The following is a 72,089-nucleotide window of genomic DNA, read 5'->3' on the forward strand; positions in this document are numbered from 1 at the left end:
CATGGGACATAGAATCTATCTTCCAAAGAACCACATGTGGCGTAGAAGTAGGCTACACGATGGAAAGGTAGAGCGTAGGACGACTCCAATTGTGACAAATGGTTATGGAATCTTAAAACACCTAGATCAGTTGAAGTTTCCAGTTATGGGTAAACATCTTTCAATAAAGGATAAGAAAAGAAAGAGAGCTCTTAATTGGAAGAAGAAAAGTATTTTTCTCGAACTTCCTTATTAGTCAAGACTACTGTTGAGTCACAAACTTTATGTAATGGACATTGAGAAAAATATTTGTGACAATTTGGTTGGTACATTGTTGAATATCGAAGGAAAAACCAAGGATACCATGAATGCTCGGTTAGACCTACAAGATCTAAAGATAAGAAAGGATTTACACCTTATAGAAGTTGATAACCAATTGTTCAAGCCACACACGACTACATGTTGACTACCAGGGAACAAGTTGAGTTTTGCAAGTTCCTAAAATCAGTTAAGTTTCCCAATGGATTTGTTTCCAATATATCGCGATGTCTGCATGAAAGAGAGGAGAAAATATCAGGACTCAAAACGCACGATTGTCGTGTTTTATTACATTGACTGCTACCTAATGGTATTCGAGCATTCTTACCGAAAAATGTATATACTGCTATTACCGAACTATGTAATTTTAGAAAGTCATTATGAAAAAAATAGAAAAAATGAGTTCATAAATAAATTTGTTAAGAGAAACACTTGACATCAACTTTTTGAAATATGAAACAAAAAATTACCTAAAATACTCTCCCTTTGTCCTTTACCTTACTTCTATCTTAGTTTTCGCCACCACCGTTGGCAACCTACTCTAGTGAACACTCAGACAACCCACTTTGACGTATACTATCTTCATGATCATCACTTACGACTAACTCTATTGAAGACCATCCACGCTTGCATCCGACAACTTTTAATTTAACGTCTACCTTTAGCGAACATCTTTTAACAATCGATTCTAACGACCACCATGAATCAACAATTTTGTTTGTCAATTCCAATGACCCTTTTTATAACCAACTCCAACAACGACCCCCTTTCAATAATGATTTAAGACCAACTAAGAACCGAACCAAAACAATAGTTTCACGGAAAAAATCCAAATTGATATCCAATAAAGAACAAAATAGATGAATTGGCTTTTGGATTTATTATCAATTTGTTCTCGACTTTTTGGATTCTTTCTCTATCAAAATTTGGTTTTATTTTCACTTTTGTTTTAAATGAGTTGTCAAATTCGTTAATTTTAAATTTAAAATGGATTTTTTTTTTTTATATAGATTGAAATTTTATGTAGATATATTTTTTGCTTTGCCCTTTTTTCAAATAAAAAGTACAAACTCCATAATAATTGGTGATTTTTTCTAAATGAGAAATATATATCCACCACAATAATTAAAACAATAAAAGATATTTAATTTTAGAGTTTATTTTTAACGGTATATATATAATCTAAGTTCAATTTTATTTTGATTGATTTTTCCAATCCCCTTTTGGTTTTCTCGAAATACAAGCATTTAATTTGATACTAAAAACCAAAGAGAACAATTAAATCGGTTTGGTTTTTTGTCACCCTTACCACTTTAACAACAAACTTAATTCATCAATTGCATCAACTATCTCCGGTGACCAACTCCCATAACGACTAAATTTATCGATCACAGCCTAAAAACAAATAGAAAATCTTTGCCGATCAAGTTAATTTTAAAATATATTAATTTCTAGAGTTTAATAGTCGTTATAGTAAACTTGTAAACAACGCGTGCGATGCATGTTAAAATCACGTACAAAATTTTTATAGTTTTGACTTAATTTTATAAAATGTCATTTCAATATTTTCATATTTATATTTCTTTTATATTCACATCGTAATGAGTGGAAAATGAATAATGAATTTAGAAATATCATAATATACTATCTCAAAATTTATAATAGTTTTAATAAAAAAAATTAAATGAAGAAAAAAACATGAGTAAAATTATCATGGTTATATTGAAAAAGATTCTCAATATTACATAATTTTAACATAAAAAGAACATAAACATATCTACATGTCAACCACGAAGTTGGTGGTTTAAGTTTCCTCAACTTATGTTGCGTACTAAAAAGAAACCTATAAAAAAAGAAATATACACAAGCATGTTTCTATGTAAAAATAGACAAAATAAAAAAATAGAAGAAAATATAGAAGCATAATTTGATTTCTTTTTCGATCTTAACATTTTGTTGTGACTTGTGGACATGTGAATAAAAAAAAAGTTATAATGAAAGGGTAAAAGAGACTAAAAACACTTTATATATAGTATAGATTAACACTAATATAAACACTTTTTTAAAGGAAAATTTTCATAAATATATATAGCAAACCGTTAAAATATTTACGGTCCGTGTAACAAAGCCAACCATTTTTTAAATATTTCTGATTTGTACTTACCTTTTATCTTATTTCTTTCTCCTCTTTGACTACGATTTGATTTTTTTTTCCATCGTCGTTTTTTTTTCTTCATTTTTTTTAAATTTTTATTTGGTTCAAGATCGTGTATCAGATATAAAATATTTATTTTTTTTTCAAACTTTTATTTGGTTGTTCAAAATTGTGGACTAAATATAAAAGACTTAAAAAAATGTCGTTTAGATTTTGGTAGCCAAATCTAAACAATTGTGTACAAAAATAGACAAATCTAAACGATGGTGTAGACAAATCTAAACGATCATGTACCAAAAGAATCTTAAAAAAAATTGTTTAACCAAATATAAATGGTCGTGTACCAAAAATCTTGAAAAAAATAAATGATCGTGTATCCAAAGAATCTTGAAAAAAATCGTTTATCAAAATCTAAATAATCGTACACCAAATCTTAAAAAAAATCGTTTAGATTTGGTAAACGATCGTATATCAAATATTACGCGCGTTGTTGACAACATGGTTGATGAGACATTTTTGTTATTTTTTATTGTGGACCTGTAAGTTTTTTTCATTTTTAGAATGGTTCAATATAAATATTTTTCTACTTTATTATATTTTTTAAGAATTTTTTTTTTTTAAAACAACATTAATATAAACACTTTCAGTATATAGAAAGAAAACAAATTTGTATGAAAGATAGATATTTTGAGAAAGTGTTACCAATCTTAGTAATGTATCTCTTTTAAGCAAATTTTAAAAAGTGTGTTTTAAATGACATTTGAAAAGGGTTTATTCAAAATAATACTAAAAAAACAAATTATTTATATAAAAAACTCCTTAAAAGACAAAAAAAAAAAAAACTATTATACTTCATTAAATATCTTTGTTTGTCACATTTAATAATTTTAAAAATATAATTTTTAGTTGTTTTAAAATATAATAAAATCCTAAATTTTTAGATATCTATGTTTGTCACATCGATGTATATCATGTTTAAGATTGATACATTTCAAAATTTATAAATAAAAGTAATTTGGACCTAATTATTTCTAAAAGAATCCAATGATAAAGTAGCATCATAAAACTAATTTAAGTTTGATTTCAAACCATAGGATGGATATGGCAACCCTGTAATAAATTTATAATAACATCCTATGGAACAAAACTATAGTAACAGCTAACATGCTTCAATTTGCTACTCTTTTATATTGAAATGATATTATTTATGATGCCATAATTACAATTCAAGGTTGCTCTCTCTCTCTATATATATAGCTGTACCAACTAATTTAATTAATTGGAATTTATAAATAGCAGAAAAAAATTATTGAAACATTATCAATATCGTTATGCACGTAGTCTCCTTTATTTAGTTATTACTAGTTATTAGAATCTCTACACATTATTAAACTTTTTTATAACACGCAACACATTATAAAATAAATATACTTCTACTCTAATTTAAATTTTAAATGTAAACTATGAAAGTAATGCAAGAGATAATATATAAAATAACATTTGCTAAAGTGAAATGAAAATGATTGACCCTATAAATCTCATTAATTTTAAAATATAAATATTAGATATGAAGTGTAGAAATAATCTAAGAGTTAAACTGAAGTAAGATATTATGAAAAAAAATTGAATAAATAAAAGATTGTCAACTTATAACTAACCGATGCTATGTTTGGGAGTGATTTTGGCAGGATTAAAATCATTAGAGTAGTTATGTTCGACAAGTAAAATAAAGAGATTTTTTCAAAAATAAAGAAATTAAACAAACTATTTATACTGTGTAAAACAAAACTATTAAAAACAATAAAATATATTGTCAAAGGTTTTATTTTTTACAATTTTTCTAAAAAACGGCTGTATAACAAGCCCATAAAGTTAGCCAATTTTTAAATATTTCAGGTTTGCCCTTCCTTATTTCTTCTCTTCCTCGCAATGAAATCGTCTTCTTACTGCGATTTTTTTCATCGTCTTTCTTCTTTTCTCTTCTTTTTTTTCTGTGATTTTTCTCCATCATCTTTCTTATTTTTCAATTCTTTATTTACATCGTTTACTCTATCTTCCTTATTTTCCTCTTCTTTTTTCGATTTCTTTCCATTGTCTATTTCTTTCCATCGTCTTTTTTTTTCTTTTTTTTTCCTCATTTACATTTGGTTAATCAAATCTAAATGATTGTGTAAAAAAATAGCAAAATCTAAAAGATCGTGTATAAAGAATCTTAAAAAAAGATCATTTAGATTGAAGTAGCCAAATGTAAACAATCCTTTAAAAAAAAGTAAACGAGATCGTTTAAATAAAAGTAAATGATCGTGTATAAAGAATCCTTGAAAAAAAAATCATTTGGATTGTAGTAGCCAAATGTAAACGAATCATAAAAAAAAAAAAGTAAATGATCGTGTAAAAAAATAAATCGTTTAGAGAAATCTAAATGATCGTGTAACAAAAGAATTTAAAAAATTGTTGACCAAATTTTTTTTAAAAAAAAATCATTTAGATCTGGGTCCTCAAATCTAAACGATCAAATCTAATCGATAATCAAATTAAACGATCGTGTAACAAAATTAAGTGATAGAATTGAAAAGATAAATTGTAGTCATATCTAAACGATCGCATACTAAACAATAACCAAATATAAACGACCGCAAATATATTATGTACTCATTGTTGATGGCATGGTTGACGGGGCATTTTTGGTATTTTTTACGGTGAACCTTTAAACTTTTTCTGTTTTCGAAATTGTCCTATAAATCATAAATATTTCATCATTTTTTTTATAGTTTTGAAAAGAACCCTTAAAATAACTTGAAAGAAATTTTGATTGTATAAAAAATTAAATTTAGGGAAGTGAATAGCTCCAAAATGGACCATCAAAAGTGATGAAGTGCAATTGTATCACCCCACCTTCCTTTTCAGTAAGGGAAGTGAAAATATTTAATTTCTGTTTTTATTTTATATTATTCTTTTCCAAACCTTTTAGTAACAATATAATTTCTTTAAATTATTTTCTATATTTATCTTATTTCGTTGTCATATATCACAATATTAGATTGTTTTTTGTTATAGGTCATTTTATATATTCACGTATATGGTATGGAGAGATCTTGACCTCTAATTTCAGGGTGATATTGTTGGGAGTAAGAGATTCGGGAAAAGAAAAATAGAAAAATTCAACTAACATCCAAATTTTTAAAAGCTAAGCATCTCCCACCATAATCCTATCTCCCTAATCATCAATCTCATGGCCGGACACGATTTACTATATCTAAACGATCGCGTTGTAGCCATGTCTAAACGATCGCATATATATTAAACTATATCTAAACGATCGCGTATATATTGAATCATATCTAAACGATCGCGTATAAATTGTAGCCATATCAAACGATCGCGTATCAAACAATAACCAAATCTAAACGATCGCAAATATATCATGCGCGCGTTATTGACAGCGTGGTTGACAGGACATTTTGGTATTTTACACGGTGGGCCTTTGGGTTTTTTCCGTTTTTTGAATTGTTTTATAGAGTGTAAATATTTTGCCGTTTTTTTATATTTTTGTTTTTTGAACGTAATGGAACTAACTTCACTCAGCTCTGGATTTCTATAACAGTTTCAATAAAGTGTTTTCTGAAAATGTAAATCAAAATAAGGGACACAATGCAAATCCAACTGGAAACTCAAGTCCTGCTACTCTTTCATTACAACTCAGAATGTTAACTCATTTGCCACACTAGAGACAGTAATTGCACATATTGGTAGGTTAACAGTGATGCAACAAATCATGTAACAAATGATTACTCGAACCTCTTGAACATCATTGATTATTCAGGTAATGAACATGTTGTTAGTAATGGAAGTAAACTACAAATTTCATGTGTGGGTAATGCAAGTTTGACTGATTGAAAGAGTAGTTTAAAACTTGAAAATATTTTATATGTGATTGAAGTTACAAAAAAATCTGGTTAGTGTATCAAAAATATCTCAGGACAATAATCTCTCTTAAATTTCATGGTACTTGTTGTTTTGTAAAGATCAAGGATATGAGTTGAGTTCCATATAAAGGAATACTTAAAGATGGCCTCTATCACCTTGGAGGTGCTGCTATGTAGTTAGTTTGTGAGTTGGAGCATAATGATAGTAGTAAACGATAGTTTCAATATAACAATGCGTCAATATTTTTTTTGTCTGAAAAGGTCAATATTAGTATTGGTGATTCTAAAACTGTTTGGCATAGGCCTTTAGGTCACCCAACTATGAAAATTTTAAATTCTATAGTTAAATATTGTAATTTTCTACTTAATGACAATGTACAGCTTACTTTTTGTGAATCTTGTCAACTTGGTAAGACCCATAATCTTCCATTTAATTTTTCTCAAAGTCGAGCAGCTAATAACTTTGATCTTGTTCACTATGACTTTTGGGGACCAGCTCCAATCACCTCCACTGATGGTTATAGATATTACATATTGTTTGTTGATGACTTTGGCAAGTACAGTTGGATTTGTTCTCTAAAACAAAAGAGTGAAGCTTTTGAAGTGTTCAAAAATTTTCTTATATATGTGAAAACATGGTTCTAAAAAACACTCAAAGTATTTCAATTAGATAATGGTGGTGAATTTATTAAGATTCATAAGTTGTGCAATGACATGGGAATTCTATCTCGATACTCATGCCTCTATACATCTGCTCAAAATGGACGTGTTGAAAGGAAGTATCGTCATGTTGTAGAAACTGGACTAATATTGTTAGTTCAAGCATCTTTGCCTCTATATTTCTTGTGGGATTCATTCTTAACTACAACCATGTTGGTAAATATCACCTTAAACCCTTTTTAAACTCAAACCAAACCTTACAAACTTAAAGGATTTTAGTCATGCTTGCTTCCCTTGCTTAAGCCCATACCAATCAAATAAATTTGATATTCATCCTAAAAAATATATTTATCTTGGCCCAAGCCTTTACACAAAGGCTTTAATACCTTACCCCATCTGATAAAATCATAATTTCTCGCCATATTCGGTTTAATGAAGAAGATTTTCCTTTGAACAATTTCTTCTCCACTTATCCCACCAATCAACCTCTATCTAGCTCAATTCCTTCAACACCCTTCTGGCCCATAAATCCTACCTATAATCAAGGGATGAAAAGAAAAATGGCAAAATAGGAGATTCACTTTTGATAAAATGCAAATTTATTTTTAAATTGACAAAATAGAAAATTAGAAAATTTTGGAAAAAAAGATTGCTGGAGCAATGTCTTAAATGCCCCTATCTAAGTGACAAACTTGAATCCTAAATACAATTGCTCAATAAACTCCAAATACCCTATAATTAAATAAAACTCCCAACACACAATTAACCTCTATCACCATTAAAGCTCCACATAATTTCTACAACCATTTCATATCTTCTTCAAATCGTGTGCATTCAAGTAGAAACGATTGGAGCTAGCTTCCAGCTTCATGCTCTTCAAACCTTTTAAAGTCTTCATATATTGGCGCAAAACAAGAGATTTCCTTCTTGACGACTCCTCCGACTGGACACTCACATATCGAACAACTCACTGTAAACCCTAAGAAGAACCACGATTGAAAAAACATAACACCCATGGCGAAACTCACCGTGAAACTCACTGGAAACGCCTACAGCTAAACCCATCAAAGTCGACTAAATCTGACTCCAATAAACTCTAGAACGCCATAACCCACCGTAAACCCACGACCAACGTCGAACGCCATCAAAAGTTGCTCAAAAAAGCCCGTCGTCGCTTTCGTCGAAACTCCTAAATCTTTCAAAAATATAAAAAAGCGGTAAAATATTTACAATCTATAGAACAATTCCAAAAAGGAAAAAGCTCAGAGGCCCACCATGTAAAGTACCAAAAATTCTCCGTCAACCACGTCGTCAATAACACGCGTGTAATATATTTGTAATCATTTAGATTTGGTTATTGTTTGATACGTGATCGTTTAGATATGGCTATAATTTATACGCGATCGTTTAGATATGGTTCAATATATACACGATCGTTTAGATATGACTACATTTATACGCAATCGTTTAGATATGGCTACAATTTATCTTTTCAATTCCATCGTTTAATTTTGTTACATTATCGTTTAGATTTGGGGACCCAAATCTAAATGATTTTTTTAAAAAAAATTTGGTACACCATCGTTTAGATTTCTTTACACGATCATTTAAATTTATTTACATGATCGTTTACTTTGTTTACACGATCGTTTACATTTGGCTACTCTAATCCAAATGATTTTTTTTCAAGATTTTTTACACACGATTTTTTATTTTTTTTACACGATCATTTACTTTTTTACACGATTGTTTACATTTGGCTACTTCTATCTAAATTATTTTTTTTCAAGATTCTTTATACACAATCTTTAATTTTTTTTACACGATTCTTTACATTGGCTACTCCAATCTAAATAATTTTTTTTCAAGATTCTTTATACTTTTGCTATTTTTTGTACACAATCGTTTAGATTTGGTTACCCAAATGTAAACGCGTAAAAAAAAAAAGAAATACGATGAAAAGAAATTGCAGCGAAAAAAAGAAGAGGAAAAGAAGAAAAACGATGGAAAGATTAAATAGCATAAATAAAGAATTGAAAATTAAGAAAGATGATGGAAAGAAATCGCAGAAAAGAAAAAGAGAAAAGAAGAAAGACGAAATCACAAGAGAAGACGGAAAAGACGAAATAACAGAAGAAAGACGAATTGTGAGGAAGAAAAGAAAGATGGAAGATCAAACCTGAAATATTTAAAAAATGGCTAACCTTATGGGCTTCGTTACACGGGCTGTAAATAGTTTACAGTTTTGTTACATTTATGTAAGTTTCCCTACTTTTTATTTGTGATATGTGATATTCTATCTCCATTTTTTCCTTATCTAAATATATTGTATCTGTAAGAAATGAATTGTCCTATATAAAAGGGTATAATCAGATATAAAAAAAATAAAAAACATTTACAATTGGCGATTTTGCTATAAATCAAAAGATTTTCGAGGTTTGTTATTTTTCAGTTTGTTATTTACTATTTTGCTATTTACACATTTATCTTTATAATCAACCCATACCGAATTCCTATGTTTTACAGTCAGCCTTTGTTGAGCCCAGCACACCCTCATCTCCCCTATTAAACTAATTAATTATCAATTCACCCATCAATCTACGTCTTGTACACATCCCACCTTCTTCTCCTAAACTAGCCAATTTCTCCTCACCACAACTAGCACATTCCTTCTCTTCTCAACCAACCCATTCCTCCTCACCTCAATCGAACCCGTCCTTCTTTAACTCTCGTGGCCTATTTTCAGTCGGTAATTTTTCAATCCCCAATAAACCTACCCTATCCAAAAGGTGACAACCCAATCTTATCTCCTTCACCTCACGTTTCATCCTCCTTTGCAAATTCCTCACCTAACTGAAGGGATAAAAGCCTACGCAGTGAAAATATTGACAGAACCTAAACTCAATTTAATTGAAAAATTAAAAATACTAATATATTGGAAAAATACATAAATTATTTTTCTATAACCTAAAGGCTAAGCATGCTACCAAAATAAAACAAATATAGAAATTACAGAGAAGAACACTTACGTTCGACGTCGACTCTGTATCTAAAACACCAAGTTGGGGCTTGGAGACCTCCCTATTCTCTAAGCTCGAGATTTTTGGTTTATGGGAACCAAAATTGGAATGGAAGTTTTGTAGGGATATTTTCTTTTTCTTTTAGTTTTGAGAGAAAACACGGAAAATCCAAAATTATTTTTCTACCAAAAAACTTACTACCCTCCGTCGTATCTTTACCTCCTTAATCTTCAGAGTGAAGAAGAGAGAGTTAGAGAGAATTTTGGGATATGTGGGAGAACCACCCATGTTGCCTATTAATTTGATTTAAATTAAATTAAATTAATATTAAAATAATTAATAAATTAAAATAAAATAAAATTAAATAAATAAATCAATCATATTTAATTAATATTTCATTTAAATCATATTTAAATGAATAACTCTTACATAACATATAGTTTTGATTTAATTAATTTAATTAAATCAAATTTAACTAAATAAAATTAAACTAAACTATTAATTAATTCTCCAAATTTGAATCATATTTAAATATAAATGTCTCACATAAAATTTTAACCTATAGTTTTATTATGAATCTAATTCACATTAAATTAATATTTGAACTCATTCAAATATTTTATTCTCTCATAATTTAATTTTGAATCATATCCAAAATTAAGTTTATATAATAAAGTCATACATTATATTAATTCCTAAAGTAAATTTGGACATTTCAAATTACAGCCAATACAAATAAACCTTATTACTTTTTATGAGCTAGGAAGAAGACCTAATGACCTATAAATCAGAAGCTAAGAGGATTTAATGAATCTACAGATCAAAAGCTACAACAATATGAGATTAATTGACTAAACTCATTAACCACATCAATCAATAATATTCTTTAACTGTGTGTACACTTCACTAAAGATTCACAACTGAACTCTTCTCAATATAGATATATTTTTATGTCCACGGATGTAGACCAATAATAGTAAGTTAGTCCTTCATAAGTGTTTATAACACCAGCTGGGTCAAATTATTGTTTTACCACTAGTTTACTTTTAGTCTTTAAATATCAATGCTCCTCTAATGAACAACTTGTTTATGGTCCAACTAATAAACAAAAACCCTTTTTGTGCCACAGAGAGGGTAGGGTCTTTTGTTCAAGTCCTGGAGACACCATTTAAAGGAATACTCATCTACTTAACCAAAAGATGGGAAGGAGTGAGTTCCATCTTGTGTAATTATGTTCCTAGCTCCCTATTTAATCTTATCCTTAAAATGATAAGCATATTGAGTCGGAAAATTGGCCATTTTCACCCATACAAATCAAAGGACAATATCTCACGAACAGGAGTTCATAATACACTCAAGATTAAGTCTAAGTTACCTAGGTTATCCTAATGAAATAGAAACCTAACTAGTTAACCGAGTTACATCTAGTGGTTACTATTTCGTGGTTCAGTCTTATGAAAACTCATTACATAGGATATCTCCACTCGCATGTCACCTACATAAACGCATTGGATCATTGCATTTGTATCAAATAAAAAGTGAGTCATATCCATAGTGTTACCAAGATAAGGTACTCAACCTCATCCTTATACTATAGACCCTTTAAGCTATATCTCGAACATTGATTCCTGTATGCCTGCACATACTGCTCAAGAATTATTAAACAACTTGGGATGTTTGTTTATTGAATTTAGATTATTAATATAAACAATAATGCTTTATTGAAAAAATAATAATTACGAACAATTGATTACATTTACTATCTACGAGTTTTGGGACATAAAACCCAACACTAACCTCTCTACCGACAACCATCAACTCACTCATAAAAGAAAAGCTATCACCTTATCGTCTCATCTCATGGTAACTCGAGCCAAAGTCAAAGTTTCCAAACCCGAAACCTTACTTTAAACCTCCTTTTACATATTGGTCTTCAACTAAGCCAACAAGGGTTAAGGATTCATTGACTACTCTCTCATAGAAACAAGATATGGATGAGGAGTACACCACTCTGGTTAAAAAAAGAACATGGCATCTAGTTCTACCATCTCCTAATTTGAATGTTATTGGCAATAAGTGGGTTTTTCAAATCAAGAGGAATTCTGATGGTTCAATTTAGAGATATAAGGCTCGTCTAGTAGCCAAGGGGTTTCACAAAATCCGTGTGTTGAATTTTTTGAAACATTCAATCTGGTGGTTAAAGCTTCAACTATTCGTGTAGTTCTCAGCCTAGCTGTTTCGAAAAGCTAGCAATTACGACAATTAGACTTTCATAATGCTTTCCTCAATGACTGTTTATCAGAGGATGTATACATGGCATAACCCTCCGAGTATGTTAACTCTACCTTTCCCAACTATGTCTGTAAATTAGATAAAGACATATATGTCCTCAAGAAAGCTCCTTGGGCTTGGAATTGTGCACTCACTAACGAACTACATCACTTGGGTTTCTTAATTGAATGTCTGATTCTTCTCTATTTATATTCAACAACACAACTGTGTATCATATTGTTTCTGGTTTATGTGGATGATGTTATAGTCACTAGAAATAATTTGGCTATGATTGATAGATTAATCAATTCCCTTGATGCCAAAATTTCCTTAAATGACCTCGAACCACTACATTATTTCCTTGGATTTCAAATTCACAACCTTGAGTTTGGATTTATCATAAATCAAGGTAAATATGTAGATGGTTTATTACACAAGCTTCAACTTACAGATTTAAAACCAGCTTCACATCTCTGAGTGTCTTAGGCAAGCACCTATCCATTACTGATGGCACGCTTTTACCTGACCTGTTTATATATCGAATTACACTTGGAGCCCTTCAACATCTAACCAACACTAGACCAGACATATATTATATAGTAAATCATCTTAGCCAATTTATATAGAAATCCATTAATCTTCATTGGCAAGCTATTAAACGTATACTTCAATATGTTAGTGACACAAAAAGCTATGGTCTTTTATTTCAACCTAGCACTGACCTGTTATGTGAAGGAGTCGGATGATCCTTCCAAGTGAACTGCTGTTATTTGAAGGATTAGTATAAATAGGGGTGGAAGCCCTAAGTGAATTGCTGTTATTTAAAAGTTTTACCTAAAGAGTGCAAAGAGTTGAGTAATATTGTTGAGGAAGTACTAGGCGAGGAGAGGCGTTTGGGGAAGGAGAGGATCATACATTTGCGTGAATAACTTTCTTAAACTAAACACTCCTGCGTGAGTGACTTTTCTAAGCTAAGCACTTCTGCATGGGTGATTAGTGAACTACATGTTTTGTAATATTTTCTTAATAGATTCCTCCTGAGTATAAGCTATGCTCAACTCATTTTGTATATCTTTATTATGATCGTTGTTGTTGTTTAAAAAGAAAAAATTATTGTTTTCTATGTGTTGATTGTTATGAATGCATGCAAACCATTAGTCTTATTCTTACGAAATGAGCAGTGGTCATGTGTAGTGCACATAATGTGAATGGCGTCGTGTGGACGGCCAATTCAATGAGAAATAAATCAAGAAACTTCCTAGATGTTGTGGATGGATTGAACATCACAATAGCCCAATCACAAGATACTAGGGGGAGTGAATCACAGTAGGCTTAGTGAGGGGGAGGATTCAAGTTCTTGATAGAAATGAATAAAAGAAGCTAATGTGAAATTTCTATTATTTATGAAATGAAGCGTTGGAAGACGCGTTTGAGAAATGAAAATGAATTTGTGCTTGACTTGTATTCCCAAAAAGGTCTTCCAAAATCTTCACTCACTAAGTATTTGACTTAGCGTTTAAGTTTTCCTTTCCCAGGTGTTGAGGAGTTGAGGCCAAGAAAATGTAAGATGGATTATGGTGCAGGAAAGCCGATCAAGTCATTCGTCTTCGAATGGTTAAAATTTATTACATGTAGGAAGGGTTGCATCTCAGTTTTGTGTGTGGAAACTTAAACTTACGCGTTTAAGTTTCCCTTCACCAAGTGTTGAGGTGTAGAGGCCAAGTGAGGAAAGGTAAGATGGGTTACGACACGAAAAAGTCGATCAAATTGTCCATCTTTGGATGGTTAAAACTTATTACTTGTAGGGAGAGTTGCATCCTAGTTTTGTGTGTGGGATGAGTCTTGTCTTTGAGATGGATTGCTAGACGATCAAGGAGAAAGATAAGAAAGCGATTTTTATACTATTGAACACCTTAACACTAAGAGTAGCAATCTAGTGGATGAAGGAAGGTGGGGAGCTTAGAACTTAGATTTTATTATTTTTGTGCCTAACAAGAAAAGAGATGTATTTATAAAGTATTGGATCAAGTAATAAAAGCATAGATGTGTTTTCTATTTCTTTTCACTTTATTGGGTTGCATACCTCTATTGCACTTATCGCTTAGTTGCTAAAGAGTTTAAGTGCTAAAGGCTGGGCGATTAATCTTAGTTGTAAAGATCTCCCGAGTTCAAAGTGGAGCTTTATGTTGGAGATTGACAAGAGAAGTCTCATTTACTAGGCATTCGACTTGTCATCTCGTGGAGAGATACAGGTTAAGTGTTTAAGTGGCACGCCTCCTTCTGGTCGCATGAAGTGGCTAGTGGGGTGGGGGGTGATAGTCTGTCACTGCATTCTCAAATGATGATTCGGCCTCTAATATTGATGACGGTAAGTTTGTGGCTGCATATTGTGTTTTTGTAGGCAACAATTTGGTTTCGTGGTCCTCTAAGAAACAAAGGACAGTGGCCCATTCAAGCACAAAATCTGAATATTGAGCTCTAGCTCATGCTGCATCAGAAATTATTTGGCTCAATCAGTTGCTATTTGAACTTGTTACTTCTAATAGTAATAAGCCTATCTCGTGGTGTGATAACTTAAGTGCATGATCTCTTGCAACCAATCCTATTTTTCATGTTAGAACAAAGCATATGGAAATTGATTTGCATTTTATTCAAGACCAAGATACTTTGGGGAATGCTTGACGTTTGGTAGATACCCTATTTCGAATCAAATTCTCAGCCTTCACAACCAATGTCATAGCAATCCAGAACCTTCAATTCGTTGGAGGAATATTTCAACATCTATATATCATTCTCATTAGTCCATTTGTGAGAAATATTTTTCCCACAAATCTCACAGCTTCTCTATCTATTTTAAAATGTAAATCTAAATGAATGAAGTTTTTAAATAATTAGTCAGCAAAGATTTAAATATTTAAAACTAAAAGAGTGAGAGAATTAAGTTACAATGTATCTGCTTTTAAAACGGGGCCCAAACAACAAGTTTACCGTAATTCTTATCTTTTTCGGTTTTTCTTATTCTTTATATGCAAATCTTTTTATTTGTGGTCAATTTTACGACATTAATCAATTTTTTAACTATTTTTGGATAATAAATAATATTTAAAAAAAAAAAAAAAAAAAAAAAAACAACTCCTTTCACTCTCACAATCTAAGATGTCTCCCACCAATAAACCTATTTTTCAAAATTAAAATGGTCAATTTCAAAATTAAAGAGACCAAATGAACCTATACCTAAAAATTCAAGGACCAAAAAATATTTCTTTCTAAATTTAAATTATTAAATCATAATGTATAGTTGTCTTATATAATAATTTTTAAAAAATGCAATCAAACATATAATATTTTTTTTATTTTAAATCGTTTTTATTTAAAATAGAAAACATTTAGATGTCCTTTGAAAAAGAAAAAAAGAAAAGAAAAGTTTAAATGCAAATGATCTTTTTTAAAAAAATATATATATATATTCTGTAGACAATCCAAATTGATTTTAGAATATTTTCTTATTTTTCGTATCATCAATCACATTGATAGCTGATGTGAGACTTTAATTACACAGATCCAATACCAACGTATATGCATAATAGATGGTAACTTAAAATTTGACATAAGATGTCATAAAAAGTCCTAAATTCTTGATTTTTTTTTTCGGCATTTTACACTTACAACTTTCCCTACATATTGCAATCTTATAATTTGTAGGTATTTTGTAAAATAGTTACATGTAAGAATTTGCAAAATAAATTTGAATGTTTTAAGTTGGAATTCTAATTGAGTTTTAAAAATTAGAGAAAACATGGGTGCAACTTAACGGTTGAACAAAAATAACCTCCAGAAAATTATATATATATATATATATATATATATATATATATATTTTTGGATTACATAAAACTACACCAAAAACACCCTTAATTTAATAACTCAATTTTGTATACATTAACTCTCAAACACTTCTTAACTCCACTGACATATTAGTTTCAAACTTTTGAATTAATTCAACTCAACGTCTCAAATAGACACTTAGGAGACGTTTGGGGCAAGTAAGGGTTATTATAATCCGTGGTTATAATAGTACATAAGTTATTATAATCTGCATTTGGGATGTAGAGTATTATAGTCCGTATTTGAGATGCAGATTATTACAGTCGATGTTATATCATGTTTATTTCTTTTTCACTATTATGTTTTGGCATACATATATTACGTACATGAAATAACATTTTTTTGAAAACATAGTTTGAATTGTATTGTCCACTAATTTATACAATCTATTTTATTACTAGTTGGGATGCATATGTTTTACAGTTTTATATTATAATATGTTTTATAAAAATCGAAATGTGATTTAATTAAATCTTGTTAATTTGATTGTTCATTTAATAAATTTAAGTACAATCTTAATATATGACTTAACAAGTTTAACAAGTAGATGAAATAATTTTGCAAGGAAAAAATGCATAAGAGAGTGTATTTTAAAAACTATTATTATAATTAAATTAAAAATGTATTTGGAATGACTTAGAAAAAGTGTAACGCCCCAAATTTCGAGGTAAGTTTTAACATTTTTATGTTAATTTTCGGGAATTTAAAATTTTGGGTGCTAAATTTTGTTTGGTTTAGAAGAGAAAAGAAAAAGAAAATGAAGGTATAAATTTTAATAATATGAAATGATAATATAATAATAATAATATGATCTATAATATGATATAAATTATATTATATTATATTATATTATATTATATTATTATTATTATGATTATTATTTTATATATATATATATATATATATATATTTCTTTTTTTAAAAAAAGGAAAACCCTAGCACTACCCGCACGCGCCACCTCCCCCCCCGACTTCTTCTCCTTTTTCCTCCTTCCTTCACCCGACGCCGCCGTCCACTACCTCCATCTCTTCTTCTTCTTCATTTTTGCATCACCGTCGGCTTCTCCATCTCCAGCTCGATCGTTCTTCACCGTCCGCACGTCCTCGTCTTCCGCCCACGAACGGCCAGCCGCTGACGGGTCCTCCAAATCGGTCATCGACCGTTCGCAACCCTGCCATCTCTAACGCTCTCTTTCATCATCTCGTGTACCCGAGTGGTCGCTGGCCGCTTCTGCCCTTAGTCGAGCGGGCCGCCCCTCCTTTTCTGTTGCGGTACCGCCGTCGGTCGTCCACAAAACGCCACCGTCATGCCGGTAATTTTTGCGTCGCGTACAGACTCGAGCCGAACCAAGCTGCGAACCGTTGAGCCATAAACCGAGCCGCGGACCAAGCCGTTGAGTTGAGCCGAGTCACGAGATGAGGACTGAGCTGAGCCGAGAGCCAAGCCGAGTCGAGCCATTTTTCCAAGCCAATCTCCCAGTTCACCGAGCCGCGTAAGTCGTTCTATCCGTGCTGAGACCCTGTGAGTTTTGGTAAGGACAATGTGAGGAATTTCTAACGTTTTCAATAGTCAATGTGAGTTTAAATGTCGGATTAAAATGTTGAACTAATTGGTTGGGTTAACTGTTGATACCCTGAAGGTGTTAGCGAGGTGACGCTCAGGTTCTGGGCTGTTACGGCAAGTGTAGTTGGAGCCAACTCTCCTCTTTTTGGGTAAGCTGGTGGAAGTTGCTTTGGAACATTTTATAATGTGGATTTTTGGTGATGTCATTGTTAAACCCTTATGTTTGTGTTTAGGTGGATTCGTTGGACGTCGAATAGAACAAGGGTTTGAGCAACATTTCAGGTAAGGGATTTCTTACTACTGGACCTTCGACCGAAACTGGAAATGTAGTAACCCACATGAGAATTATACGATAGCAGCTGTATTGGATTGATTGATGCATGTTTGCCTATAAAACATCCCTATTATGCACTCTTGACTGATTAAAGGTGACGTGATCGTTAGTTGTTGCCTATATACTTATATACGTTAATGTGTTGTTTCTGTGGATAGGCATCGATGCCCAGAGGTTCTGTGTATTGTAGTTATGTTGATGGGTTGTGCTATTAACTGGAATAGTATGTCGATGGATTATGAAAATCTTAATGTTATGTAAAGTTAAGGTCTGTTGTCGGGTTACTGGTTATGGAGTTATGTCGTTGAGGGACTAAGAGTTCGGAAACCTCTTGTGTAAGTTGAGTATATGTCGTTGAACTGTGTTGTGGATTGAATGCGACTGTTATGCATAATATGGATGTTATGCATAACATAGATTACCTGTAGATGCACTAGGGTTTGAACTGAGACGAAGTACCGTCAGGTGATTTTACAAAGTGATGATTTGACTAGTTGACTGGATTTAAAGAAATGTCACGATGACGTGTGAATTAGATATTCATATAGCGACTTAGGAGACAGTTGTTTAAACCTAAACTGTCTGACTAGGTAAACTTATAACTGAACCGTGAACTTGAACGTTATTGTGATGTGACTGTTGTAGATGCTTTAGTATAGACTGTGGGGTAACGGTTAGCTTTATCTATGGGGTAGCGTACCTTACAGGCATGGTGTCCTTCGGGATTCCTCGACTGATATGTGCATCCTTCGGGATCAGTAGACTGATATGTGTATCCTTCGGGATCACGAGACTGATATGTGCATCATTTGGGATCACTAGACTGATATGTGTATCCTTCGGGATCACGAGACTGATATGTGCATCCTTCGGGATCACTAAACTGATATGTGCGTCCTTCGGGATCATGAGATTGATATTTGCATCCGACGGGATTACTAGACTGATTGATGTGTGCGTTCTACGGAACCACTAGACTGTTTATGTAGGGTACCTCTTAATAGGAAGCTAACTGTTATTACCCTAACGGGCCCAGTAGTGGGTCCCTTACTGGGTATATTTTTATATTCACTCTTTTCTCTTTAACTTTTCAGGTAAGGGTATGGCAAGGGGCAGACCAGCGAGGGGTAAGAAGGATGCGTGAAGGCCATATGGACGCGTCTAGTTTCTTTATGCTTCCGTTGACGTATTTGTAAATTTCTATTTCTTTTGAGAATTTAATGGAGTCATGGTTAGAACATTTGATTGGTGGTTTTGTTTTGATGATTTTGTGAACTATATTTTGGAACTCTTGGGAACGTGATTTAAAAGAGGGCCCGAAACTGCTTTTGTGATATTTTAAATGTTTTTAATGAATCGTAACCGGTCTTTTACGAGCTTGTGTGTTTTACTGTCGAGTCTTAGTAGTACGTAGTGACCTCAGCTTAGTTCGGAAGGTTGGGTCGTTACAAAAAGGTTTTTGAAAAATTCATTTCTATTTAAACACTTTTGATAAAAACTTCTTAAAATAAAAATACCATTTTTTTTAAAAAAAAAGTATTTATATATACAAGTTCTTTTGTTTCTTATATATACTAAAAATGTTTTTATTAATAATTTTTCAAGATTGATCGATGGTGTCAGTCGTTGAAATTTGTCATTGGAAGTTTGTCGATAGAGTAATCAGAGGTGGTGGTTGGAGATTGGCTGACAAAGATAACCAGAGATTAGCCTAAACCATAAAAATGTTCTTATTGAAAATTTTCAAGGTTAATTGGTAGTGACAGGAGGTTGGTTGGTGATGGCCACCAGAGTTGGTTTCGGAAGTTTGTTGGTAGAGTTACCAAAGGTGGTGATCGAAATTTGGTTGACGACGATCACACGAAGATTAGCTAAACCCTAGAAATGTTTTTATTGAAAATTTTCAAGGTTGATCGGTGGAGATAGTCACCAGAGGTGGTTATTAGAAGTTCATCGATGGAGTCACTAGAGGTGGTGGTCAGAGATTGACCGGCAATGATCATTGGAGACGGTGTTTGAGAGTTGGCCGACGAACTTTACCCTCACTACAAGAAATGGGGAATCTTGATCCCGATGCACAAAATCATTGGAAGATACAAAAAAAGTGTCGGAAAAAGATCTCCCGACGCACAAATGACTGCCAAGACCGAGGTCAGACGAAATCCATCGGGAGATACCTTCCTAATGCCGTGAAATGTAGCGTCGGAGTTCGCCATATGTAGGTGTGAGTTTGTATACAACTCCCGACGCCGTGCATACGACGTCAGGAGATCTTTGTAAAACTCTCGAGTATGTACAACATGGAGAGTTTGATTATTGGTTTTTTTTTTAATACCTTCCATTATTTATTTTATTTTTTTGTAACCGTGAAGTTTTGAACCATATCCATTTATATATATGAACATTTTCATGAACATACATATTCATTTAAAAACAACAGATTAACAGATTTCAACAGAGTAAAAGGAGGTCAAAACTTTGAAAGACAAGAAATTCAAATACTGAACAATATGTCATCCCAATATCAGACTTTCCACAACTTGTAATAAAACTATTACATGATGTTGCTCCTAAAGAAGCTAAGGCTACAATGCAAGACTCATATCTCAGACTTCAATTCCAAAAGCAATCATTTTTGCTTCCTTAAATCAATCTGTATTATTAATTCATTCATACACGTTATTAATTAGACAGACATTTCTACAAAATTCTAAGCTCAGTAGCAAGTAAAGAAGTAAACAAAACAACAATAGATTCTCATGAACCCAAAAATGTAAATTCAACTTCACTGTGTTTAGCTTGAAATCATACCCGTTTTTCTTGCATATGCGAAAATTCCACCTACTTTGATAACAGAACCTGCATCCCCAATAAGCTTAAGTTTGTATTCTTTCACTGTATGGTTAATCAAACAACTTTCAAAGAGCTCAATAGAAAAGTAAAAAACAAAAGCGAAATGCACCTTAAATCCAATATTCAATCAAACCAAATAAAAAAATGACCAAAAGAGTTTCCTAGAATCAAGGCAGAACCTAACACAGTTCTCCAAAATGAAAATTATAGAAAAAAAAAAAGAAAAAGAAAACTACCATAAAAACAAAGACACATTTCATTCACAACCATATACTAATAAAGTGTATGATAGGTTTCTAGAAAGAGAACCATTTATAACAATAAGATTATTGGAATGTCTAAACAACTCAAAACATACACATGTATATTTTGAAAAGTATATAAGGTTTCTACTAAAAGAACTATTTCAAGTGTTTAGAAGCATATTTTTTTATAAAGAGAACCATAAAACGAAAAAAATCTATAATTAGAAAGCAAAAAAAATTAAATAAGTCAATCATCTTAAGTCGAGCAAAATGATGGTGAGTTACGCCTTGGATTCCCACTGAGAAATATTAAATAAGTTAATTGTCTTAAATTGGAAGCAATAAAAAGTTTATTATTTAAAAGACAAACTTTTCTCCATAAGGATTGGTTCCTTATGTAAATTTACCTTACTTTCAGTGAGATGCATGTAAATACACTATGGGAATGACTGTTAACACGATTCATACTAGTGAATGCCACCTTTATGTTTGCAGCACTCTGAAATCATAATCAATAGGGAACTTTCATTTTAAATGCACAATTAATGTCAGCAAAGTATACCTATCTTGTAATCTTCTGAACCTTCTATTCTAATGTGCATACATGAATATTGAATGGTTTGGAAAAAGCTTAGAGTGGTAGAGATTAGTATCTAATTTCAGTCCACCATTCAAAATACATATAGCTTATAAAATGCCATTCAGAACCTACATGGATAAGCTGCTCGATAACATCTCGTGCACTTGTAACTTCTATCTCTTTGAGATTCTCTACATAAATCTCTTTCTTACTGTTTTCTCTAATCTGTAATGTATTAGGCAAAAAAAATGTTACTCTAAAAAGCATGGTAAAATAACAGAAAACCAGTACACTTTTCAGAAATAGTAAGAGATAATAAACATTCAAAGTTGAAGTTGTTAGACGACAAAAAAATAGTTCCCTTAAATTCCCGACACCATTAGTTATACATCGAAAATTCTCTTCTATCTTTAGACGCCCATTACACGACGTCAGGAGTTCTCTTTTATTTCCTGAGCCTTCGGAAGATATCGCATCTCTCAATTCCCTAATTTGTGTGTAAGGAGATGTCTTATCTCCCAACTCCTTATCTTCCGACGGTGTAAATCAACGTTCACTACAAGAAGCGGAGGGACTCCCGACGCAACAAAATGTCGGGGAACTTGATAAAAACGTCGGGAAAAGATATCCCGACGTCGTTTTCTGTGTTGGGACCGATGTCGGAAGAAATGTGTTGAGAGAAGTATTCCCGACGCATCACCAACAAGGCGTCGGGAATACCTTTATCCTGACGTCCGATTTGCCGACGCGTGTCACGCGTTGTGAATAGTAATTCCCGACGTGACCATATTTGACGTCCCTTTGTGCGTCGTGAAAGATTTCTCCCGACGTATTTATAGCTGACATCATCTGATGTGCGTTAGGAAAAACTATCCCCAATGTATCGTGTGCAACCTATTCCCGACATTTGTCGGGAATTCCTATTTATATGTATTTATTTTAATATTTAAATTTTTATTTGTTTCCTAAAATATTTTCCTCAAACAAGTTCTCTATTTTGTTAAATAATCACGTTATTTTGGATTAAATTAAAGAAAATTTAAAATAAATTAGTAAATTATGAAATACAAACATAAATTGCACAAAAAAAAAATTTAATATTGATAATACGAAGAAGTTCAAAAAACATAATAGCATTCATAATACAAAAAATATAGTATCCAAAATACAAAGAAGCGCAAAGAAAGTCATACGTCTCCTAACAAGCCTCGTACGCGCTATTCTACACTGCAGATCCTACAATGATAGAAAAGTAGTTAAGTTTAGTACATATATCTATATCGTTACTGTATACTATCATTGCAAAAACTTAAGAATAATGGAGACATATATACGTACCGCAAAGCTAGGGATCATGTGGTGGTCCTTGTTGTGTTCGAGTCAAATCTTGTATCAGCTTTCGCATTTGTTCCACTTCTGAAGCTACCGCTTTCTATCTTGCACTTCAATCCGTTCCAAAGCTTCATTAAGTTTAGTTTGTAATTCAATCTCTTTTTCTATGGACTGCGGACATGACGTCGTGGAACTGCTCGCACTCGTTGTCTTGCGGACTTTCGGCTTGGGTTCCCAACCAAGACGTTTTGAGTAGTCTGGTCGTCTACCCAACACCTGATCGCATATCTCATCTCCAGAGAGCGGCTGACTACCCTCTGGGGTAGGCTAGGACTGTAGTTCTAGCATTTGATTCTGCAACAAATTTAAAAATTAAGTTAGGTAACGGAAAAAGAGGATAATTAATAAGGGCATAAGTGTTGCTTCAATAACTTACATGCGCATCCTCTGCGGCCTACGACACGAACGTCCCGACTCGAACGTGTGTTTCTCGGAACAACTCCATACGATCGACCCCCTTCAAAATTTCAATTAACCCCCTCCCCCCACTTCAAAATTTAAATTCAACCCCCACTTCAAAATTTCAATTCAACTCTAAACTCCCTCTTCAAAGTTTAAATTCAATTAAACCCACTTCAAATTTTAAATTAAACCAACCCCCACCCACTTCAAATTTTCCATTTGAACCCACCCTCCCCCCAACATTCAATACAACAATACATTTCACAAACAAAATCTATTCCAAAACAAAATCCTAAAACAATTTTTTTGAAAAAAACCCCAAACTATCTAAATGAACCTAAAAATTAACCATTTTAAACTTACCTCAATGTACGATGGCAAGGGACGATGGCGGCGAGGGGACGACGACGAATCCTTCTTCGTTTCACTTCTCTCTTTTTTTTCTTTGCCGTTTCGGTTCTGTGTTTCACAGAACTGAAATGAAATTTTTGGGGATCTCCCGACGTAGCCTGAAAACGTTGGGATATCCCACTAACGGCGTCGAGAATACATGTCTGCCATAATTAATGTGGCCTAATTTCAGACGATTCTTTCTCGACTCATACACAACGCATCGGGATAACATGTAATTTCCAACGCCTGCCCCGACACATGATGCATGGTGTTAGGAAAACATGTAATTCCCAACGTTTTACACTTGGCATTGGAAGATCCTTTCATTCTCGACGATTTGTCTCCCGACGTTTTTCTCTGCGTCGGGAGAACCCTGATTTCTTTTAGTGGTTGGGAGATCCACAATTTTTGGTAGTGCCTTGAAACAAATATCCATAGGATTGAAGAATAGTAATGACATGTGAGTTATTGTAAATCATAATCCTAATTCTCAATTAAAACTAAGCCTTGCCCTAAACAAAGTGTAGACAATTATACTTCACTCCACTCCTAACCCCAAACATGTTCTTAAGGGTTGAGTAAGAACTATGTAAGACTATATTAACCACGTAAATACTATTTAAAAATATTGAATTATTTACAATAAATATTATTTCAAAACTCTTATTTGCTACTATTTTTATTATTTTTTATTATTTACTGCAATATTTACCATTTCTTTTTAAAACTAAAATAATTTATACCTCAAACACACATTATTATAACCTAAACTAAGATATGTACGCAAAAATACAAACTATTATAATCTAAGTATAGTAATTTAAAACTATAATAACTTATCCTTTATCCCAAGATGACTCCTTGATTCTTAAACTTTGGGTTTAATTTTAAAAACACCTTTGTGACTTCTAACAGAATACATAAGACCAATAAATAAAAGCCATGTTGGTAAAGCAAATCGACGATTGTCATCAAAGGTCTCAAATTTTGATAGGAAATGGAAATACTCCGTGAAGCGGCCTGATTCTATAGCCTATCTCTTACATCGTCGTTGAGGATATTTTGGACATTACTCAAAATATGGAAATTATTCTTCATCATTAATATTATTATTTTGGGGGGGGAAGTTTCTAAAATTAAAATAAAAAGTAAATTAAAACTAATCCCATCATGTCCATCACTCTCTCCGTTTCTCTTTTTTTTTTTTTTTTTTTTTTTCTTTTTTTCTTTTCTTTTCTTTTCAAAATAATCATTAAACTAAAAATCTGTACATTTCCCTTTCGGTTTACAACGTTACATTTTTATTTCTTTTTTAAAAAACAGTATATATGAATATTCTAATTAAAAATCCTTTTTTTTTCCCATTTAATAATATTCAAAACTCAAATGAACTCGACACTATTTAGACTTTTTCCTCCCTTGGCTTGTTTTTTTTGTTTGTTAGTTTGATAAATTTAATTTCTTTTTTCCTCTCCTTTTGGTTAATTTCAAAACCCACCTCACAGGCTGAGGCAGAGACCCTATCTCTTTCCTTTGCTTTCCATTTGTTCTAAGCTTTTATTTCCCCTAAAACTCCCGACTTTCTTGTGCCCTTTCAACGGCTCCAACCCCTCCATTTTTGACATCCCCATTCCGAAAATGATTTTTAATTCATTTTTTTATGTCACTCAATCCCAACCCTTCATCCTCTCTGCTATAATCACCATATAGATTCTCTACTTTGTGTTTCCTGGTTTCGTTTTTTACCTGATTGTCTCTGCCTTTGTAATTTTCTTTTTGGGAAGAATCGATTTCTTCCCATTTTTCTTTTTTCTTCTTTTTATAATTTTAATTAATGTAAGAGCCGACTCCAGAAGGCAATAAATTAATTGAATTTTTTTTAATGGCGGATTTGATGGCAATGGTGGGGAGTTTTTGGAGAACATTTCTTCTTGTGTAGTTGTAGATTTTCTCCGTGGAAGTCCTGGGGATAAGACCCATTTTTGTGAAACTCAGGTACGCAGCCTTTCTAAAGCTCCAAATTAGACCAATTCTCATGGTTTGAAGCTGGTGGAGTTTCTTTATCTGACGAAATCATTCAACCCTTTTGATATTAAAGAACCAAAATCACGAAATCCTTTTCTTTTTTTTTTTTTTTTGATTTCTTGATCTAATTTAGATTAACCCCACCAAGAAATGTTTGGGACTCAAAGCAAAAGAGATATTGCTTTAGAATTGCAAGCTCAGATTCCAATTCTAAGGCCGAGTATCCATGCGAGAAGGGCAAATATTACAGTTAAGTTTCAAGATCTATATGGGTTTACAGTGGAAGGCAATGTGGACGATGTTAATATATTGAATGAAGTTAGGGAAAAGGTTAGGCAACAGGGTCGTGTTTGGTGGGCTTTGGAGGCTAGCAAAGGCGCTAATTGGTACTTAGAACCCTCTGTTTCTGAAGGGATCGCCCTCAAATCCTCCCTCAAACTATCAACGCTTGCTAATGCCATCACTTTGAAGAAGTTGATTAGGAAAGGTATCCCACCTGTTCTTCGTCCCAAGGTTTGGTTCTCCTTATCTGGAGCTGCCAAGAAGAAATCCACTGTTCCTGACAGCTATTACAATGATTTGACCAAGGCTGTTGAAGGGAAAGTCACGCCGGCCACTAGGCAGATTGATCATGTATGTTCTTTTTAATGATCCTTGATTTTGGATCACTATGCACTTTGCAACTTCAATTAGGTTCTTCCTTTTAGAAGTTTGAATCTCATCCATTAGCCAATCCATGTTTGCTGCGTAATCCTGTTTATAGGTTCTCATAACGATATTGTATGCTTTTATTTGTGTGAGTTTTTGATTCTTACTGACCATGAATTTCAGAATTGCATTTCATCTTGACCACAAGGAGGGGTGCATCTTTTTGTGATTTAGCTTTCGATTAAATATTTGAGTTGTTAAGGGACCTCAATTGTTTTTGATCTACTTAATATGCTAAACTTGATGAGACAATAAATGGTGCAGATGGGATCTGGAGTTAAAATTGCTCCTTAGGTGGATGTGATACAAATTTAGCGTTAATGATCTTGATTGTGATTGACTCTCATAATATTTGGATGGTAATAAGTTGTATGTCAGTAATTGTTCTTGGTGGCTATTTTTGTGATGCATAGTTTCAGTATGTGTGTGTGTGTGTATTTCTTTGTGTTATTCATTTGTTCTTGTAACCATAAGATGCATGTTCTCATTGTGATTTAGTTTATCCTTTGTTCATTTATAATGGGTACAATCATTGGAAAGCCTTAGGTGCGGATGGTATCTAGTATAATTTCTCTCTTAGTATATCTGAATGGAGGTTCCTCACTTTATTTTATGTTGCTTATATTCTCTTCAGCTTGTTCTATTGTCTTCTTATACACATGCAGGACTTGCCCCGTACTTTTCCTGGTCATCCTTGGTTAGACACTCCAGAGGGTCACGCTGCTCTTCGACGTGTTCTTGTTGGGTATTCCTTTCGTGACTCTGATGTTGGATACTGTCAGGTGGGTTTTCTTTCTCCTCCTTTTCTCGAACATAACAATTGCTCAGTAACTTGGTTAATTTTGGGACAGGTTTTTCCCCATTTACTTTAATGCTACATTCCAAATCTTTTCTTCTCAGTCTAAAACTGGAATTCAACTCTGTTTCTCATCAGTTGCTGCAGTGTTCTATCCATTCTTAATTCATCTCTCTCTCTCTCTCTCTCTCTCTCTCTCTCTCTCCTTCTATTTCCGTCCTCTTCATCCTTTTGTTGCTCTAGAATATTGATTCAGAGTCTGGAAACGATTTCTATTTGCTATTTGGTAAAAGATATGGTTATCACATACCATTGGTATTGACCCTCTTGTAGCGCTGAATTAGACCTGTAATTTATAGCAGACTTCGGAATTAATTCAATTTTTGTGCAGGGCTTAAACTATGTTGCTGCATTGTTATTGCTCGTGATGAAAACAGAAGAAGATGCTTTTTGGATGCTAGCTGTCCTCTTAGAAAATGTTTTAGTTAGTGACTGTTACACGACCAACTTGTCTGGATGTCATGTCGAGCAAAGGGTGTTCAAAGATTTACTTACCAAAAAGTGTCCCAGGTGCCTTACTTTGTTTTGACATTCATTTATTGTCTGATGAGTACAAACATTTTGATAAATTGGAGAGCAAATGCAGGATAGCTGCCCATCTGGAAGCATTGGATTTTGATGTCTCCCTTGTCGCCACTGAGTGGTTCCTGTGTCTTTTCTCTAAGAGCCTACCTTCTGAGGTTAGAACTATGCTCCCTGGGTGCCCATGCTTGATTTTCCTTTAACATAACAAACAAAATTCCACACGATGTCAAACCACTTAATTCTTAAGCATTCAAATACTAGAAAATGTAGATTGTATACCTCTTTAGCTGTAACAATATGGAATAACGGGAAATACCCTGGTTCTGACCAAATGGAACCCAAACTTGAAAGTCTTCATTCAACATTATCCATCTTTTTGATGAGCAATAGTACCAAAAACAGCTGAACATTGTACAAGTATATCTGATGTGTATATATGCATAGATATTTGTATTAGAAAACTCGCTAGACTATGTTTTTTATTAGTGAAGGGACTGCAACATATACATGTTTGGATCTTTTTTGCAGACGACTCTACGTGTTTGGGACGTCCTTTTCTATGAGGGAGCAAAAGTTCTGTTTCATGTGGCTTTGGCTATCTTTAAGGTAACTGTTTGGAATTTATAATCTATAGATGTTAGAGACTATCTATTTTGACAGTTTGCTGTAAATCAGATCAATCTGTAAAAGCTTGGCATTTGTAATCTATTGATGGTAGATAAAGACTATCTGTTTTCACCGTTTGTTTTAAACCAGATCAGCTGCCACACTTGATCTTGAACACTTCGTATATATCTATTTTTGCGGTTTCAGATGAAGGAAGGGGAGTTGCTTCTAACTCATCATGTGGGAGATGTGATTAATATTCTACAGAAGACCACACATTACCTATTCGATCCTGATGATCTACTGACGGTAACAGTCTTTACATTAGCATCTTTGAAAGTTTCATCTCGACATTGTTGTAGACACCTGCATACCATGGTTTCAAACTTTGACTTGTCAATTCATGTATCTACATATTGAAAATGTTATTTAAAATATGGATAGTAAATCGAAGTACATTTGGTTTAGTCCACAGCTTTTTGAATGAAAGTTTGAAGAAAGCTTTTGGATTGTGAACTTGCAGGTAGCATATGACAAAATTGGATCAATGACTACCAACACTATATCGAAGCAAAGGAAAAAGCAAGAACCAGCAGTTATGGCAGAGCTTGATCAGAGATTGAGGCGATTAAATTCCCTTAAAGCGGATGACAAATAAGATCCCTTCCATTCCAACCTATCAAGCCTGATCAAACTGTAACATTATAGCTATACACGACTTTGCTTCCCTGCCTGAGAGAGAGTAAAGTAAAACCAAAAGGAAAAAAAAAAAAAAAAACCAAGAGAGCATCTGTTTTTCGATGGTGTTTGTAGCTTTATAAAATGTAAATTACCAACGCTGTTAATACTTTTTATATATTGTTAATTACACTGCTTGACAGAGAGAGCATTGTGGGTTTCCCTTGCTCTATAATTTCTGTTCTGATTTAATGAGTAATCTCTCAATCGAATCAGATTTTTATTTATTTTCCAAGCTTAGTTTCACAACTCAGCTCATACCATTCTATTTGGGGGAAAACCTCTAGTGCAAGGGAGGAACATAGAATTCCAAATTCAACATGGGATCATGGAAATAACTAAAAATGAGGGAGTAGTTTCCGTCAAACAAGAAAAAGTATGAAGAAAACTGATCAAAAGGGTAGTGAAATAGTTGGGAAAATATGCCAAAGAATGATAACAAACCGAGTATTCCGAACTTCCTTGTGTTTTTAGTTATCCAGACTTCTAAAAGTGCAATCTTTGTAACGAGTTTCAGCCCCTTATTCTTGAACAATCGCTGTTTCCATTGTCTTTACTCTTTGACAATAAAAAGCGAGGGAGAACAACGAAGAAAAGAAGAAGAATCGAGTAGTTTCTGTGTCTCTAATGGCAAACTTTTGGGAATTACTTAAACCCCAGAAAACCCTTCAAAGCCGTTTTAAAGTTCTTTGAACTGGAGTGCCCGATTTCGTAGTCTGAACTGAGCCAATGCCCCCAAGGCGCAATAATCCTTGGACTTTGGACCTCGACCCTGACCTTTACGGAATCGATCTCGACCCTTCTGATTTTGGGTCGTCTCTTCCCCTGAAAAAGGTCCCAAACGGCGATATTTTCTCTGCTTCTCGTGCCGGAGATGTCGACCGCCTTCGCTACCTGCTTGAATCCGGCGTTAATGTCAACGCTCGCGACCAGTGGGACTCTGTCGCTCTTTACTATGCCTGCTTGGCGGGACATCTTGACGCTGCTAGAATGTTGCTCGAGAGCGGCGCTATATGTTCGGAACACACATTTGATGGCGATAGGTGTCATTATGCTGCGCTTAATTTGAAGGTCCGGAAGCTTCTGAAGGCATTTGAAGCCCGACCGCCGCCGCTCGGCCCATTGCAGACTGCGTTGCGAGAAACTTTCTTGGGCTGTGGGGGTAATAGGGCTTATTTAGAGCAGGTGGAGAGCTTTCATCATCTTTCAGGTAAAGTTTTATGTTCTGGTTCCAAGCTCTTGACTATATTGATTCTATTTTGTAAACTACTAGGTAATTAGACATCCAATGTTTTTCCATGAGGGGTTTGGTTTTTTGTTCCTTTCTTCACATTTAGCTTTGATAGTCTATGAAAGTTCAATCGATGAATCCAACCATTGAGGAGTTATGGGTGCCTTTTCTCAGTCTAGTGAGTTTTCCCTGCCACTGTTTCTCATCTGTTTTTGTTTCTTTTTTGAAAAATTGTTTCTTATCTGTTCTAGTTTATAGAAAATGAACAATTAGATCATGTTTCATATGTTAATCCACTACAGGAGTTATTGTTTACTGTCTGTCTACCAGCCAACTGCAATTTACCTGGTTTTCATTTCCTCTTTCTATTTGCCAATGCTTATGTGATGACAATCAAGCAGGCGTTCCTTTCAATTCGGATTCCAACTATGAGTTCTTCCCTCCCGACGTTTCGTTTATCATTCAAGGCAGGCCGATTGAAGCTCATCGAGTTATCCTAAGTGCTCGGTCTCCTTTCTTTAAGAGGAAGTTTCAAGTTGACTGGAAAGATCGCAAGGAAGTTAGATTCTCAAAGGAAAAGCTATCTTATTCAGCTCTATACTGTCTCCTTCACTTCTTTTATTCCGATAGACTGGAAGTTGCCGTAGATGATATGGAAGACCTTATCAGAATTTGTAAAGTATGCAAATGCGATTCGTTGCTCAGAATTCTTGAGAAAGAATTGGTTCACCAAAAGTATGCCCAATATAAAGCTTTGGGTGATGTTGACAACTCAGTGAAGCGATTCATCTTACAGGGTGTTTCCCTTCCTGAAGAAGACCGTCTTCCAGCAGCATTACGACGGATGCTTCAGATCGCTCTAGCCAACTCAACTACGGAACTTGGACAAGATTGTGATTCTAATGATTTACATTTACTTGCTAGTAAAATGCAGATCAATGATCATATGGATGATCTTGCAGATATTTGTGTTCGGGTCGATAAAAAGTTTTTCCGCTGTCACAAAGTAGTTTTAGCATCAAGATCAGAGTACTTTAAGGCAAGAATATCTCGCATAAAGGATTTTGGCGAAGGAAAAAATGAAATTGCAGTTCATACTCTTCCATTTCTCGAAGAACATGATTTGAGCATGGAAGCATTTGAAAAAATGATAGAGTATATGTAAGTTCTGATCTTTCCCATCCTTTTTAGTTCACTGCGGTTGGAGATTTCCTCTGCTGTTTTAAGCAGAATCCTTCAATGAGTCTTCAAAATCAGCTGTGATCCCTGTCCACTAGTTCTAAATATATTTGTTGGTTGGTTCAGGTACACAGATTGTTTGAAGGATATAGATCCTGATCAGGTATATTTTTAATGCCAATTAGAACTACTTGCAAATTCTTGATATTTCTACTTCTAAGTTCTTTGTTATCAATTGAGTAGGCAGAAGAAATGTTCGATGCTGCTTCACGATATCTTTTATTCCCTCTTAAGCGAGCTGTAGCTGATGCTTTGCTGCCACAATTGGAAATGGTTCCTCCAGCAGAACTGTGCCAATGGCTAATACTGTCTGACATGTACGTCAATATTTTTCATGTCAATCCTTCTCAAGTGCCTTCAATTTTGTAGAATTCATAAGCTCTTGCATAGCTGACTTTTAAACTGTAAAAGCTACATCTTTCTGATGCTGAAGTAATCCCATGAGTTTTAGCTATTAGTAGAGTAACAATTGACTGAAACATTTACACGTTCTTAGTGGTTTTCACCTTCCAGGTATGGCGTTATCAAGATTCGCGAGTATTGTTTGGATACAATAGCTTGTAATTTTGAGACATTTGCTGATACCCGAGAATTTAGAGAGATGCTATTGACACTCCCTCCACCCTCTGGGGATTCGTCGCTCCGTACAACAGTTCCGAGCGCTCCAGGAGCTGCAGTTAATACAGATCAAGGCAACCTTCTCGATGATCTACGAGAAAAATGGCTTGAAGCTGAGGCTGCTGAACTTGATAAGAGAGATGAAAGTGCTCTACTTTTTGATAAGCGTCTTGAAATGCTAATGATCATAGCTGAACAAGAAAAGTCTGATGAAACTGGTACCTCTCCTATCTAGTATAGATTGAAAAGAGAATTTTGGATTGTCTCATTGTTTTTTCAGGCTGTCACACTAATGTCCCAGGATAATTTAGTTTGGGGTTTTGTAACTTTATTTGCTCCATCATTGAACCACAGATTTACTTTTAGAAATTTCAATTTTTTGTAATATATTACAAAAAGCTTGTGTTATAATAAATGTTTATTTGTTCATTGTTTAACTCTCTCTCTTTACCGTTTAAAACTTGTCTTAGGAAATGAAGATTAAGCTTTCATCATTCATACTCTGAGCAATATGGAACTAACAAAACCTTTGTACGCCATTGAATTGAAGAATTGGAACGTACTAGCTTCACAACATTGCATTGAACAAAATTGAAACACAGACACAAATTGTAACGAAAATAGTTCATCTTTATCCTTCTTTATCCTTCCTCACTAAAATAGGAGCTGTCCACCTGAAATTGCTATAACCAACTGGATCCAGAGTACCCCTCCAGCAACCCTAAAGGAAGAAGATGGTGACTCCGTCGATGATGGAGAAACACTGCCCTCAGTCTTAGCAGATGGAGTATCAGCAGCAGGAGCAACGTCAGGGCTCGGTACTGGAGCTGGGGCAGGAGGGAAATCAGTTCCAAAGATTGCTTCTGGAAGGAGTACGTGATCGACTTGGTAAACTGCAACAGGATCGGTTGAAAGCACGCTACTAGTCACTTTTGTGTTGGTCCAACCTGAGCTTATGTGGATAGTACCAGATGCATCAGTAAAATTCAAAATGTACTGCTCACCGGCAAATGTTGTAATCGGACTCTTTTGGCTTAGTTTGTTGAAATCAGCTAAAGTGTAGTAATGTGGTAAGCCATGAAAGAGTAACAGTGACTTGAGCTGGTCCTTGGTGAGATTGGACAGAGAAGGTTTCTTAAGAGATGAAAATGCAGTATCTTTTGGTACAAATATAGTAATTCCCTCTTCAGAATCGTTGGCTTGCTTTTGGAAGGTCTCAATGACTTTGGTAGATTCAAGGTAGCCAAGGAACTTGTGGAAGGGACCTGCTACTGTAAGCAAATCAGCGAGGTTGACATGATCGCCAGCTGGTGCAGGTGCCGGGGCTGGTACTGGTGCAGGAATCGGACCAACTGCAGGAGGCTTAGCAGCAGTTCTCGCACATACTGGTGAAGAGCACAGCAGCATCAGCCAAATACAAAACAAGAAAATCATATGAAGTTCCATCTCTTTATGTGGTTGTCCCTGAAATTCACAAATGCCATGAAATTAGTTTCTCGAGAGGAGTAAACCAATTGAGCCACAAAAAAAAGCAAAAATGCACATCAATTTCTGAATTCCTTGTTAGGAGAAACAGCCATAAAAAGTAAAGATCACAAGAATGCAATTGCATTTATGCATCAGATAATCAAACGATTAAAAGGGATGAATAGATGTAACTGAAAGAAGGCAACAGCGGAGAGGGATGAAGGAAAGTGGAGAAGAAAGAGGAGTATATAAATGAGGAATGTAGGGAATGTAAAGAAGAGAAAGTGGAAGTTACAACTTACTTATTACAACTGGTGATATTGCAGAGCCCAGAAGGTGGTTCCATTTGTTCCTTATAAGGGATGAACAAAATATTAACAAGACAGAGACATGTAGGTTGCTCTTTCACTATCATACAAACATCTAATTAATGTTGTTTGTCAATGCCCCTTCCTCTTATGCCCTTTACCTGCCTTTCTAGCTAATACTCGTCACTTCTTTCTTTCTTACCATTTTGGACACAATCATCTTCTAATTTTGGATTCAATCTTCTTGAATTTGGAGGAGGGTATGTGGACAAAAAAGGAGTATCAAAATGCATATCTTTTTCTATGCTAAATGTATTTTAAGTGAATTCAGGTATGTCGAAAAAAAATTAGATTGTTTGAAAACTATTTAAATAACATTTGAAGTGTATTTTAAATTATTTTTTTTTTCAAATGAGTTTTAAGAATAAATTTTATGAAAGACATGTTTTGATGTAATTTTGGAATGGTTAAATTTTTTTTTTTGTAATTTTGATAATTCAAAATCAATTTTAAATGACATAAAAATTAGGGGCTTTTTAAAAATATAATAAACTAGTAAAATATTTATATAAGAACATTTCTGAAAACGAAAAAAAGCCTAAAGTCCACAATGAAAAATACAAAAAATAGCCAATCAACACGTGATTAATTGACTACTCACGTGCTCAAGTAATTTTCTTCTAAATGATCGTGTACTATAGTCATGATACATGATCGTTTAGTTCCTTTTTAACTTGGGGAAAAAAATTTCAAATTTAATGATTGTGTTGACCAATTGCAAACGATCGTGCTGATCATGAAAAACGATCATGTTGACTATGGTAAGTGATCATATAATCCAATTATAATGCAAATGATCGTTAAAAACTTCAAATCTAACGATCATGTTGACCATGCTAAACGATTGTGTTGACTATAGTAAATGTAAATGATAGTTTAGGTCATATCAATATGATATTTAAACGATCGTGTAGTTCTTTTTAAACAATAGAAAAATGGTTTTCAATTTAAATCATCGTGTTGACAATGGTAAACAATCATTTATATCATGTCAAAATGATATTTAAACGATATTAATATTCTTGAATATGAGAAAGATGAAGGTTTCAAAGAATCTTGTCGAAAATGGTGAAGATGAAATAGGAGATTTAAACAAAACAATAAATTGTTTCAAAGTATAAGAAAGAAAATCTGGAAGAAAAGATGAAGAAATCTGGAAAGGAAGAATAAATCGCAAAGAAGAAGAAGAAAGAGAAGTGACAAATCATCCGCAATATTCAAAGGAAAATATGAAAATTATGAAAATATTTTATCGGCTTCATGGAATATTTAAAAATTGACTAACTATATGGGCTTTGTTACACAAGCCATAAATATTTTACAATTTTTTTATATTTATGAAAATTTTCTTTCCTTTTATATGTGTGCAATGCTTAGGCATGTGAAATTAAAATTAAAACTTTTGAAAGAAAAACTTAGATATCTTAGAGAAGTTCTTATTTATTATTATTTAAAATTCGTTAGAAAGTTTAGAAATCTGAACGAGGAATGAGAAATGTCTCTCTTATATGGTTTTATTTATCCTTTAAATTTTGTGTTAGACTCACTAAATAGTATCCCAACTAGATTAATAATAAGTCCATTTTGATGTTCATTAACGAGAATATTATCCCAAGTAGATGATTAATAAGTTCATTTTCATGTTCATTAACAGAAGTACTATCCTAAGTAGATTAATATTATGGAAGGCAACTTGCTTTTGGGTCAATTGATGATTTAAGATGGTGTCAAAGCAGGTTGCTTCAGGATGCCCTAAGTTGCAAATGCTGTTTCCCCCTCAATTAATATACATTTCCACTTGCTTAACTATTATTCAAATTTCAAGCCAGCAAGTGAAAGAAAGTATTAGATATTATATTAAATTTAACCAAAAAGCTTAAGAAAAAAAACAAGAGAGACTAAAAACATAGTGGTATTCGATCATTTGAAAATTAAACAAAGGGGAGCACTCCCAAATGCTTTGATAAATTTTCTAAGTAAGTATAATTGAATCGTTAAACAACGCTTCTTAAGGGGAGTTTTGTTAGGTTTATTTCCTAAAACTTGTAGATAGTAAATATAATTCATTAACCGTTATTAATAAAGTATTATTATTATAATTTCAATAAGTGTTATTGATTATATTATTACTTTTTTCTTAATAAACTAAATCTAATAAACTAACATCCAAAGCTGTTTGATGAGTCTTGAACAGTATGTAGAGACATACAGGGATCAATGTTCGAGATACATTTTAAAGGGTCTATAGTATAGGGATAAAGTTGGGTACCTTATCTTGGTAACACTATCAATACGATTCACTTTGTATTTGATATAAACGCAATGATCCAACGTGTTCGTGTAGGTGACATGCGAGTGAGAGTATCCTATGCAATGAGTTTTCATAAGACCGGACCACGAAATAGTAACCACTGTAACTCCGTTAACTAGTTGGATTTCTATTTCATTAAGATGACCTGTGTAACTTAGTCTTAATTTTGAGTGTATTATGAACTCTTGTTTGCAAGGAATTGTTCTTTGATTTGTATGGGTGAGAGTGACCACATTATCGACTCAATATGCTTATCATTTTGAGGACAAGACCGAGTGGGGAGTTGGAAACATAATCACATAAGATGGAATTCACTCTTTCTCGACTTTAGGGTAAGTAGATGAGTATCCCTTTAAATGGTGTCTCCGAAACTTGACAAAGGGTCTTACCCTCTCTATGGCACGAGAGAGGTTTTTGTTTAGTATTTGGACCATAAACAGGTTGTTCATTAGAGGAGCATTGGTATTTAAGGACACTAGAAGTAGCCCAGGGGTAAAACGATAATTTGACCCAGCTGGTGTTACAAATACTTGTGAAGGACTAACTTATTGGTATTGGTTTATATCCGTAGACATAAAAATATATATATAATGAGAAGAGTTTAGCTATGAGTCTTTAGTAGAATGTATACACAGTTAACAAATATTGATTAATGTGATTAATGAGTTTAACTAATTAATCTCATATCGCTGTAGCTTTTGGTCTGTAGGGCCCTTAAGTCCCCTTCCTAGCTCGTAAAGGGTAATGAGACTTATTTATATTAGTTGTAGTTTGAAATGTTCAAATCTACTTTCACTACTAGAAAATTGGCCTACGATGACAGTTAAACTCTGTCATATTTAAAATTCGTGACAATTAATTTTAGTCATTGTTCCGACAATCATGGAAAGTCTGTTATGACAGTTTGATAAATAAATGTTTTTCACAATAAGTGTTTTTCATGACAGAAAATAAATGTCAGATATCTCTTATTGTTAACAAATAATAAATGTCATTATTTATATTTTATGAAAGAAAATAAATTTCACATATCCAGTATTATTAACAGATAATAAATGTCATTATTTATATTTTATGACAATGATTAACTATCACCATTTCACCTAGCATAACTTTAATTGAATGTCAATAATACCTTTTCCTTGATAGTTTTTTTTTTCAAAATTCAAATGTCATATACTTCTCTATTATTACATTTGTTTCTTCTTTCTTGTCCTATTTTTTCACAGTCCCTGTTTTTTTTTGTCACCTTGCAATTACACATACCAGTTCAAGCACAAAGTACTATACAACACACCCATATGAATACAAACATTCAACGCTTTAATATATACACGTTAACATACACTTTGTAATATTTGTACAATTGTTGGTAAATGGTTTGTACAATGATAGAATAAACATACATGTTTAGGTACCCAGAAGTTATTTAAATAAGTACATTCAACAAAAATTTTGCTACCAAACCTACAAAAAGGCCTATAAATCAATCAGTTGCTCTAATATGGCTTCACTGCTCCAATGGATTCTTGCAAAACCTAGTAAGAAAACAAAATGAAAATTTAGAGTATGACAACACAAGGTACCAATTCCAACCCTAGTTAAATGGAGAGATAAATTGAATCTACTTTACCCAATTATCAAAAAATAAGTATCACTGTAGCAGAAGATATAATGTTTAACATGACAGAGAGCATCTAATGTCATGAGAGGATAGCCACAAAGACCGAAAAAGGCACCCTTAGAGTTGGGACTTTACTATTTCATTTGAATAGATGCACACAAGACGTTTGTTAAAGAAAAAGACTACTAACTATTTAGATGTATCTACTTTTACAATGGAACTCTCTTAAAATATACTATAGTATATAGATATATTAATCTTTATCTATGATAAAAGGATTTTCTTTATATAAGTTAGTCTCGTAGAGGAGAAACTTGTGCTAAGCACAAGTTCATATATGAATAGAAGCTAATAAGCTCGTTTAAGATTCATGCTTGTATATGATAATCAATTTACATCCAAGAGGAGCCTAAAAAATAAAATTTTCTTGCTCAATAGATCTTTATTCTCCATTTGTAAGAAACAGAAAGAAAGGAAAAGGAATAAACATGCCAATCTAAAGAGAAAAATATTGCATATGGCAAAAGAAATAATAAATATTCAACCACTTTCAGGAAAAAAAATACTGCACACTCTAATCTAATCAATCTTGATTATGCATAAGGTAAAAAACAAGTAAGAAATTGAAAGTGCAACCACTATTATCGAAAGCTAGTAAGAAAGATATGTATACGTTCGAAGCTTACTAAGAAATAAGAGCATCCTGAAGTCAAATCCAAGGAATGCAACTTAATATTCTACAATACAGGAAAGAAAGAAAAGGTGTACCTCTCTTTCATAATCAACTTTGTTAATATTCTACAGTACACAAATGAGTCAGCTACCAGTCAAGCCACAACACAAAGGAAACTTTCTCCAAATTGTCAGAATAAAACAAATACGTCTTCCTTATAATTGAGAAAAATACATACCAAAACTAATGGTCGTCCACTCTAAAGATACAACCACTTGAACAATATGAAGGACATTTCTACAACAATCCGGTATTAACTTTAAAATCAGCCAACTAGATCGTGCCTCAAAGTAAGATTAATGCAGGTTGCCTTTGCATTAAGGCGCTTAGGCACAGAAATGCATCCATCTTCAAACTTCATTTTTATACTTGAGATTAGAAGGCAAATTGTGGGTAATGTAGACAATTAACATTTTAGAAATGTTCTCACATATTTTAGAATACTACCATTGAATCCAAAAGATGTTATAATTCTTGTCTTTTTCCAGTTTGTTCATACACGGATATTCTTTCTTTGAAAACGTAATTTCAATATTCTTCATAAACCATATTTAGATAATTGAAACGAGTCTGAAGCTAACCTATCCAAAAAATTAATCTTCCTTAAAAACGTCATTTCAATATTCTCCTTAAATCCCCATAGGCATACATAGGTAGTTGAAACTAATCTAAAGCTAACATATCTATCCAAAAGATTAATGTTTTCTTTGAAAACTTCCATTATAACTATTTAGAACGATAAAGAAATAACTTGTCCCATCATGGCCTATTCACTCAACAATTAGAATCAAACAAAAACCCCAAATTAGAAACAAAAGAACTCACCTTTAACATCATATTCACCTTTTTGTGATGTTGGAGTTGAGCATTCACCTTTAAATTGCTCCATTTATGACTAAATTGTACGTCGGAGCTGAGCATTCACCTTTAAACAAATATTTGAAACTAACTCCAACCTTCTAGATCAACATGATCTTCAGACATATCAAAATGTTAACAATTTGAACCTAAAACTTTCAGTACGACTAACAACTTAAATCGATTTAGAACTCAAATAAACAAAATCAAGAGGGCACACCCACAAGTAGAATTCAAAGTAATACAGGATCCTAACTCTAATAAACATACTGTAAAGAGTTCTTGCTAATTTCCATCCTCCAACCTTAATTACAAGAACTAAATAAAAGCACCTTACAAATACTTGAGCTAATCTATTGTCCGTTATTCTTGGGCTTGTGGTGATGGCAAGGTCATATTGAACTCAAAATGTCTGTAAACCTTTCCACCATGGTATAATTTTATATAAGAGCATTACACTTATTACATTTATTAGTAATAGTTGTAGGTATCGTCATTACACTTATTATTAACAAAAGTGGAGTTTTAAATCATAGAAAACACTTTCAACAAGACTAGAATGATACAAAATATACTTTAAACCACAATAATCAAATATGTATTTTGGTATGGATGTAGAAACTACTTATCTAGATTGAAGCCCACAATTTTTAATTCGAATATCTACTGCCTTGAACAAATAACGAACAACGTCCTAGAAATCTAAACAACAAACACAATGTTTAGGTTTACAATATATAGTTCAAATAACTTAATCAACATATATTAAGAGAATGTTTAAGAGCGATAATATTATACAATATCAACTAAAACCAATAATTCTCCTATGATTAGCTCAAGCTAGAAACAAACTACAAACAACAAGCTAAAATCATGTTAAAAACTAAATTAACATACTTTATTTGAGTTTAAAACAGTGCAACATGATTTCAAACTTACCTAAATCTTAATCTAACATATATAAATTTAAACAAACCAAGTTGAAGACAAACAAAAAAAAAAAATCTAAAATTTATGCAATTTTTTTCATTCAGTACTTAAAGCAAACACTTGGTGTACCTTCCATAAATTCCATCAACACTTGATCTTTCCGAGTTACAGTCATTGCCCAAATTCAATTTACCAAATAGAGAGGCTAAATAGACGAAACCATCAAGTTTGAAATGATTCATGTCTCTCCCACAAGTACGCATAAAAATCAAAATTGGGGAAAAAAAAGAAAAAGGAAAAAAAGCAATTGAGGAAAGCAAGAAATAGGAAAGCACAAGCATTCGATACTTACCTTCGTGTTATTTGTCCGTGCCACAGAGCTCATTGACACCCCAATTTCCTTAATCCAATGATAAGCACTCAAAAAATAAGCAAAATCTAAGAGCTTCCCATCCTACCGAATAGTAGAACGATGCCATTAGAGGGGCATGGAAGGAAAATCAAGAACCAAAAAACCAACATGAGAAGTCGGCGAGAAGTTCAAAGGGATTAGAAAAACTTATAGATACAATACCATGAGTGTGAGAACCGGCTAGGGAGAGCTTGAATGGGCAAGGGAGAGAGGTTCAGAGGGAGAAGAGGAAGGAGCACGAAATCTGAAATGTTGTTATGCCCTAACGGAGGAAGAAGAAGAGGAAGAAGATGGTGAAGGGGAAGTTGACGAGAGAACAAGAGGGGGCTCTGCTATGTTTTAAACTCTAATTCCCTCTCTCTCTCTTTCTTTCTTTTTATGTAATTTAAAATAAATACATGTAATTTTATTATTTATATTTAATGACATTTAAAAATTGTCATAGATTCATGATACTTAAAAACTGTCATAAATTCTTCAAACCCAAAAAATTCCATCTTTTCCCGCCAAAAACGCAAAATTTGGCATTTATGACAGTTTTTTCTTCTCTCCTTTCAATTTGGGTTGTAGTGAACAATTATGGTATGTCATTTTTCTAGTAGTGTTTGAAAATTAATATAATGTATGGTGATACATTATAATATAAAGTTTATACTTTAATTAAACTTTATTATATAAATTTAATTTTGGATATGAGTCAAAATTAATTTATGAGAAAATAAAATATTTGAATTGATGGAAAGTATACAAATGCAATGGAATAAATGGATCTAATCTTACTCTAACTGCATCTAAATATTCTAGAGATTAATCATGCTTAAAGAGCCCTAATTAAATGAAATTAGGGATAAAGTGAGAAACATACCTTTGAAGCCTTCTGATGCTCACAATCTCCTTCGAACGTGAAGTCGAAACCACCACTAGTGTTGACCCACTATTTCCTGGACTTAGAACTGGGTTGTGGGACTCGATTTGGTGAAGGAAAAAGAGAGATGGAATTTTGAGGTGAAGTTTGGTCGAGATTTTTGGAATTTTTTAGAGAGAAAAATATTGAAAATATATTTGTAATTCCTAAAAATATAAATTTTCCATAAAAAGTCCTAAATTTTTTTGAAAAGATCCCTTTAAATAGACTAATTACATGCAAAAATGCATGTAATTAGTTTGTTAAAACTCAACACCTAATAATCCAATAACCATTAGTGAAATTTAGTGGGCTAGGTATCTACATCTCATGTAGCCACTTATCCTACTAAGTGTTAGTGGGATTATTCAAAAAAAATGTTGAATTTTCTCACTAACTTAGTCCAAGGACATCTCTGGTCGTCATTAACCATTAACGTCAAAGTCAGTTATCTCAAAAGTGACTATTTCTTGCTTCCAGTCTTATGTAAACTTTTTACATAGGATGTCCCTACTTTCGCGTCTCTTCATGAGCGATTCAGGATCATATTGTTTGTAGTAATTACAAAGTAGGCCGCATTCATAGTATTCCTAGAATAAGGCACCCAACCTTGTTCATACATTATAGATCCTTTGGGCTATATACTTGAACTTGATCCACGTTTATGTTTCTATATAAAGTTCAAGTCTACACTAGATAACCTCAGGATCTAAGTTTATTGGATTCAAGATTATAGTATTATATTTTCACTAATAAGTCTTCAATAACCACTTTATTGAATAGAATATAATTTACGGTACTTCAAACCAGCCGAGGTTACGAACAACATGTGAAGGATTAACTTACTGATCATGGTTATATCAGATGGATAGAAATATATCTATAGTGAGGGGAGTGCAACTACGAGACTTTAGTGGAATGACCCATTAGCTAACGAATGTTGATTAGCTCGGTCTAAAAGGGTTTAGAAGTTAATATCATATCGTTAGAGCCTATGATCTACAGGTCTATTAGGTTCCCCTACTAGCTCATACGAAATTAACTTAGAACAACATGTTGGAATAATTCGAATTAGGTAACGGGAGAGAAACTAATAAGTATATGTGATATAGTCGTTGATTATAACTTTGAAAAGAGCTTTATGTATAAATGTATTTAAATATTAAAAAAATGAATAAAGATTCATATTCGGAAGCTCATAATTGATGAAAATGGTCAAAGTTGTAAAAAGTCAAGCTTTGACCGTCTTTATATTCAAATGTGATTTGAATTTCAGAAAAAGCAATGTGGATTCATGCTCGGGAAGTCAAAATTAGTCCAGATGGACAAAATGGTAAAAAGTGAAAATGTTGACTTTTGAATTGAAAAAGTCAAAGTTTGACTTGGCTTTAATGGTTAAATGACCAAAATGCCCTTGCACTAAGTTAGTGGAAAAATCCAACATTTTGTTGGATAATCCTACTAACAATTAGTGGGGTAAGTGGCTACATGAGATATAGACATTAGCCCACTATGTTCCACTAATTGTTAGTGGATTATTAGGTGTTGAGATTTAATAAACTGATTACATGCATTTTTACATGTAATTAGTCTATTTAAAGGGATCTTTTTAAATTTGTGAGGACTTCTTTTTTTTTTTGGAAAATTATGTTTTTAGGAATTACAAATATATTTTCATTATTTTTCTCTCCCAAAAATCCCAAAAATCTCAACCAAACTTCACCTCAAAATTCCATCTCTCTTTCTCTTTTTCCTTCACCAAATCGGGTCCTATAACCCAATTCTAAGTCTGGAGAATACCGGGTCAACACTAGTGGTGGTCCTGACTTCACGTTCAAAGGAGATTGCGAGCATCGGGAGGCTTCGAAAGCGTGTTTCTCACTTTATTCCTAATTTCATTTAATTAGGCTCTTTAAGCATGATTAATCTCTAAAATATTTAAATGCAAGTAGAGGAAGATTAGATCTGTTTATTCCATTACGTTTGTATGCTTTCTATCATTTGGTATCAGAGCATGCATGATTTTACTCAATTGCATATGGTGGGTATTTTAATATATTTGATAAATTTGTAACGAACTAAAATGGATAGTAGTTTTGGCAATTAAATTAAGTTTTTTTAACATTTATTATTGTAATTGAGCCGGTTTGTGGCTTAATTAATTGTTTAAGAGTCATTAGAGTTGAGAATTAGACGGTAATTGTTACACTGAGAGAGAGAAAAGTGAACAAAGTTGAAGTGTAAATGGAGACAATTCCGGTTTAGACTTGTTGCTGCCGACCCGACCCGCTCTGCTGCACGCCCTAGGCTTGGCCCTATCGCGGCCCAAATCTGTTCGGCCCAGCCAACAGCAGCTATGTGGCCCACGATCCAGTTTGGCCCATATCCTGTGTGCCTAGTTCCGCTTGCCCGACCGGCTTGCCCGACCCAATACTTGATCCGATTCTTATCTCCGCCTGAGTGCGCCACGTGTCTGCCCGTTGACCCAGCCTGACTCGTCCTTTAACCTGCGCCTGTAGTTGACTCGCGTGTTTGGCTGGGTTGAAGCCCAATGGTTAGGTCTTGGGCCGGTTACGTGTAGTTTTGATGGTTTTTTAGCCGGTTGAAAGCGTTCGGGAGAATTTATGTACTACATCAGATTATTAATGTAATAATTTGGTAGTTAGCTTAATTTAGGAGTCAAAACCAATCAATTTTTTGGTGTTTAATTATTTTTGCATGTGATGTATGCTTTAATTTAATTAAATTATATGTGCATAATGTGTGCCATATAGATTTAAAATCTCACCGTAGGCTAACATGTTCATACTTTAAATGTATATTATAATTGTTATAATATATAGTATGCATGTTGATTAATTAACATGAAAATTAATTAATATGATTAATTAATTAAGTTAATTTTAATTAAATATGATTTAATAAAGTTAATTAATTAATTAAATATTAATTTATTTAATTTAGTGAAATATTAATTTATTTAATTTAATTAAATATGATTTAATTAAAAGTTAAATACATAAAAAACTATATTAATTAATTTGTTTATATAATGGTTATATAATGTTAAATGTATGTTATAGATTACTCTATATAGTTTTATAAGAGTTATAAAATAAATCAAACTTTTAAAACCTATAACAAAGATAAGTTGCATGCTCACACCTAGGTTAAACATATCAACCAATTTTTTCATAGAATTAAGTCGATATCTTGTCAAACTGGTTACAAGTCAGATAAGATGACTAAGGTTAGAGGTTCTTAAGTTGACGGTTTACGGAATACCTGCTACCTGGAGATCGTAATCGGTTCTTGAGCCTAGTTAACCTAGTTTTATGAGCATGCATGGGTGATGTAAGGTTATAAAATTGGTTTATCATCTAGAAGTTGTAGTTTAAAATCCGATATAATGGTTATGTTGGATATTTCACCTAAACATTAAGATATGTTTCAGTTAGCCTAAGTATGATCCTATTTTTTTAGTACCCTTTAAAACCGTCTTAGAACACTTCAGCTAGAGAAAAGTAGGGTACTTTTATCTCTAGTGTCCCTAAGAGTTCACACCATAAGGTTCATGCAGGGCTTTGAGCGGTGCATTGGAGCGGACTATCTTCGGAGAATGTCTGTATGGATCAATATCAAGATGAATAGAGAAAGTAGTTCATAGTAAGTAGGTGAGGGATATATGACAACAAATCCCACGATCTCTTCCATTGGGTTGCACCGCAAGATTCCTATAATGCGCCTGCTGGTTTGTCTTAGAGTGACATTCCCTTTGGAGGGTTGTATTATAGGATTTGGAACATCGTGAACTCCTTATATAGATAGGGTCTCTTTGATCGGTTTTCATATTGTCTTTCAACATTCGGGAGCATAATGATTCTTATCTTTGAGATCTAAAAATGGAGGGTTACACTTACAAGAATTATTAAGTTGTTAGTATATTCTCGATCGAAGTAGCGGTAACTAAGTGCTATGCAAATATAAGATATTTAAAAGTTAGCATTTGGTCAAGATTGTCTTGGTTCAAAGAAGAAGTAATTGACTACCATTTGGTAGAGGTTATTTTAAACCTTTGGAATATCGTTGCAAAATATAATAATGATGGGTACGTTATTATATTTGCTAAATTAATTGGTTCTTAAAGGATTATTGTTTTCACTAAATAGAATATGTTTTATTTTTTAGCAAGAATTGCTCAATACACTACTAGAAAAAGACCCTTTCTTGACGGTTGATTTTTTCTTTTCTTGACGGTTTCTTGAAAAACCGTCAAGAAAGGGGCGGTTTAATGAAAAAACCGTCAAGAATTTTGATTAAAAGGCGGAGGGGAGGCAATTTACAGAATTCTTGACGGTTTTGAAACGTCAAGTAATATGCAATGTTTCCTTGACGTTTTGGAACCGTCAAGTTGTTTATTTTACATTTTTGACATTTTTAAAACGTCAAGAATTATCATGAGTTTGATATTCTTGACGTTTTTTTAAAACGTCAAATGTATATATTTATCCTTGACGTTTTAAAACTGTCAAGAAATGTCGATAAATTCTTGACGTTTTAAAACGTAAAAAAATTTTATTTTCAAATTTATTGATGTTTCTTGACGTTTTAAAAACGTCAAGAATGTTTTAAAAAAACCTATTTTTTTAAAAATATATTATTATTTTATTATTATTTTATATTATTTTTTAAATTTTTTAAATTTTATTATTATTATTAAATTTATTTATCTAAAAAAACCCCTAGAGGCGCTCTTCTTCTTCCTCATCTCGAAAGGCGGCACGCTCGACGACAAGTAGCTTCGACAAGACGGCTGCACGAGAAAGCCTTCGACGGCTGCCGCTTCGACACAGTACCTTCGACGGCCGTAGCTTCGACGACCGCAGCTTCGACGGCGGCACGCTTCGACGACAGCAGCTTCGACGATGACCACCGCCTCGCGCCATTCATCCCGTCAATCGGGCTGCGACAACCGCCGCGTCTCTTCCGACGACAACCGCCTGACGACAACCGCTGCATCACCTCATTCATCGACGACTACCCAACCGTAAGTCATTTTATCATAGTTTATTATTTGGTTTCGGAGTTTGAGTTCAAAATTGAAGTGACTTTGCTGCCATGGTTTAATTTTGAGTTCATAGTTCATTTTATCATAGTCATTTTGTCATTTTATCACAGTGATTCTTCCAAAAGTGTCTTTGCTGCCATGGTTTAATTTTGAGGCGACTTATGAGTTGTTTATCTTTGATTTGGCCTTCAAAGACATATGGCATGTGACATTGTTGATCTTAAAAGCAACCTTAAAATCAAGCATCTTTATGAGTGTCTTGGCCTCTTATAAGAACTTAAAAGAAACTTTAGAAAAACATGGGATGAGCTCACCCGTTAGGAAACAAGTTTTTTTTGTATATAAGATCAAAAATTTTTGTTTTAGATACAAAATAGATTTAACCTCACTAATTCTCTCAATAGACCTTTGCTTTTCGACCTTTCTTTCCTTTTTATCTCTAGGCCATAAACTATCCTCATGCTTTTGCAAGATTCTTTTTTAACAAACTATATGCTTTTGTTTTGGTCTCTTTTTTCTCTAACTCACCCACATCAACATGAATTTCAATATTAGATGTTACAATAAAATCAGATAGTTTTTGACAAAGTATGTCATCTTCAACTTTTTCATTTTTTACCATAACAATAGGCCTAATTTCTGTAGGTACACTAACCTTCTTCAAAATTAGACAATAATAAAATAACTTACAAGTATGGTTCAAAATTAAACAATAATAATTAGAAAAAAATAAGTTATTGTATGTAAAGGACAAAAATGGATTGAAATTATAAAGGCTAAAATGGAACCAACTTAAAAATAAAATGATAACTTTTGATAAAAAAAATGCCATATTGTTATTATCATGACCAACTAAAATTCAGCACTAAATTATTACATTAGAGAAATTACATATCCAATCCCTTCCTTTTCATATTTATTATGCAACGGTAGAAGTCATGCTTTGAAGAAAGTTATGATTAAGGAAAATGAAAAGTGGAACTTTCTTACCCTTTGCTGTGTGTCCTGTGTTCATCAAAATATCGTACCATACTTCATTAAATAGTTGGTAATGAGGACCAATGACAATGTTACAAGTTGATATTAGCAAAAATTAGAAGGTTGAAAGTAACTTAAACCTTATAGTATCCCAAACTTTCTTTGTCACTTTTTTTTTCCCTTTTTGTGTTGCCATCAAATTTTCTAAGTTGATTCAACCATCCATAGACTTGGGCAAGGAGATTGAGGGGATATGAAGTTTCTTGATGTTTGTTTCTTATTCCTTTGTATTTTGATTGTTGGATTTTAATGTTATAGATTTGGTTATGGCCTATAGTAACTTGTATTCTTTTTGTTAGTAGAAGTTGTTAAAATCTTGTATTTCTTGTATTCTTTCATATGAATTTCTTTCATATTATGAATTTCTTGTATTCTTTCATATATCTCAACAAGACTTTTTGAACTAATTTAATTTACTTTATTTTTCAATAGATTTACAATTATGGATAAATCATGGATGCATAAAAGTAGATTATCCTAAGAATATGAGTTGGGCGTGGAAAATTTCATCAAGTTTGGATTTTCGAATACAAGTACCTCTTACATTCGTTGTCCTTGTTTGAAATGTGGGAATTGTGAAAAGCATAGTAGAAAGGATGTTAGAGATCATTTATATGTTAATGGTATTGATGAAAGTTATAAAATTTGGTTTTGGCATGGTGAAGCACTTCCTAACTCATCTTTCTATGGAGAATGTTCAAAGTTTGACACACATACATGTGAAGAGAATGATGTTGGAAGTGTAAAAGAAATGATTGAAGTTGCTCACGAGGAGTATTCAAAAGACCCAAATGGATTTGAGAGGTTGCTTATTGATGCTGAAAAACCATTGTATGAAGGATGTAAAAAGTACACCAAGTTGTCTACTCTAGTTAAATTGTATAATTTAAAAGTTAGATATGGATGGAGTGATATTAGTTTTTCAGAATTACTTAAAACTTTGAGGGAAATTCTGCCAACTACCAATGAACTCCCAAATTCATTGTACGAAGCAAAGAAAACATTAGGTGCATTAGGAATGGAATATGAAAAGATTCATGCATGTCCTAATAATTGTTGTCTCTATAGGAAAGAATTTGCTAATGCAACAGAATGTCCTGAATGTGGTCAATCGAGGTGGAAAAACGTTAAGGATAGAAATGAAGAGAGAAAGCAAATTCCCTCAAAAGTGATATGGTACTTCCCACCCATTCCACGATTTAAAAGGCTATTTAGAAGTATTGAATGTGCTGAAAACCTGACTTGACATGCTAGTGAAAGAATTGAGGATGGTAAGTTACGACATCCCGCGGACTCTCCAGCATGGAAGTTAGTAGACTTTAAATGGCCAAACTTTGGTTCTGAACCTAGAAATCTTTGTTTAGCATTGTCAGCTGATGGAGTAAATCCTCATGGTGACATGAGTTCTAAATACAGTTGTTGGCCAATAGTGATGGTTATTTATAATCTTCCACCATGGTTGTGTATGAAAAGAAAATACATGATGCTATCAATGCTAATTTCAGGGCCAAAACAACCAGGGGATGATATAGGCACATACTTAGCACCACTAATTGAAGACTTAAAACTTTTATGGGAAAATGGTGTTGAATGTTATGATGCTTATCGAGAAGAAGTATTCAACTTAAGGTCGGTTTTGTTGTGGACAATCAATGATTTTCCTGCATATGGTAACCTCAGTGGATGTTGTGTTAAAGGGTATAAGTCATGCCCAATTTGTGGAGATAATACAAATTCTATAAGGTTACGACATGGGAAGAAAATAGCATACCTAGGACATCGAAGATTTTTAGCACGCGATCATCCGTACCGACGTCAAAAAAAGTCATTCAACGGTAAAAAAGAACTTGGTACAATTCCAGAACCACTTTCTGGGGAGGATGTGTACTTGAAATTGAAAGATCTTGAATTTCCTAAAGGAAAGAAGATCCATAAGAACCTATCGATGAACAGAAGTGAAAAGATTTGTTGGAATAGGTTATCTTCCTTTTTTGAGTTGCCATATTGGAAAGATCTTCATGTTAGACATTGTTTAGATGTGATGCACATCGAAAAAAATGCTTGCATGAATATCTTAGGTACGCTTCTTGATATTCCTGGTAAAAGTAAGGATGGATTGAATGCTAGACGTGATTTAGTTGATCTAAAACTTCGACCAGAGCTTGCCCCTATTAGTAGTGAGAAGAAAATATTCATTCCTCCTGCGTGTTATACTCTTACAAAGGAAGAAAAACGTGTGTTTTGAAGACTTTGTCAAGAATAAAGGTTCCCAAAGGTTACTCTTCCAATATTAGAAACCTTGTGTCAATGACAGATTTAAAACTTAATAGTTTAAAATCTCATGATTGTCATGTGCTCATACAACAGTTGTTTCCCATTGCGATAAGATCGGTGCTACCGAAACATGTTCGTTATGCTATAACTAGGTTGTGCATCTTTTTCAATTCTGTATGCAACAAGGTGTTAGATGCGCAACAATTAGACAAGTTGGAAGAAGATATTGTGGTAACATTGTGTTTATTTGAAAAGTATTTTCCCCCTTCATTCTTCACAATTATGATTCATCTCACAGTACACATAGTTAGGGAAGTCAAACTTTGTGGCCCTATATATCTTCGATGGATGTATCCCTTTGAAAGATTCATGAAAGTCATCAAAAACTCTGTGAGGAATAGATATCGTCCAGAAGGTTGTATTGCCGAAAGTTATTTAATAGAAGAAGCTATTGAATTTTGTTCTGATTTCTTATCTGGAGTGGATCCCGTTGGGCTTGGGACTCGCAAGTCACAAGACCATTTAGACACTTCAAACATTGGTAGGCCGTTGTCAATGGGAGTTCCATTCAAACCTGAACAAGAACTTCTACGTCAAGCTCATCGATATGTGTTGGAAAATACGATTGATGTTCAACCATATATGGAGTAAGTTTATTCATTGATTTCTTCTGTAACGACCCAACTCTTTATACTAAGCTGAGGTCGTTACTAAAAAGAAACGATGACAAGAGACACTTTTTGAAACGAGGGAAGAATAAATTTTCATTAAAAACGGAATATTAACACACTGAAACATAAACGCGGAAGCAAAACTGAGTCCCCATATGACATGTCACGGATCCTTCTTTGTCGCTCGCCAGCTTTCCTCTACCTTTACCTTCGCCTGAAATGTTAAACATAGAAAGAGTGAGTATAAACATATACTCAGTAAGGGACCTACTACTAGTCCCGCTAGGCGTCTGTTAACTTCCCATTAGAGTCCTGAAAATGGTACCCAATCTCTGGCACGTTCCCGAACACGTGCAACATGCGCTCCCGTAGGAACGAAAATCTGGTCTTCGGTGTCCCGGGGGAGCACCTAGGACATGCTGGTCTGTAGTGAACCCGGGGGTAACACTAAGACAATCGGGATGCGAGGACCCCGTCGAATCACTCGAATCATATCTATATACATGCTAGACTGGCGTCCCGTCGGACCACACAGTCCTAAATAGGTGGTGATCCCGAAGGACACCCATGCAGGTACGACTCTAATAGACAAAGTTAACAGAACACCCTATCCATAGCATGTAGCATAACATAACATCATAACATGGCATGAGTATTAATCTTAACGTCCTTAATCATGTGATTAATATATCATGCATTAACAATCATCAACAGTCATCAACAACATACTACCGGTCATTAACATAACATCAGTCATCATCATCAATCATCAACATAATAATCTCAGTCATCATCATCAACATCAACTATCATCATAATCTCAGTATAATCATTATCATCAAATTATACATTTTGGCTACCATCAATGCATAATCATAATTACATGCGGTCTCTTGAATTCAGTTCGAAGGTCTAGTAGGAGAATCTCTTACCTGAAGATTTTAGCCAAACAAAGGTACTCCCTAGTTGACAGTAAAATTCTCCAATTAACTTGATCCTAATCATAAAAGGAACACTTAGTATCTTAATTAATGAAATTGGCAATTGGCTAATATCCAAAAATCCTCCCAAATTAATTAACTTTCTAAAAATTGGGGTTGAAACCAATTCAACCTTGATTGGGAAAAATCCAAGATTTAGATCTTAAAAAGTTTAGCCAATTGAACCTTTTACAGAAAACCCAAATAGATCCAAAATTAAATTAATAAAATATTAATTTAATTTTATTGGCTTACCAAGGTTACTCAGATGGAGGTTGGAAAATCCTCTTATCCTTGATGAAAAATTCATCACTTTAAATCCTCAAGCTTCCAAAGAGACCAATCTTAACTTCAACTGAGGTGGCGACAATCTTAGAGAAAAAGATAAAGAACCTTTTCCTTTTCCTTTATTTCCATCTTAAGCATTCTAATGCTATTTATAGACCCAAATAATAACAATAATTATTATTATTATTATTATTTCCTTTTCCTTTTCCTTTTCCTTTTAGGATATATATATATATAATACCAAAAAAATATACATATATCTTTATTCCCATTATCTTTCCTAAATCAATGCCTTAATCTTAAGCATTTATAACCATTAGTAATAATAATAATACTTCTTTATTATTATTATTTTTCTCTCACCAAAATCTACAATAAATATATATTTATTTAAACCATTATTCTCTCTTATAAATATATATCTTTTTCGTCCAATCAAAATCAATCATCTCTCTCTTCATGAATTATTTTCTTTTCCAAATAAATATAATTATATTCCATAATATAATTAACTACACTTTTCCAAATTATTAATTAAATATATATATATCCATATATATATACTCAATTAATTACAATTCCACCAAAACTAACTTTTCCCTCCAAAATCTCAAATTAACTTAAGTCCTCAATTAATTTAATCAATCAAATCTTTTCTAATAAATCACTTATAACTTCCAACATGAATTATCTTAACTCAACCATAACAACTTCACTCCATAAACAATATTTATCTTTCTACAGAATAATTAATTATCATCCACAATAATTAATTATTATTTACCTTTCTTCCAAAATAATTAATTATCTTCCACAATAATTAATTATTATTTATCTTCTCCAAAAATAATTAATTATCTTCCATAATAATTAATTATTATTTATCTTTCTCCAAAAATAATTATTAATTATCTTCCACAATAATTAATTATTATTTATCTTTCTCCAAAATAATTATTAATTATCTTCCACAATAATTAATTATTATTTATCTTTCTCCAAAATAATTATCCTTTTACAAATAATTATATTTTCCCAAAATATAATTATTTTACTTTTTCTCCCTTACCAAATATCTTTTCTCCAAAATACAATTACCTTTTCCTTAAATAGTTATATTTTAACAAATATAAATATCTTTTCCTTTAACATAATAATCATATGTATATAACTTTCAACATGAATTATCTTAACCCAACCATAGCAACTCCACTCCATAATCAAGAAGATTTATCTTTCTACAGAATAATTAATTATTTCCCACAATAATTAATTATTATTTATCTTCCTCCAAAATAATTAATTATCTTCTACAATAATTAATTATTATTTATCTTTCTCCAAAATAATTAATTATCTTCCACAATAATTAATTATTATTTATCTTCTCCAAAGTAATTAATTATCCTTTTACAAATAATTATATTTTCCCAAAATATAATTATTTTACTTTTTCTCCTTTAATAAATATCCTTTCTCCAAAATACAACTATCTTTTCCTTAAATAATTATATTCCAACAAATATAATTATCTTTTCCTTTAACATAATAATTATATATATATTTCCACGTATACATATAATTACCAAATCTCCAACAAACTTTCCACCCTACGGTTTAATTAAATAACGTCCATAATTATTTAATTAAATTCAACTTCAACAATACTAAAAATCCACAACTTTACTTAATACTCTTAACCTACCATTTAATAAAAACTCAACAAACACCACGTGTTAAAACCTCTAATTAATTAAATATTCATCCAAGAAATATTTAATTAATTTTAATTCCCACATGAATCAAATAATTCTCATTAAATGGATTCAAATTAACGCCCAAAAATTAAATCTAGATAAACAAAATTAAGATAACTGACTCCAAAATTATCTAAATTTTTGGGGCGTTACATCTTCATTCTTTCATTCACTTTTAAATAATTAAATCTAACTATATTACAATGTTTGATTGATGACTACAAAGAAAACATATGAAGGCTTTGCAACTACAATATCCGAACAAGTCTAAAAATCAGAAATGGCTTCAAGAGGAACATAATCGAACTTTTATACATTGGTTACGAGAAGAGGTACAGTGTTCAACTTTGTAATTTAGTTATACATGTTATGTGTTGAACTTGAAATAATAATTCTTGTGGTAGGTATCAACTGAGCTTGAAGTTGGAAATAATGGAGTTTCAGATAACTTAAGATGGATTGCTCATGGCCCTCATCCATTTGTTATTACATATAGTGGTTATGCAATAAACGGATGTCGCTATCACACAAAATCTTCTGAGAAGGATCGAAGTGTACAAAACAGTGGAGTTAGTTTAGTTGCAAAAACAATGCAAGTGTCTAGTTCTAAAAATAAAAATCCCGTCATTGGAGATATGTCATTCTATGGAGTGATACAAGAGATATGGGAACTCAATTATAATACGTTTAATGTTCCGGTGTTTAAATGCGATTGGGTTCAGAATAGTGGTGGTGTTCGGATCGATGAACTTGGTTATACTTTAGTTGATTTAAATAGAGTAGGACACAAGTCAGACTCATTTATACTAGCAAGCCAAGCAAAGCAAGTGTTTTATGTTGAGGATCCAAGTGATGTTAGATGGTCAGTTGTACTCACTCCACCACAAAGAGACTTTGAAGATAGATATAATGACGATGAACTTGGTGATACAATACTCCGGTGTGAAGGAATACCCAATGATATGCCAGATGTCTATTTAAACAATGATTTGGATGAAAATGTCTCAACGTACGTAAGGTCAGATTGTGAAGGCACATGGATACCTACATAATATTATAATGGTGTGTTCACAATTTCAAACAAGTACACCATAAGTTTATTTATGATTGATTTATTATTGTTTATTATTGTTTAAAATTTGTATATCATGCTAATTTTTTCTTCATTTTGATTGACAGCTTCGCATAATATAATATGGACAATCTTAATGAAGAAGTTGGTGTCGGTGAGTTGAATGCAACAGTTGAAGAAACCCCAAAAGAGTTGAAGCGACGACGAGGACCTACTATTATGTTTGATGTAACTCGCATTAGAAGTTTGGGAGACAAGAAGGTGGTGAGGTACAATGAAGACGGAGCACCTATTGGTGAGAATGGAGCGAAGTTAAAGTCTTTCATAGGGTCTGCAACCCATTATCATGTCCCTATCACATATATGTCTTGGAAAAGTGTGCCTGCAGAACTGAAAGATAAGATATTCACTACAGTTGAGGTATATATAACTTGTTCTTCTTGATAATGTTAACTTATTATATTTGATAATGTTCTTGTTGTATGGACACTTGATTAAGTACTTTTATTATATTTAGGCTGCATTCGTCATTGATCCAAGATCTAGGAAATATGTTTACCAATTGAACTCCATGTTCTTGAATGAAGAAGGATGGTTCAAATGAAGTTTATGTTGATCGAGCTAAACTATGGAAGAAAGCTCGAGTTAACAAGCAAGGACAGTACGACAACGACGACATTCAGCAAGTCGTCCATAAAATAGTAAGTCATTACATGTAAATCACACATTTCAATTATCCATTACATAAGCAATCATTTCTATAACTTACATTAATTTTGCTATCTTTTTTAGGATGAGATATCAATGAATACAGATTCATCATCTGTGAATAGACACTGTTCGAATGATGTATTAACACAAGCATTGGGTACGAAAGAGCACAATGGTCGTGTGCGTGGGGTTGGTGGATACGTTACTCCAACAACGTACTTTCATTCAGTTAAGAAAACATCAAAAGATGAGGCAAACATTCTAGTTGAGAATGAAGAGCTCCGTAGGCGAGTTAGTGAATTAGAGGCACAAATTCGCTCAAACTTATCTACACCGTAGTCTGCACACGGGAGTTGTTCAAGGCCAATAGTGTTAGAGGGGATTGAAGAGAAGGGTAAGAGAATAGAAGTGGAATCGTTGGACAAACCAAAACATAAGGAAAAGAAAGGGAAGGAGGTGATGAAGATGAATGAACCAGAGTTGGACGTCTTGAAGGTATGTAATCCACTATTAAACTCAAATGTCTAATATTGTACGTCTTACTGAATTTGGATGTTATTGAATTAGGAGAGGGACTTAATAAAAATGCCTACAGAAGTTGTATGTGAATCGACATCAACTTTGCCATTAGCGTTGAAGTCGATTCTCAGATATGCTGAGAAGGTAATGGAGAAAGATTCCAGCATCACTTTTTCACTACCTGCTGACCTTTTTGGCGTTAGTCGAAAGACTTCTGTACTTCGAGAGGATATCGTTGATCTTTGTAACATGAACGAAGTGAAAACGTTTACATTGGTGGCCTATATGATGTAAGTCAATTTCATTCCTTTGCATCTAAATTTATGTATCTCTTTTACGAGTTTATATATTTTGTAGGTACTTGTATTCGTCTGTTAGTGGTTCGAAAGAAAATATGCAGTATGTCTTTGTAGATCCGTCCCTAATCTCTTCTGGAAACACACAAGAATCTCGAATTCGAAACTTGTGTAGTAGATTGATGGTGTCCAAACCCGACCAAGTAGTTCTTGCTCCTTTTAATCCCGGGTAAGTTTAGTTAGGGTATTGGTTGCATTTACAATAAAATAGTACTTACATTTTTGTATAATTAGGGGTCATTGGGCACTGCTTGCTATAAATGCGTATGAGGATACAGTGTTTTACCTTGACTCGCTAAGGACGACATCAAAAGCAACTACAAGATATGTAACCGACACGTAAGTTTAATCTCTTATATCATGTAGTGCTCTTAATTCTAATGCATGTACAATATTCTAAGATATGTGTAATCTTATCTTGGCAAAACAGAGCAATAGCAATATTTCACTCGCAAAAGAACATTAATAAAAGCAGGAAACAAACTTTATGGCGAACAGTAAAGGCAAGTATAAATATTTAAATTCAATTGTATTTTGTAGATAACTAGCAATTAAGACTAGTCCGTTATTCTAATTTATTGTTTTTATAGTGTCCACTACAAGTCGGGAGCACTACGTGTGGATACTATGTCATGAAGTATATGAGAGAAATTGTAAATAGGGGAAGCATTGTCATCTCGGATTCGGTATGTTATATATCAAACTATTTCTTTTGTACGTATAATAATTTTCATGAATACTAATTCATTTATTTTGCATGTCTACAGATTGATACACGAAAATCATACTCACAAGCCGAGTTAGATGAGGTGCGGGTTGAGTAGGTAGAGTTTTTGGGTTCGTACATGTGATCTAGGACTTATGACGTCATCTCTGCAAAAGGAAATTAACTTTATTTTTTGTGGCTGATTTTTTGAAATGTTCATATGGAGGGTAGAGGTTAATTGATATACTTTTGAGACTTTGTAGAGGATTAGAGTTTAGGTGAATTGTTGATAGGTGAACTGTTCATATATGTAGGGGGTTGCCATTATGAAAGTTTATGGATTGGGGATGATATACTTTTGGGCTAGGTTAGTTAAATAGATGATGTTTAGTTCAATTCTTGGAAATCTGTTGAAATTGTTTATATATATATATATTGGTTTTGTAAATGATATATGAATATGATGCAAAGTTTTGGAAATGATATTGAATGGATGATGTTTAGTTGCCATTTGATGTATATTTGTCGTTTATATGTAGTTGAATTTTTGGACCAATGGGAGCATAATACAGGAAGAATAATATAAAATAAATTACAATTAAAAAAATGAAAAGTTGCTTGACGGTTTTCAAATGTCATTAACAATATATTTCTTGATGGTTTGCAAATGTCATAAATAACAAAATTCTTGACGGTTCTAAAATGTCATTAAAAAGCACTCTTGACGGTTCCAAATGTCATGGCAAAGAGTACTCTTGACGGTTATTAAATGTCATGAAAAATGAACTCTTGACGGTTTGTAAATGTCATGAAAATTGAATACTTGACGGTTTTAAAATGTCATGAAAAATTTACTCTTGACGGTTTTGAAATGTCATGAATAATCGTATTCTTGACGGTTTTCGGGCTTCATCATCTCATTCTTGACGGTTTAAAACAGTCATAAAAACGTATCCTCTTGACGGCTCTCAACTGTCATGAAAAATTGAATACTTGACGGTTAAAAAGTGTCAACGATATCAATTCTTGACACTTTTTACAACCGTCAAGAAAATGGCCTTTCTTGACACTGGATTCAACGACAATTTTGAAAACGTCAAGAATACTCATTCTTGACAGTTTAAAACCGTCAAGAGAGTCAGTTTTTGTAGTAGTGATAGTACAACTCTTCGCTTCCAAGAAGCTTAACGATGATAATTATACGACTTGGAAATAAAACTTAAATACAATACTAATTGTAGATGATCTAAGATTCGTCTTAACTAAGGAACGTTCTCAAGTCCCAACCTCAAACCCTAACCGAAATGTTTAGGAAGCATATGATCGATGGATTAAGGCTAATGAAAAGGTCTGTGTCTATATTCTTGCCAACATTTCTGATGTTTTGACAAAGAAACATGAATCCGTAGCCACAACTAAAGAAATTATGGATTCATTGAAGGAAATGTTTGGTTAGCCTTTATGGTCACTCAAACACGAAGCAATTAAGTACATTTACACCAAGCAAATAAAGGAAGGGACCTCTGTAAGAGAACATGTCCTGGACTTAATGATGCACTTCAATTTTGCTGAAGTAAGTGGTGATCCCATAAATGAGGCAAATCAGGTGAGCTTTATTTTACAATCTCTTTCGAAGTGTTTTTTATCGTTTCAGTCAAACATGTCTTTAAATAAAATAGAGTTCACCGTGACCACTCTTCTAAATGAGCTCCAACGATTCTAGAATCTTACTATGAGTAAGGAGAAGTAAGTGGAAGCAAATGTTGGTACCACAAAGAAAGAGTTAGTAGGAGGATCGTTCTCTAAGACTAAAGTTGGACTTTCATAAATGAAAAAGAAGGGAAAGGGGAAGACTCCTAAGAAAAGTAAGGGAAAGAAAGTTGCGAAAGGTAAATGTTACCACTACAATGAAAATAGACATTGGTTGAGAAATTGTCCAAAGTACCTAGTGGAATATGATACTTCAACCTGAATACTAGATTCAAGAAACTGCTAATCATATTTACTTCTTATTTCAAAAAACTAGTTCTTGAAAAGCTTATGATGATGGGATCATCCTCAAAGTTTGGAATAAAAGAGGTTGTCTCAGCTTAAGCAGTGGGAGATCTGAAGTTGTTTAGATAGATATTTCATACTTAAAGATGTTTTATATGCTTCTCAAAATGTTGAGAAATTTAATATTTATCTCTTGTATTTCAGAATAAATGTACATAATATATTTTGAAATGAAGTGTTCATTTTTTAGTTTATTCAAATTTGTTCTACTATACTTATTAACAACTTATATAAGTTAAGACCAATTAGAGAAAAATTTGTCTTTAATATTGAAATGTTTAGCATAAAAGACAAAATTGTTTCTTCTAATACCTATATATATATGGTACTTAAGATTCAGTCACATAAGTCTCAATGCAAGTGAGAGAGTGGTTAAGAGTAGACTTCTAAATTAGTTAGAAGATAACTCTTTATCTTTATGTGAGTTTTATCTCAAAAGGAATAATGATCAAGAGATCTTTTACTAGAAAATGTCTTAGTGCCAAAAATACGATCATAGCTCGTACATTTGAACCTCTCTGAACCAATGAATGTCCAAGTTAAAAAAAGGGAATGAATATTTCGTCAATTTTGTTGATGATTATTCAAGAGTTTGGTCCTGTTTACCTATTGCATCAGAAGTCTGATTCTGTTGAAAAGTTAAAAAAATTTAAGACTAAAGTTAAGCTTCAATAAGGTAAAACTATAAGGCATTTCGATCAGATCGAGGTAAAGAGTGTGTGGACTTAGATTGCAAAACTATTTGATAGAACATAGAATCAAGTTACGACTCTATGCATCTACGACGCCTAAGTAGAATGCTGTATAAAAAAGAAGAAACTAAGCCTTGTTGGACATGGTTCGCTTTGTAATCATCAAATCATGTAGTATATTAGTATTGAATATGATTTACAAATATGTTATAGATAAACCTAGTTCATTCACTAAAGTAGTTGATAAAACCAGGGAGTTTGGTTAGTCACATCCTTTTCAAGAGTTGGTTATGCTTCAAAGTAGTGGAAGGGTTGTTCATCAGCCTGACCATTACTTAGTTTTATTGAAAACTAAATCATCATACTGGATGATAATTTAAGAGGATCCATTGACTTATAAAAAGACAATGAATGATGTAGAAAATTTATATGATGTCAAGAAATAACTAGCTATGCAATTTGAAATAAGAGATTTGGAAAGCTGCAATGTGTTCTTAAGGATCCAAATTGTTCGAAACCGCAAGAACAAATGACTAGCATGACTCAAGCATCTTAGAGAATTAATTAATAGTTTAGTTTAATTTTATTTAATTAAATTAAAACTATAGGTTATGTGAGAGATATTCATTTAAATATGATTTAATTAATTAATTAATTAATTTAATTTTAATATTAATTTAATTGTTTAAATTAATAGGAAATGTGAGTGGTTTTCCCACGTTTTCCGTTTTTGTAACGACCCAACTTTCCGGACTAAGCTGAGGTCACTACTCAGTACTAAAACTCGACCACACAAAACAAAATTTATAACGGACCGGTTACGATTTCTTAAAACGTTAGAAATATTACAAAAACAGTATCGGGCCCTATTTTAAATCACAGTCGCAAAAGTTTCAAATAAAAACTCAGATCATCAACTCAAAATCACAAAACCAAATATTCTGACAAAATACATCAGCGAAAGCAATAAGAAAATCAGACGCGTCCATATGGCCTTCACGCATCCTTTCTGCCCCTCGTCGGTCTACCTCTCGCTGTGCCCTTACCTGAAAAGTTTAAGAAGAGAAAAGGGTGAGTATAAACATACCCAGTAAGGGACCCACTACTGGGCCCGTTAGGGAACAACAGTTAACTTCCTATTCGGGGGTACCCTACATAACAGTCTAGTGGTTCCGTAGAACGCACATATCAGTCTAGTGCTCCCGAAGGATGCACACATCAGTCTAGTGCTCCCGAAGGATGCACAGATCAATCTAGTGCTCCCGAAGGATGCACATATCAGTCTAGTGCTCCCGAAGGATGCACATATCAGTCTAGTGCTCCCGAATGATGCACATATCCGTAAGGCACACTACCCCATAGATGAAGCTAACCGTTACACCTCAGTCCATGCTAAACCGTCTACAACAATCATACCCCAACGGCATTCATATTATAGTTCCGCCATAGGCTTTGTCAGTCAGATAGTATAGGTTTAAACAACTACACCCTCAGTTGCTATACGCGTTTCCAATTCGCACACCATTATGGTAACCCCTAGACCCAATCAACTAATCAATCAAAATCGGACTCACCGTCCTTCCCCGACCAACTCCATGATCAATGTCCAGACCAATGACTACCACGTAACTAACCGTAAACTTCAGGGTCCATCGACATAAAATCCCAATCTACAACGTAGCCCATTAACATAACCACCCTATACCGAACATCCAGCATCGGGGTCTATCCGCAAGCAACTCCTTACACCCGATAGCACACAAGCTACAACTAGCGGTCGCGTTACCTTTACATCAGACAAGAGTATAGCAACAATACTTAAAAGTCAATCACACATACGTTTATTCGGTACAGTTACTAACGTGTAATCCCCTGTGGATTATTATGTTTCCAGCCTCGATTCGAGGTCCAGTAGTAGGAAAATCCTTACCTGAAACTTGGTTATGCCCCTCGATCGAGTCCACGCTCAACGGATCCACCTGAACGAAAACACAAGGGTTTTTAAACTATGATACCAGTAGAAGTCATTTTACTTGGCCCTAAGCAACAACCGTTGACTTTCCCAAGGAAAAGAAAGCTATCTCCAACCAAACCTGCCGCGGAAATCCGAGAATTTAAACGTCAACTCCTCAATACCTTCAAAGGATGGAAGATAGGACCAAAGCTTATTCCAATATTCAACTCAAATCGGATATAGCAACATTATGGAAAATCATCAAAACAATCCTTACCGAAAACTCACCGTGACTCGGAGTGGAGGAAGGAAGGCTTAGGTGGCTCGGTAAACAGGGAGCTCGGCTTGGCTTGGAGGTGTTCGGCTCAGCTCGGCTTGGCTCGTGGCTTGGGTTGGCCAGCTCGCGGCTCGGCTCGGCTTGGATCAGTTTACGGCTCGGCTCAGCTCGGCTCGGTGCTCGGCTCGGCTCGGCTCAGTCCTCGGCTCGGCTCGGCTCGGTTCGGTCCTCGGCTCGGCTCGGTTCGGTCCTCGGCTCGGCTCTCGGCTCGGCTCGGCTCGGCTCTCGGCTCGGCTCGGTTCGGTCTTCGGCTCGGCTCGGCTTGGGTCGGTGTCGATTTGATTTCCACACGGTAGCGAAACACACGGCGGCGGTGGCAGAGGAGGTTTGCTCGGTTACTTACGTCGATGCTAAGTGTAGACGGCCGACGCTGCACAACCGAGGCAGAGACGGTCGATGGCTGGCCGTGTACGTGGAACCCACAAGAAGGACGGTCAGGGACGGCTGTCGCTGGGTGCTTCCCGTCGGTGATGTGTGGATGCAGAAATGGGGCGGAAGACGAAAACGTGCGGATGGCGGCTGTGTTTGTCGGGTGAAGAAGCTGAAGAGAAGAAGAAGAAGAAGAAGAAGAAGAACGGGCGTTGTCGACTGAAGGTGGAGACGTCGGGCGGTTGTCGGGCGAGGAAGGGAGAAGAAGAAGAAGAAGAAAAATTCACGGGGGAGGAGGGGGGGGACGGCGCGCGCGGTAAGTTAGGGTTTATTTTTAAAATATATATATATATATATATTAAATTAAATAATAATAATAATAATAATAAAAATAATAATAATAATAATATAATTAATAATAATAATAATGTAATAATAATATTAAATAATAATAATAATAATATTAAATAATAGTAATAATAACAATAATAAATTATAATAATAATAATAAATAATAATAATAATATAATTAATATCATATTATTATTATAGCAATTTACAAAACATTAAATTCAAAAAAATTTCGTATTCCCACAAAAGATAAAATTTACCTCGAAAATTCGGGGCGCTACATTCTTCCCTCCTTAGGGAACTTTCGTCCTCGAAAGTTTTATTCCTCGAAAAGTTCGGGATAACGGGACCTCATGTCATCTTCTCGCTCCCATGTAGCCTCTTCCACCCGGTGATTCCGCCATAAGACTTTAACCAAAGGAATTTCTTTATTCCTCAACGTTTTCACCTCTCTAGCCAGCACCTCAACAGGTCGTTCAGTATAACTCAAGTTTTCATCAATCTCCAGTGGCTCGTAATCCACTACATGGGATGGATCTGGCACGTACTTCCTCAACATAGAAACATGGAACACATCATGAACTGTCGAGAGTGATGGTGGCAACGCCAAGCGATAAGCTACAGGGCCAATCCGCTCCAAAATCTCAAACGGCCCAACAAAACGGGGACTCAGCTTTCCCCTCCTTTCAAATCGTAAGACACCTCTCATAGGTGCTACCTTTAAGAACACCTTGTCCCCTACCTCAAACTCAAGATCCTTCCGCCTCACATCTACATAACTCTTCTGCCTACTCTGAGCGGTATGCATGCGTGATCTAATCTTCTGTAACGCTTCGTTAGTAGACTGAACAAACTCAGGACCCATGAATCTCTGCTCACCCACCTCACCCCCAGCAAACCGGGGATCCACAACATTTGCCGTATAAGGCCTCAAATGGTGCCATGCCAATAGTAGCCTGATAACTGTTATTATAAGCAAATTCCATCAAATGTAAGTGGGAGTCCCAGCTACCTGGAAATTCCAATGCACACGCTCGCAACATATCCTCTAAAACTTGGTTCAGACGCTCAGTCTGACCGTCAGTCTGTGGATGGAAAACTGTACTAAAGTCTAACCTCATGCCCATAGCAGTCTGCAAACCCTTCTAGAATTTGGAAGTGAAACGGGCATCTCTATCCGAAACAATCGACACTGGCACTCCATGTAATCTCACTATCTCTGACATGTACAGCTGTGCCCACTTACTAGCAGTATAGGTGGATTTACCCGAAACGAAGTGCACTGATTTAGTAAGTCTGTCCACCACAACCCAAATCACTGTAAAACCCCTCAGCGTTCTCGGCAGTCCTGTAATGAAATCCATGGACACATTTTCCCACTTCCATTCCGGTATGCTCAAGGGTTGTAATAAACCCGCTGGTTTCTGCCTTGGTGCCTTAACCTGCTGACACACCAAGCATCTACTAACAAATTCTGCTACCTCCCTCTTCATGTTACGCCACCAATAAACCCGCTTCAGGTCCTGATACATCTTCGTACTACCCGGGTGCATGGAAAATGGGGAACTGTGAGCCTCAGATAATAATTCTGTCTTAACCGCACTATCTGACGGCACACAGAGACGTCTCTCAAACACAAGTCCACCATCAGAGGATATGGAGAACCCATCCGCTTGCCCTGCCTCTGCTAGGCCACGTTTCTCAACCAAATAAGGATCGTTACTCTGACCACCAATGATCCTTTGCCTCAAAGTCGACTGTACCGTCAACTAGGCTAACTGCATAGTGACTGCCCCCACTGACACTGCAATCTCAGCCCGCTCGAGATCCCGATGCAATGGGGCCTGTCGGGTAATAAGTGCTGCTGAATGTGATACCTTTCTACTAAGAGCATCAGCTACCACATTTGCCTTGCCTGGATGATACAGTATCTCACAATCGTAATCCTTCACTAACTCAAGCCATCTTCGCTGTCTCATATTCAATTCTTTTTGAGTAAAGAAGTATTTCAAGCTCTTATGATCCGTGAATATCTGTATCTTTTCACCATATAAGTAATGCCTCCATATTTTCAAAGCAAAAACCACCGCTGCCAACTCTAAATCATGTGTAGGGTAGTTCTGCTCATGACTCTTCAACTGACGAGACGCATAAGCGACCACCTTACCCTGTTGCATCAAAACACAACCCAAACCCTTCTTGGAAGCATCACTATAAATCACGAAACTGCCAGAACCATCAGGTACAGTAAGAACCGGTGCGGTAACTAGCTTCTGTTTAAGGTTCTGAAAACTGTCATCACATGCCTTGCTCCAAACAAAAGGAGCTCCCTTCCTGGTCAACTGAGTAAGAGGAGTAGCTATACGAGAAAAGTTCTCCACAAACCGTCGATAATAACCTGCTAAACCCAGAAAGCTACGAACCTCACTGACTGTGGAAGGTCGGGTCCAACCGGTGACTGCCTCTATCTTAGCTGGATCCACAGAGACCCCAGCCTTAGAAACCACGTGGCCCAGAAAGGACACCTGCTTCAGCCAAAACTCGCATTTCGAGAACTTTGCATACAACTTATTATCCCGAAGTGTTTGCAAAACTATACGTAAATGCTCCTCATGTTCGGCCTCCGTCTTGGAGTATATCAAGATATCATCAATAAACACGATCACAAAAGTATCTAGGAACTCCCTAAACACTCTGTTCATCAAGTCCATAAACACTGCCGGAGCATTCGTCAAACCAAAAGACATCACAAATAAAACTGGAACGAAATGCTGGAACGAAATGCTGTCTTCGGTACATCACCATCCTTAATCCTCAGCTGATGGTATCCCCACCGAAGATCAATCTTAGAGAACACTGTGGCTCCCTGTAACTGGTCAAATAGATCGTCGATCCTGGGCAAGGGATATCTGTTCTTTACGGTTACCTTGTTCAACTCCCTATAGTCAATGCATAGACGCATCGATCCATCCTTCTTCTTAACAAATAAAACTGGCGCACCCCAAGGTGACACGCTCGGTCGAATGAATCCCTTATCAAGCAATTCTTGTAACTGCACCTTTAATTCTTTCAGCTCTGCGGGGGGCCATCCTTTAAGGGGCTCTGGATATAGAAACCGTGCCCGGCTCCAACTCTATGGAAAACTCAACCTCTCTGTGCGGAGGTAACCCTGGAAGTTCTTCAGGAAAGACATCCGGATAGTCCCTCACCACCGGTTCTGATGACAGGGATACATCGACCTCTCTAGTATCCACCACGCTCGCTAAGATACCCCAAGTACCCTGACTGAGCAGTTTACTGGCCCTGATGGCTGAGATTACCTGAGGCAACGACCTTGACCCTCCTCCCTTAAATTTAAAACTGGCCATCGAGGGAGGGTTAAACGTTACCTCCTTACGGGAACAATCTATGCTGGCGTGGTTAGCGACCAACCAATCCATACCCAGGATTACATCAAAGTCGAGCATATCCAGGACTAACAGAGTTACTTCAATCACATGGCCTGCTATCTAAATCTGGCATGCTTTCACCTTTTCCTTCGACAACATACACTCCCCGGAAGGAGTAGATACTGATAGAACATGGTGTAAGGGCTCTACCTCTAAGCGGGCATGCAACACAAATGCAGAAGAGATAAAAGAATGTGACGATCCCGAATCAAACAAAACTAAGGCGTAATGCCCCAATACTGGAAGCGTACCTGTCACCACTGTGCCTGCCCTCTCAGCCTCAGTCTTGTTGGTAGCAAAGACCCTACCCTGATGTGGAGCACCTGCTCCCTGATTCTGCGCGTTCCCCGTAAGTCTCAACGGGCATCTATCAGCTGTATGACCCTCTTGCCTACACTTAAAGCAAGTCCTGGTCCCGAATAAGCAACGGCCCAGATGGTGCTTTCCACAAGTGGTACACAACGGCTTCCCTCTGGCAGCTTCCCCTACCTCAAAAGGTTTCTGCTGGAAGCGGCGAAACTCACCACCTGATCTGAAGTTCCGCTGTGGCGCTGGAACAGGCTGCTGCTCAGCCTTCCTCTTCTGTCCTGATGTTGAACCTCTACCAGCGGTCTTAGACGAGTTAGCCCTCTCCTGTAAACTGAGATCCACTGCCAGGCGTAGTGCATCGGCATGAGTAGCAGGTCGGAAAGCTCGGACCAAACCCTGAATGTCCAGTCGGAGGCCTCTAACAAACTTATCAGCTCTGGCCGCCTCGGTCGCTATCATCTCGGGAGCGAAGCGGGATAACATGTCAAACTCCGCATCATACTGCTCCACTGTCATGTCACCCTGCTCTAAGTTCAGGAACTCCTGCCGCTTGGCATCTCTCAAACTAGCAGAGAAGAATTTCGCATAGAAACTCTCCTTAAACTGTTGCCACGTGATCTGACTCACATCACCACCTAGCATTCTCTCTGTAGTCTCCCACCATGCAGTGCCTCTGTCAGTCAACATAAAAACAGCACACTGAACTTTCTGATCCTCAGGGCATTTCATGTATCGGAATATGGTCTCCAAAGACGATAACCACAGCTGAGCCCTGGTGGGGTCCTCCAAAGACCCATCGAATGTCGTGGGATTATACTTCCTGAAATCCCTCAGGTGATTAGCCTCTGCTGACAACTGATCCGGCACAACCTGGGGCGCAATTGGTACTGGAGCCGGAGCTGGAGCAGAAGTTGGTGCTGGAGCTGGCGAGGCAGGCTGCTGCTGCTCCCGCATCTGCATAATCAAATCTCTAAACCTCTGCTCCATGGCAGCTAGATCCGCATGAGTAACTGGCGCAGCCGGGTTAGTGGCTTGGGCTACAGGCTGCACCTCAGGCTGAACGCGTCCTGCTCCTCTTCCTCGGCCTCCTCGGCCACCCCTACGTGCACCTCTCATTGGCGGCATTTTCCTAACAACCACCAATGATCCCTTTAGTCATAAATGGTAATTAACTTTGCAGTTTAACTTAGGTAAGGTAATGCATATAGAGTTATACATATACTTTCATGAGAGCGTACCTGACGAGCGGCAAGGATCGTTTTAGCCATAAGGACACAAAACACAGACTCACATTATAAGTCAGTCTACAGAACCTAAAACTTAGGCTCTGATACCAACTGTAACGACCCAACTTTCCGGACTAAGCTGAGGTCACTACTCAGTACTAAAACTCGACCACACAAAACAAAATTTATAACGGACCGGTTACGATTTCTTAAAACATTAGAAATATTACAAAAACAGTATCGGGCCCTATTTTAAATCACAGTCGCAAAAGTTTCAAATAAAAACTCAGGTCATCAACTCAAAATCACAAAACCAAATATTCTGACAAAATACATCAGCGGAAGCAATAAGAAAATCAGACGCGTCCATATGGCCTTCACGCATCCTTTCTGCCCCTCGTCGGTCTACCTCTCGCTGTGCCCTTACCTGAAAAGTTTAAGAAGAGAAAAGGGTGAGTATAAACATACCCAGTAAGGGACCCACTACTGGGCCCGTTAGGGAACAACAGTTAACTTCCTATTCGGGGGTACCCTACATAACAGTCTAGTGGTTCCGTAGAACGCACATATCAGTCTAGTGCTCCCGAAGGATGCACATATCAGTCTAGTGCTCCCGAAGGATGCACACATCAGTCTACTGCTCCCGAAGGATGCACATATCAGTCTAGTGCTCCCGAAGGATGCACATATCAGTCTAGGGCTCCCGAAGGGTGCACATATCAGTCTAGTGCTCCCGAAGGATGCACATATCCGTAAGGCACACTACCCCATAGATGAAGCTAACCGTTACCCCTCAGTCCATGCTAAATCGTCTACAACAGTCATACCCCAACGACATTCATATTACAGTTCTGCCATAGGCTTTGTCAGTCAGATAGTATAGGTTTAAACAACTACACCCTCAGTTGCTATACGCGTTTCCAATTCGCACACCATTATGGTAACCCCTAGACCAAATCAACTAATCAACCAAAATCGGACTCACCGTCCTTCCCCGACCAACTCCATGATCAATGTCCAGACCAATGACTACCACGTAACTAACCGTAAACTTCAGGGTCCATCGACATAAAATCCAAATCTACAACGTAGCCCGTTAACATAACCACCCTATACCGAACATCCAGCATCGGGGTCTATCCGCAAGCAACTCCTTACACCCGATAGCACACAAGCTACAACTAGCGGTCGCGTTACCTTTACATCAGACAAGAGTATAGCAACAATACTTAAAAGTCAATCACACATACGTTTATTCGGTACAGTTACTAACGTGTAATCCCCTGTGGATTATTACGTTTCCAGCCTCGATTCGAGGTCCAGTAGTAGGAAAACCCTTACCTGAAACTTGGTTATGCCCCTCGATCGAGTCCACGCTCAACGAATCCACCTGAACGAAAACACCAGGGTTTTTAAACTATGATACTAGTAGAAGTCATTTTACTTGGCCCTAAGCAACAACCATTGACTTACCCAAGGAAAAGAAAGCTATCTCCAACCAAACCTGCCGCGGAAATCCGAGAACTTAAACGTCAACTCCTCAATACCTTCAGGGGATGGAAGATAGGACCAAAGCTTATTCCAATATTCAACTCGAATCGGATATAGCAACATTATGGAAAATCATCAAAACAATCCTTACCGAAAACTCACCGTGACCCGGAGTGGAGGAAGGAAGGCTTAGGTGGCTCGGTAAACAGGGAGCTCGGCTTGGCTTGGAGGTGTTCGGCTCGGCTCGGCTTGGCTCGTGGCTTGGGTTGGCCAGCTCGCGGCTCGGCTCGGCTTGGATCAGTTTACGGCTTGGCTCGGCTCGGTCCTCGACTCGGCTCGGCTCGACTCGGTCCTCGGCTCGGCTCGGTGCTCGGCTCGGCTCGGCTCGGTTCGGTCCTCGGCTCGGCTCGGCTCGGTTCGGTCCTCGGCTCGGCTCGGCTCGGCTCAGCTCTCGGCTCGGCTCGGTTCGGTCTTCGGCTCGGCTCGGTGTCGATTTGATTTCCACACGGTAGCGAAACACACGGCGGCGGTGGCAGAGGAGGTTTGCTCGGTTACTTACGTCGATGCTAAGTGTAGACGGCCGACGCTGCACAACCGAGGCAGAGACGGTCGATGGCTGGCCGTGTACGTGGAACCCACAAGAAGGACGGTCAGGGACGGCTGTCGCTGGGTGCTTCCCGTCGGTGATGTGTGGATGCAGAAATGGGGCGGAAGACGAAAACGTGCGGATGGCGGCTGTGTTTGTCGGGTGAAGAAGCTGAAGAGAAGAAGAAGAAGAAGAAGAAGAACGGGCGTTGTCGACTGAAGGTGGAGACGTCGGGCGGCTGTCGGGCGAGGAAGGGAGAAGAAGAAGAAGAAGAAAAATTCAGGGGGGGGGGGGACGGCGCGCGCGGTAAGTTAGGGTTTATTTTTAAAATATATATATATATATATTAAATTAAATAATAATAATAATAATATTTAATAATAATAATAATAAAAATAAAAAATAATAATAATAATAATATAATTAATAATAATAATGTAATAATAATATTAAATAATAATAATAATAATATTAAATAATAGTAATAATAACAATAATAAATTATAATAATAATAATAAATAATAATAATAATATAATTAATATCATATTATTATTATAACAATTTACAAAACATTAAATTCAAAAAAATTTCGTATCCCCACAAAAGATAAAATTTACCTCGAAAATTCGGGGCGTTACAGTTTTACTCTCTTAACTTCCCTCTTCTTCAGACCAAAGAAAAGGAAGGCAAAAGGATTTAACATTCTAGGTACTGGAATTCTGTCAAGAAAAAGTTATCGCTCTCTTAGAATTTTCCTTCTCCAATTTTCGTTCCCATAAACCAAAATCTCAACTCAGAGAATGAGAACATTTCCAAGTGGTGTACCCCAATTTGAAGTTTGATATATTTAGAGTCATCAATGTGGGTATATATTCCTCTTCTCTGTAATTCGATCTATCTTTTTGTATGCTTAGCCATAAATAAATTAGTTTTTGCCAATGTACTGATATTTTTAGGTTCCTAAATTAATTTGAGTTATGGTGTGTCTGTTAATTTTCCATTGCGTAGGGGTTTCATCCCTTCAAGATTGTCATTAAATTTTAGAAAACATTAGATCTTCTTTCGTATATAAGCTAAAAAAATGGGTTTTTTTTCATAGATATAACAAACCGACAAAATATTTACATTGTGTAGAACAACTTTGAAAACAGAAAAGTTCAAAGGCCCGCAATGGAAAATACAAAAATTGCCCCAGTTAACACGCGATTAATCATCCATACGCACGCATGTAATTCTTCTTCTGAACGATCATGAAATGCGATAGCATAGGAAATGATACACGATCGTGTAGTTTTTTTAACGATGAAAAAAATGCTTCAAATCTAAACGATCATGTTTACCACACTGAATGTTTGTGTTGACTATGGTAAGCGATCGTTTAGATCATATTCACACGATCGTGTAGTTTTTTTTGTAAACGATGGAAAAAGGGCTTCAAATCTAAACGATCGTGTTGACCATGTGATAACTTGTAGAAATACAAGTTATTATGGCCTTTATGTAAAACAATGAAGCCAAAACGCAAGATAATGTGTCAAAATGAGTAGCTTTTATCCCAATTTCATAAATATAACAGAATATGTAAGGCCCTAATTGCATACCACTAATGTGATAAAGACCCTACCACAGGGATGCATAATAAAGAGAGTTCTGATAGTAGAACGCGTTCCATGAAAGGATTATGTGTGAGGCTCTGAAT

At 34.9% G+C, this 72,089-nt stretch overlaps 4 protein-coding genes across 11 annotated transcripts in view; 3 read left to right on the forward strand and 1 right to left on the reverse strand.

The window, feature by feature from the left end:
• The first annotated feature begins 25,427 nt into the window (after positions 1-25,427).
• On the forward strand, positions 25,428-29,661 carry LOC103496045 (uncharacterized). 3 transcript variants are annotated; one of them, XM_051079599.1, is made up of 8 exons: positions 25,447-25,971; positions 26,135-26,634; positions 27,375-27,491; positions 27,897-28,075; positions 28,152-28,245; positions 28,619-28,696; positions 28,904-29,005; positions 29,220-29,661. In XM_051079599.1, exons 2-8 carry the CDS (start codon positions 26,152-26,154, stop codon positions 29,352-29,354), a joined length of 1,188 nt encoding a protein of 395 aa, XP_050935556.1. In that variant the 5' UTR covers positions 25,447-25,971; positions 26,135-26,151; the 3' UTR covers positions 29,355-29,661. The 3 variants fall into 3 exon arrangements, with proteins under 3 accessions (XP_050935555.1, XP_050935557.1, XP_050935556.1); XM_051079598.1 differs by having other exon boundaries at positions 25,428-26,634; XM_051079600.1 differs by lacking the exon at positions 29,220-29,661 and having other exon boundaries at positions 25,439-26,634; positions 28,847-29,005.
• Positions 29,662-29,753: 92 nt separating this feature from the next.
• On the forward strand, positions 29,754-34,437 carry LOC103496025 (BTB/POZ domain-containing protein At2g04740). 3 transcript variants are annotated; one of them, XM_008457740.3, is made up of 6 exons: positions 29,754-30,644; positions 31,067-31,826; positions 31,971-32,007; positions 32,088-32,221; positions 32,418-32,740; positions 32,993-34,437. In XM_008457740.3, the coding sequence occupies exons 1-6, from the start codon at positions 30,164-30,166 to the stop codon at positions 33,004-33,006; spliced, it is 1,749 nt and encodes a 582-aa protein (XP_008455962.2). In that variant the 5' UTR covers positions 29,754-30,163; the 3' UTR covers positions 33,007-34,437. The 3 variants fall into 3 exon arrangements, with proteins under 3 accessions (XP_008455962.2, XP_050935554.1, XP_008455961.2); XM_051079597.1 differs by having other exon boundaries at positions 33,226-34,437; XM_008457739.3 differs by lacking the exon at positions 32,993-34,437 and having other exon boundaries at positions 32,418-32,959.
• Positions 34,438-50,547: 16,110 nt separating this feature from the next.
• LOC127144055 (uncharacterized) lies at positions 50,548-58,028 on the forward strand. Of its 2 annotated transcripts, XM_051079602.1 has the most exons (9): positions 50,869-51,156; positions 55,865-55,978; positions 56,070-56,483; positions 56,556-56,797; positions 56,865-57,032; positions 57,098-57,202; positions 57,294-57,366; positions 57,454-57,549; positions 57,631-58,028. In XM_051079602.1, exons 3-9 carry the CDS (start codon positions 56,448-56,450, stop codon positions 57,685-57,687), a joined length of 777 nt encoding a protein of 258 aa, XP_050935559.1. In that variant the 5' UTR covers positions 50,869-51,156; positions 55,865-55,978; positions 56,070-56,447; the 3' UTR covers positions 57,688-58,028. The 2 variants fall into 2 exon arrangements, with proteins under 2 accessions (XP_050935558.1, XP_050935559.1); XM_051079601.1 differs by lacking the exons at positions 55,865-55,978; positions 56,070-56,483; positions 56,556-56,797; ... (3 more) ...; positions 57,454-57,549; positions 57,631-58,028 and adding exons at positions 54,432-54,537; positions 54,610-55,267; positions 55,385-55,691 and having other exon boundaries at positions 50,548-51,156.
• A 3,152-nt stretch (positions 58,029-61,180) lies between these two features.
• LOC127144056 (uncharacterized) overlaps positions 61,181-72,089 on the reverse strand; it is a 13,215-nt gene continuing 2,306 nt past the window's right edge. The window contains exons 1-2 of one of the 3 annotated variants that reach the window (XM_051079603.1): positions 67,028-68,206; positions 61,181-61,362 (exon numbers count right to left, since the gene is read on the reverse strand). In XM_051079603.1, the coding sequence (XP_050935560.1) occupies positions 61,313-61,362; positions 67,028-68,201 (1,224 nt within the window). In that variant the 5' untranslated portion in view covers positions 68,202-68,206 and the 3' untranslated portion in view covers positions 61,181-61,312. Of the gene's footprint in view, positions 61,363-67,027; positions 68,207-68,544; positions 68,739-72,089 lie in introns of those variants that run through there. The other 2 variants (XR_007815672.1, XR_007815673.1) reach the window with 2 other exon arrangements.

Source organism: Cucumis melo, chromosome 11, assembly GCF_025177605.1.
Source record: "Cucumis melo cultivar AY chromosome 11, USDA_Cmelo_AY_1.0, whole genome shotgun sequence".
Lineage (NCBI taxonomy): Eukaryota > Viridiplantae > Streptophyta > Magnoliopsida > Cucurbitales > Cucurbitaceae > Cucumis > Cucumis melo.

Coding starts and splice junctions, on each gene's coding strand:
- LOC103496045 (XM_051079598.1), top strand. CDS start 26,152: ATGTTTGGGACTCAAAGCAAAAGAGATATTGCTTTAGAATTGCAAGCT. Junction 26,635..27,374: donor CCACTAGGCAGATTGATCAT/GTATGTTCTTTT, acceptor ATACACATGCAG/GACTTGCCCCGTACTTTTCC. Junction 28,076..28,151: donor CTTACCAAAAAGTGTCCCAG/GTGCCTTACTTT, acceptor GAGCAAATGCAG/GATAGCTGCCCATCTGGAAG.
- LOC103496025 (XM_051079597.1), top strand. CDS start 30,164: ATGCCCCCAAGGCGCAATAATCCTTGGACTTTGGACCTCGACCCTGAC. Junction 30,645..31,066: donor GAGCTTTCATCATCTTTCAG/GTAAAGTTTTAT, acceptor ACAATCAAGCAG/GCGTTCCTTTCAATTCGGAT. Junction 32,741..33,225: donor AGAAAAGTCTGATGAAACTG/GTACCTCTCCTA, acceptor AACTGGATCCAG/AGTACCCCTCCAGCAACCCT.
- LOC127144055 (XM_051079601.1), top strand. CDS start 50,792: ATGATTCATCTCACAGTACACATAGTTAGGGAAGTCAAACTTTGTGGC. Junction 51,157..54,431: donor GATGTTCAACCATATATGGA/GTAAGTTTATTC, acceptor ATGACTACAAAG/AAAACATATGAAGGCTTTGC. Junction 54,538..54,609: donor TACATTGGTTACGAGAAGAG/GTACAGTGTTCA, acceptor TTCTTGTGGTAG/GTATCAACTGAGCTTGAAGT.